This window comes from Phaeoacremonium minimum (genome assembly GCF_000392275.1).
Source record: "Phaeoacremonium minimum UCRPA7 unplaced genomic scaffold PA7_03_scaffold_288, whole genome shotgun sequence".
Lineage (NCBI taxonomy): Eukaryota > Fungi > Ascomycota > Sordariomycetes > Togniniales > Togniniaceae > Phaeoacremonium > Phaeoacremonium minimum.
Genome location: NW_006921193.1, coordinates 168,618 through 230,027, shown reverse-complemented (window position 1 = coordinate 230,027; position 61,410 = coordinate 168,618). Strand labels below are relative to the sequence as shown.

The 61,410-nt window shown below is 50.6% G+C and overlaps 12 protein-coding genes across 12 annotated transcripts; 4 read left to right on the top strand and 8 right to left on the bottom strand.

Moving 5' to 3' along the window:
- Window positions 1-6,553: 6,553 nt before the first annotated feature.
- On the bottom strand, window positions 6,554-7,148 carry UCRPA7_3530 (hypothetical protein; the record flags this gene model as incomplete). The annotated part of the gene is made up of 2 exons (XM_007916141.1): window positions 6,554-6,756; window positions 6,824-7,148. 2 exons carry the CDS (start codon window positions 7,146-7,148, stop codon window positions 6,554-6,556), a joined length of 528 nt encoding a protein of 175 aa, XP_007914332.1.
- Window positions 7,149-11,421: 4,273 nt separating this feature from the next.
- UCRPA7_3529 (putative ceramide glucosyltransferase protein) lies at window positions 11,422-13,199 on the top strand (the record flags this gene model as incomplete). Its single annotated transcript, XM_007916062.1, has 2 exons — window positions 11,422-11,519; window positions 11,594-13,199. The coding sequence occupies 2 exons, from the start codon at window positions 11,422-11,424 to the stop codon at window positions 13,197-13,199; spliced, it is 1,704 nt and encodes a 567-aa protein (XP_007914253.1).
- A 192-nt stretch (window positions 13,200-13,391) lies between these two features.
- On the bottom strand, window positions 13,392-13,948 carry UCRPA7_3528 (hypothetical protein; the record flags this gene model as incomplete). Its single annotated transcript, XM_007916170.1, has 2 exons — window positions 13,392-13,664; window positions 13,766-13,948. The coding sequence occupies 2 exons, from the start codon at window positions 13,946-13,948 to the stop codon at window positions 13,392-13,394; spliced, it is 456 nt and encodes a 151-aa protein (XP_007914361.1).
- A 135-nt stretch (window positions 13,949-14,083) lies between these two features.
- On the bottom strand, window positions 14,084-15,467 carry UCRPA7_3527 (hypothetical protein; the record flags this gene model as incomplete). Its single annotated transcript, XM_007916134.1, has 2 exons — window positions 14,084-15,065; window positions 15,121-15,467. The coding sequence occupies 2 exons, from the start codon at window positions 15,465-15,467 to the stop codon at window positions 14,084-14,086; spliced, it is 1,329 nt and encodes a 442-aa protein (XP_007914325.1).
- Window positions 15,468-16,373: 906 nt separating this feature from the next.
- UCRPA7_3526 (putative sgt1 and cs domain containing protein) lies at window positions 16,374-17,875 on the bottom strand (the record flags this gene model as incomplete). Its single annotated transcript, XM_007916138.1, has 2 exons — window positions 16,374-16,946; window positions 17,006-17,875. 2 exons carry the CDS (start codon window positions 17,873-17,875, stop codon window positions 16,374-16,376), a joined length of 1,443 nt encoding a protein of 480 aa, XP_007914329.1.
- Window positions 17,876-18,524: 649 nt separating this feature from the next.
- On the bottom strand, window positions 18,525-20,916 carry UCRPA7_3525 (putative lanosterol synthase protein; the record flags this gene model as incomplete). Its single annotated transcript, XM_007916158.1, has 3 exons — window positions 18,525-18,815; window positions 18,866-20,581; window positions 20,644-20,916. 3 exons carry the CDS (start codon window positions 20,914-20,916, stop codon window positions 18,525-18,527), a joined length of 2,280 nt encoding a protein of 759 aa, XP_007914349.1.
- Window positions 20,917-39,433: 18,517 nt separating this feature from the next.
- On the top strand, window positions 39,434-40,858 carry UCRPA7_3524 (putative acyl transferase protein; the record flags this gene model as incomplete). The annotated part of the gene is made up of 1 exon (XM_007916074.1): window positions 39,434-40,858. The coding sequence occupies one exon, from the start codon at window positions 39,434-39,436 to the stop codon at window positions 40,856-40,858; it is 1,425 nt and encodes a 474-aa protein (XP_007914265.1).
- Window positions 40,859-42,033: 1,175 nt separating this feature from the next.
- UCRPA7_3523 (putative bile acid 7-alpha protein) lies at window positions 42,034-42,579 on the bottom strand (the record flags this gene model as incomplete). The annotated part of the gene is made up of 1 exon (XM_007916078.1): window positions 42,034-42,579. The coding sequence occupies one exon, from the start codon at window positions 42,577-42,579 to the stop codon at window positions 42,034-42,036; it is 546 nt and encodes a 181-aa protein (XP_007914269.1).
- Window positions 42,580-43,721: 1,142 nt separating this feature from the next.
- UCRPA7_3522 (hypothetical protein) lies at window positions 43,722-45,175 on the top strand (the record flags this gene model as incomplete). The annotated part of the gene is made up of 4 exons (XM_007916161.1): window positions 43,722-43,925; window positions 44,008-44,115; window positions 44,176-44,570; window positions 44,668-45,175. 4 exons carry the CDS (start codon window positions 43,722-43,724, stop codon window positions 45,173-45,175), a joined length of 1,215 nt encoding a protein of 404 aa, XP_007914352.1.
- A 2,425-nt stretch (window positions 45,176-47,600) lies between these two features.
- UCRPA7_3521 (putative dipeptidyl peptidase protein) lies at window positions 47,601-49,745 on the bottom strand (the record flags this gene model as incomplete). Its single annotated transcript, XM_007916121.1, has 3 exons — window positions 47,601-48,705; window positions 48,763-49,526; window positions 49,644-49,745. 3 exons carry the CDS (start codon window positions 49,743-49,745, stop codon window positions 47,601-47,603), a joined length of 1,971 nt encoding a protein of 656 aa, XP_007914312.1.
- Window positions 49,746-55,837: 6,092 nt separating this feature from the next.
- On the top strand, window positions 55,838-56,780 carry UCRPA7_3520 (hypothetical protein; the record flags this gene model as incomplete). Its single annotated transcript, XM_007916152.1, has 3 exons — window positions 55,838-55,862; window positions 55,935-56,207; window positions 56,284-56,780. The coding sequence occupies 3 exons, from the start codon at window positions 55,838-55,840 to the stop codon at window positions 56,778-56,780; spliced, it is 795 nt and encodes a 264-aa protein (XP_007914343.1).
- A 2,128-nt stretch (window positions 56,781-58,908) lies between these two features.
- Window positions 58,909-59,757, bottom strand: UCRPA7_3519 (putative gamma-butyrobetaine hydroxylase protein; the record flags this gene model as incomplete). The annotated part of the gene is made up of 1 exon (XM_007916143.1): window positions 58,909-59,757. The coding sequence occupies one exon, from the start codon at window positions 59,755-59,757 to the stop codon at window positions 58,909-58,911; it is 849 nt and encodes a 282-aa protein (XP_007914334.1).
- Between the last annotated feature and the right edge of the window lie 1,653 nt (window positions 59,758-61,410).

Below are 61,410 nucleotides of genomic sequence, written 5' to 3'. Positions count from 1 at the left end.
TTCCAGTCTCAGTGGCCAGCCCCCGGAACACCTTCCAGTATAGTCCTATACTAGCAGATGACAACCCCAAAGCGCATATTGCAACATTGAGAGCTTTTACTCTCCTGACAGGCCTTTGCGCTGATGTTGCTATGCTCATGCCGGAGACACTATTGCCTATCAGGAATATCATTTGTGATCCCTTCTACCAGGCTTCACGAACATGTCTGAAGCTGTTCGATGATTACGATGTGGAGCATCCCAATTCTTCTTCCATTGCCATTCGACTCATGCACTCGGCTGTTCTGCACAAGTGTGGGCGGACCGGACCTTCATGGCACTGTCTTGGACAAGCTATTCTCTTGTCAAACGAGCTCACTTTGCACCGCGAGAGCTCTCATGCACGCAGCTCGGATCCAATTGAGGTCCAACTCTTACGCTACACATTTTGGACGCTTCATGTTTCCAACAGATCAGCCGCTATTCTAAACAATCGGCCTATACTATTGCGCGAAGCTCTCTTTGACCCTCTCCCTAACATACCTTTTTTCGGCGCGGACCATATCTCGCTGCTCGATACCACGTTAGCTCACAATGCTCCCCCATTTGAGTATCGTCTGCTTGTTAGCGCAGATCTTCTGCGCCGCCTATGGTCTGCTGCGGCAGATCTCATTGTGGGCGTGAAAGAGCTGGCTCATCGCCGCCAGCAGCAGCTCAACCATGGCGATCTCACACCCACAGATCTCATGCGCTCATACGTGTCTTTTGCCGGAATTCTCGACGACTTGCCCCCATGGGTGCAGTCGCCAGACAGTGCTGTGATGGACGGAGAGCATCTCGACGCAGTGGCAGCAGCCCATCAACGCGGCGCCTTCTGGCGACAGAAAGTCGATGTCGTAGTGACATTCCATTGTCTGCGCATGGTTCTCCTCCAGAGATGTGCAGAATATGGCTTAGTAGCCGTCATGGGCTTGAGTGACGAACCGATCATGTTAGCAATGAGGACGGCTGAGATCGCGAGAGACTGCCTGGACACGGTAGATACAATTCCTCTTGAATATTTGCAAGTCAATGGAGAGCCGCTGGTGAGTTGATATGAGATATCCTATGTTCATAGTGTAGCAAAGCTGACGGATCATGCATCGCAGGTTGAGAAGATCCGCCAAATTGGAAGCGCATTACTCAAATTAAGCCAAAACACCGAAGATGATATGATCAAGAACCGTGCTAAGGCTTATCTTGCAAGACTTCTCAATATTCTTGCTCGGCTCGACTCAAGAGCCGTGGACGAACTCAATAACGAACATGGATGATTACTTATACGGCCGTTCTAGTCAAACTTTCTGGAACAGGGTCAAGAACAGATACAATGGTCGCTGGCAGCGAAGCTCCCATGTAGGCCATGCAGGAGCCTTACGATTGATGAAAAGGGAGACTGTCTCTGTAAATGATAAGCCACGGTCTAGGTACAAAATGCATTGACTCAGCAGTGGTAGCCTACATTACCTAATACATCTGAAGAGAATTGTGAGGTCACTGAGGAACTTGTCGTGATTAAGTGGAAATTGGCTCACAAGGCGCAGAGAAGCACACGCCATACAGTTGCACTAACTTCGGCTTTTTGCTCTAGAATACTATATCTCGGCGAATACTGGCAGCTCAATCCACGGTGCTAAAGTTCCTTGAAAGCTTTCGCCAGTGGTATCAGAGGATGGTAAGCATTATCGCAATGCTCAAGGTGTAATGATATTTCAGTCATTCCCGACAGCGCTTGCCGGACTTTGATGACCAATATTGTCTCCGAATTCACTTCTTTCCTTAATTCTCCTGTGAAGATAGTGTACTGGTTGTATTGACCGAGAAGGATCCTCCCTTCCTTTATTAAAAGGGCATCTTCAGGGCTGTTGATATCCTCTGACACAACGCAGTTGAAACAAGCCACTCCTGGGTATTGATTGCTTGGCTTCGTTTGGAAGACAAAGATAATGGTAGGCCAATTTTCAGGAGTTTTATGTCGGAAGGAAAGGTAGTGCCAACCCGAAATCTGGTTGATTATTATCCAGGACTTTCTGTTCAGTGCACCTTCCTGCTTCAACTGACTAGATACCTCTGTATCATAGCCGAAGATATCTAAGGAAGATATCACTCTCCAGAAGCCTGGACGAGACAATGTAGTAGAACTGTCGTCATGTCGGTAGGTCAGGAAGTGATGCCAAGAAGCTACGGGCAAACTTGAATGGTCGTCATGAAGATACATCAAAGCCAGCATGTGACAGCGTTCTAGCTCACCATCTTCAGTACGCCGGGCTAAGAATCCCACCCGCCCCAGAGCGTCTCGACAATCTAGCATGACGATTTCTAGGTCATGGAATCGCTCCCTAAAGCCCGGATCGTTTGCCGGCTGGTGGCGTACGTAGAATTGCGACAGCGTGAAATCGCGAGATTGCCCTTGAGGAACACTCCACGAGTTCATTCTGCACAAAATACTATCGTTGTAGAACTTGCGTCGGCTGACAAGCTGCCTAGGAGTTCCGAGCATTGAGGCTCTGAGTCGAATAGTATTTTTGAGCGTTTCGTATACAATGGTTGAAGGGGTGCGTGAGTCAATCTTGATCTTCGGGAACGGGTAAGCTGTTACGTCAAATTTTTGGAAACAAGAAATTGAATTGGCCAGGAGGCCTGAATATAGCTTTCGGGACTCTTCGTCGGTGTATTGCCAGGTAAATATGGAGCTGTCGTTTGACTCTTTCATGATCTCCTGTTGAAGTCGAAGAAATGCCTTGTCACCCTCTCCATAGAGCAGCGGCATGTTGACCTCGAATATACCGAGTAAACAGTATGCATGATCTTCTTTTCGAGTAGTTTCCCTCCGTGCTGCCCACGACAGCTTTTGAGCGATACTGTAACGGCGAAGACGTTCTGTGATGCCAAGTGAGATATCTCGTCTCGCTAAGAGAAGTTCAATATCGATGCTCGATTCCGATGCAATCTGCCATGCTACGTCAGGATCTGTTTTCGAGCCGACTTGATCCCAAGTGCTGGCCAAAAAGACAACAGTGTTTGGTGCCAGCAGCTCTTGCAAGGTCCAGCCCCTTCTCATCCACTTGCTACTGCCAATCGTACTCTTGCCAAGAGCAACGTCACTTAAGTACGCATAACAGATTGCCGATCTCTGGTACCAGCGAAACATCGAGTTGATGGCCTCGGAGAGCTCGGCACTCGATGACTTGTCGATACAACAAGTGTCTATCCATGTATACTGGTAGCCATCTTGGCGAGACAGTCTGCAACAACCTGCAAGTTTTTGGTAACCTTCCATATGCTGATAGTCGCCGCGAGTCAGATCTTGGTATGTCACCTCCTCTTTACCCCAAGTATGAGACAGGATCGTGTATGGCGGGACATCATCTCCAGTAAACTGCTGGAGTTCCAGAGTCTCAACGTTCAAAAGTCTCGTGTTTACCTGTGAGACACCGTCGAAACTACTATTACGTGAAAGCAAATCGTCTTTCAAACCACTGAGCTGAAGGACATGAGAATTGTGCCGTTGATGTCGATGGAAGCGTTAGGAATCTGATACTTCGGCCGTCGATGCAGTACACGAGCGGGGTTTTACGAGAGCCTTGCGTCAGAGGTTTGCAGCAGCCTAGCCTGGATCACCTCGACTGGCGACAATCTCAGATGTTGCTTGTATGCTTGATCCTTCAATACGCCTCTCAATTATGAATTAAGAGATAGAATCTACTGAACTTGAATGTCTAAGGAGATGTGGATGCAGTTCCAGCGCTACTGCACGCACATTAGCGATATCATAAGGTGCCACGGTATGATAGCAAGGCTGTGGTGGCAGTGCCCATCACCCTGCATTGTGCCGTACCAGCTTGCTATTCTCATACAAGAACCAGACACTTCCCATTCGCAACCTCGTGACAGGCCAGCTCGCTTGGTTTCCCTTCTCCTCCCACCTTTCTCTCCTCTTCAAGGCCGGACTGTAGCGTCCAAGGCTTCTCGCTTAGTGCGTATGAAAGAAAACCTGTATAATCTAATACAAGGTCTGCTGTTTTCACGTAATAAGTCGCTTGCGACTGCCGGATAATCGCAAGTGCGTTGCTGACACCCAGGTAAATCTGTACACCAAGCGTCCAGGACTCCTTCAGCGGGTGCATGAGAGCAAGGGTCTTGATCGGCGGTGACGCAGTAACAGTGAGGTTCTGCAAATGGGGTTCGGTCGGCAGAAGGCCGTGAGGCACCAGAGCAATTAGTTCGTGTAACCCTGAGCCGTGATCAGGCGGCTGAGAAGATATGATGATTGCCAAGCCAAAGTGCGCTGCTGTATGTCCGACAATATCGATGGGAGTGATCCATTCTGGCAACGGAGAGCCAGGATGCGCCACCTGCCACGATTCTGTTGCTGGATTGAAGGACTTTGTTTGGATGAGAGTGTTGAAAAGCTTCCAGCCAGCAATCTTCTGAGCCGCCTTTGGAGCAGCAAAGACCGGCACCTCAGAAGGGAAGCTTGAGAGGGTCTCGAAATGACAGTGATCGCCACTTTCATTGGAAATGAAGATGGCATCGACCGGAAGGTGGCCGCTTGGTTGGACGGCGCCATTGCTTGACTCCCTCATGGAAGCGATAGCCTCGATTCGATCCACAAGAGCACCAAGGGCAGCAGCATCCGGTGCACTGGCTTCAGAGGTCCTTTTCATGCCCAGAATCCATGAGAATCCGAGGTTAGCGCCCTCTTTCGTTAGCCATGGGTCTAAAGCGATGTGGTAGTAGATTCTGCCTGTTGCAGCCCTCTCCGCTGCTGGACGAGGACAAGATAGGAGCCAGGCGTTGTCATCGTTCAAGTTGGTCAGAATGGGACGAAGCTGCTCGCCTCCATTCGAGAAAATGTCCTCTAACTTGTCCAGGGATATCGGCCCCTGAAGCTTGGGAGCCATGTCAGGTAGAGATCGCTCACGGCCACACGGCGATGCAATAGGCGCTGCAGTAGACTGGCTGTCGGCTTGAAAATAGAGCTAGAAAGCTGCGATTGATTACATTCATTCCTTCTGGGGACAAAGGTTCTTGACGAAATGGTAAGACGACAATTGTGCCCCGCCGAATCCTACTGACTGCGCCTAGGATTTGGGTCTATCCCTATCCAGTCCGAGCGTCGCAAACATTATTGGCCAATCAAATAATTTGATTTCCTCGCGCTTCCTCCTTCGTAGACCTCCAGACGACAATTGCTGCATATGTTGCAAGACATGTATTTTGCCGAACAACAGCCATGACGTTGATGTATCAATACAGCCGTACCATGCTAGTAAATTACACCTCGCCTAAAAGACTGATGTTGCTGGGCCAGAGTCAGTTGTCGTCCGCCAGTCAATTAGATTTCTAGACCTCGAAATTCACCTCTTGTTTATCAAGAATGGACAATATTAGACCTTTGTGTCCGTGTATCTCCAAGAATTCTCGAGATCAATATATCCCGATTTCATCTATTCGTTACTGATGAATGGCAGAGTGCCAATCCTACCGATAGCATTGCCAGTTCGCTTGTCGAAGATCCCACATTCAAGGCCTCATCGATCAATATCTCCAATGATACACTTAGTGTGTCAGGTTATTTCCCATAACTGTGCTTCTGGAGTTCAATAGCAGACGATAGTAAAGTACCACATTGAGGATCATGTGGTATGAGGCAACCTCCCGTCGTTGCTCTGAAACTGATCATGGTGGAAGAGTATACAAATAAGCAGTAATACCGACCATTTCGAGTGCAAAGTGCAATCCATGACAAACACGAAGTTCATAATGATGTGTATGTCACGGGGGAAAAACATCACTAAAAAGGGGGAGCATGGTAGGAAAAGGGGCAAAAAATAACAGACTGTGAGTAATCCGGATTTCAGCGCTGGACCAGTACTCTGGGCTTTTCTCGCAGCAGCATCCATCGGAAACCCTGTCCGGTATGGGGTTCGAACCCGAGTACTCTGGGCTTCACTCGCTCAACCCACACCACTTGACCAGGCTGTTATTTTTGTTGAAAAAAGGTGCCGTCTATTTCCCTTATTAGGCCTTGCCAGTTGCCCCGAGGTATAATGACTTGTGATTGGACGAGGGGCGTGGTAAATATCCGTCGCTGCCTGATTTTCTGATATCACGGTGTCTGTGTCTGCCTGAGGATTCCAGCAGTATCCCTACTCAGAGTCTAAGGAGTTCATTGATTCAAGTGCCAGTGACGTAAATCTACCTCAAGCTGGAGTCACGCAGTCCTTGATGGCCGGTACCGAAGAGGAACTTCAGTATCACTCACTGGATGGAGCACAGGGCCTCGGATTCTACAACTTGAATCACCTCCTGAATGTCATGCATAGCGTGTAAAAGTTTGTGGGATTGTTCTTTCTGTCATCCAGATGCACAGATCTCAAGAGCAACAAGGCTTGCAAGATAGGCGGCAGATTCCACGTCGACGGACTCATCTATTCCTGCTTGATATTAAGATCACGGGGCATTATAGAGCCTCCAACTGGTTCATCCCCATGTATAATTGATATACAAATGCGTCAACCTTCTTCTCCCCTTACGACTCCGCACAAATTGCCAGAGCCAGAATGCCCTTGACCGCATCATCTATGTTGAAAACATCATTCAACAGACCACCAAACTTCTTGACGCCGTTCTCCATCGTCTGCTTTGATTTGCGCTTGCTTCTTCTGCGGGGCTTCTTGACACCGCGCATGCATCGAGGTGCCCGCTTAGCCATTTCGACCGCCAGAGTAGTACCTGTAGAAGCATCGTTAGCCATTTCGATTCACGACGAAGAGTAACCGAGAGAGAGGAAGAGACCTACATCGATTGTCCTCCGGGACCCAAAACCACATCGTGGAGAACAGCATCCTACGCTTGAGCGAGTTGCACATAAAAGACTCCCACTGGCTATGCCGAACAGCCAAGAGCTCACGAGAATCTACGGTATTGACAGGGCTCAGGGGGTGATGCGGGACACCTGTACCCTCGAAGCGAATCCATTCGTCGACGAGCTCCTGTAGCAAGGCGACGAGAGGATCTGTCGAGTATGCCAGAATACCGCAACTCACCTGGAAATCGCACTCGTTCTTGCGAGCCTTGGCGTACATGCGGACAATCCCCAGAGCGAGAGACCCGCCGTTTCCCATTGTCGGATCAAAGAGACAGTCCACCATCTTCTCCAACTCGTGAAATGCCGCTTGCTTCTGCTTCCTAGATGCTGCCGGCGGGGCGGGGGCCACACATCCTGAAGAAGGCATAACGCCTGAAAGATGACGATCAGATTCTTGGTGACGATGACGTTCGGTGGGACATGATCATTGATCGGACCGTGCGAGGCAAACGCGGTGCGAAGCAGAACGTCTGACATGGCGCCTTTAAAAAAGCCGTAGAACCCCTCGAAGCCCTCGATCGTGAGAACATCATTGAGTGATCGGTCGCCAAGGAGAGGTGCAGGGAGAGGGTTAATGCGCTCAGTCTGAGAGTGAACGTCAGTCGACTGGTTTCCGTCCAGCATAGAGCCTGACTGGTCGTCGTAGGTGGCAGAAATGCCCTCCTGCTGAGTGAATGTCATCTTGAGTGTATGTTCTTCCAAAGAAGATGTAGCTCTATGCCGAAACTTTGTCAGGGTCCGACCCGTGATGTTGCTATCGACTTATCTCTAGAAGCTTGCCAAAGACGTGACAGGTACTGATGTGCGAGAAGGTAGCTCTGCAAGCGAACCCTAGAAATTAATAGAGGCAAAGACAATGGACATGAAAGTGAGGTGAAATCTGAGACGAAATCTGAGGAAGTTTGTTTCTGCGTTGTGTAAAAAATCAAGAACTATCTCATTTGGATGTTATCTGATGTCTCCGGCCTTGAACGAAATGGGAGTATGTGGGGGGAGATGATTAGTTGATACACGAGTTTCTAGGTGTCAAGTGCTTCGATCAAGATGGCATTTGATGAATGCTAGGTGAATGAACTCTTCATTATTCTCAGTCATGGCCCGGCGCCCATACGCCACTTCATGCTCCAGGACGCCAATGTCCAAGTACAATCATATACAGAAATATATCACTAGTTGTGCAAATGAATCATGCCCCTTGAGTTCCCAAGCAGTACAATATGAACGGGAATATCATGATGTACACGTCCTTTCTAATCTCGCCAAGATGCTACCGGTTTCGATTGCTCGACCATCTCCTAACCATGATCTCCCGAACCTTATATTTCTTCAGTAAATTCGTAATATTGCTTCCATCTAGTTCGTCAGCCTCGAGAGCCGCCGGGGCTGGAATGTCCACGTAGACAAGCACCAAACTCTTCAGCACGTGGCTCAGCACCCGATTGATGCCATGCAGCCAATGCCACGACCTCCGCGGCGCGGCATGCCCGTGCTCTTTCCATCGTTGGTCAGAGTAGGCGGGTAGTACTATCAGGCCGAACTCGGCATGGTCGAAGACGGGGCCTCGTTGGTAGAGCAGCCAGTCGACGCCGAACTTGACTCCTGGACGAGGGACCCACCCTAGAGAGCGGAAATGGTGGTACACGACGTAGTGCATGAGAAACGGGTCGTCGGGTAGTAGGTTGGCTAATGATATCCTGGGAGGAAAATAGGAGTATTGTCGGAGCAAAGTGAAGATGTCTGACGTTGAGAACGGCTTCTGGCTATCCGCGTCCACCACACGGAGAGCACCAAGCGCGAAGACGAGGAAGAACGCCTCCTCAGGAGCGAGCTGAAGATGCTCCTTATCCACAATTGCCGGAGGGGAGCTCTTCGGCGTTTCGATAGTAGCTGTGGGTGCCTCCTGATCTTTGCTAGTAGGCACAGGCCTGGTGCCATTAACAAGGTCACCATTGTTGGTCTTCAAAGAATTCGCCGGAGAATGGTATGGGCTGGGAGGATCCGACAGTTGGAAAGTAGTTGACTCCACCTTCGGCGAGAAACGTACGCTCTTACGACGTTTCAGGGGAGACGTTTGGCCGCCCAGAGTGGTTGAGGAGGAATTACTCGAGCCGTTTGTTGTCGGAATTTCGATAGAGGCGGGCTTGTTTCCATTTAGATTTGGAAGCACATCCTGAGTTTCTCCAGCCTCTGGTTTGGTGCCATTAACGAGCTTGCCTGTTCCGTTCAGATATGCCTCGTGCGCTGCCGATGAAGGGATCAGTGGTGCTCCCGTCGGGACCACGCCATCCGCTATGGCATCGGATTGATGAACACTATGGCTGAGAGCTGTCGTGCGCATTCCGTTTATCTCCACTTTTTGTTCTTCATGGAAGCCATCCCGAACAGGTTTCGCCCGCTGGCTCGTCTCCAGATCCGCTGCAGAGTTTGGCAAGGCGAGTAGCTCTAATGGACCGACGGGCGGAAGTGAAGGTACCACTATAGATGTGTTCGGAAAGTTCTGAACATCAGCCAGGCCATTAATGATTGTGTTGGCTAGCTGAGCCTCCTCTTGTCTGGTGCGCTCAATCGCCTCTTGCTCTTCTCTAGCTCGTTCCCACTTGGCCTGTATACGTTCGGTTCGCCTCTTGTTAGTCAGTTGCTCGCTGACATTGCCCTCCACCAGACCCTGTCGGATCTGCTCTCGTTTCAACCAGTTCGGCTCACTCCTGCTGTAGTTTCCTTTGCCGTAAAAACCCTGTTCCCATAATGCCCGTATAGACTTGGGATCAGTGATGTGGATCGACCTCGTCTCTGGGGACCAGATGCCAATATGGACTACCGATGGCTCAGCGGGCGGCGGGAAGAGTGCCTGACCAACCCATGCAACGACGACATGGAACAGCGAGATAGGGTTGTTCGGGTAGAAGCTGGGAAGAGGAAAAGTCCGAATTGGAGCCGGCTGGGCATATAGCTGGTGGGCAGGCACGGGCCGGGGTGCAAGCGCAGCGGCAGGGCTCAAAGGCTCTTCAGACGGCTGCGGGGTGGTGATTGTGCGTTGCTGTTCGCTGGCAGCAGGAGCTGGCGTCGAGCTCTTGATCTCAGCCATTGTCGTCTCGCGTCATGTCGGCCTGCAAGCAAGAGGGAGACGATGTTAGCCAGCTGCCCACGAGCTTCTTCTAGACTCCCTTCACGGGAATGCGTGTTGTGGCAAAAGAAGCAGTGTAATGATAGTAATATGTTCGCTCAGATACCGTTGTAGTCTTTAATTTTGGGCAGTCATCGGGAGCCGAAGCTCTCTTTGCACCATAGTAAATGGGTGTCATCAGCGCGATACAGAAGGGGGCAAAGGAAAATGGAGAGATTTAATGCCTCTCGGACGGGCGGGCGGCGGCAAAGTCAGGGGGTGAGGGCGTGAATGAGGCTCGAACGAACGAACGAACGAACGAACAAACAAACAGCAGCCGGAGATGCAACCATCTGACACTTCCGACAGAAACGGGAACGGCGATCCTCGGCTTCGCCCGTGTGGACGACAGGAACACGGCAGAAAAGGAAGGACTGTAGACATACTTGATTGAGGGATATTGCACCCGCGTCGCCGATGCTGCTTGGTAGGGGACAAGCAGGAGGATCGGGCGGTTGGGCCATTCAAGAGCCGGAGCAAGAAGCCGTGATGATGATTCTCGAATGACCTTTGCAGGCGGATTTTCTTGAATTTTTTCCTTGGGCTGGGCTGGCTGGCGTGAAAATTTGCCGTCGAATTGGAGCTCCGCCAAAACTAAGGCAGAGCTGGGAAAAGTTACTCATCCCACACTCCATTCTGCAGCTAACAATAAACGTTAACGGCAGGCGGTCAGTGGCGTCAACAATGCATCCATCCATCCATTTCGACTCTCTGCTAGCAAAATGCGGGAAAAGCCGGCATGAGCTCCAAGCTGTTAAGAGTTCATGTTCCTTCTCGAGAGCTGGGGCCTCGCATTCCAGGCCTCAAAGAGATGCAGTTTCTTGATAATTGAGTTGACGATAGATGAAGAGTAACATCGGAACGTCCGGCAAGCTCCAGCTCCGAGGTTGCCGCACACCGGCATTGTAGCCCGATCCTATTTACCTAAGAAGGGAGCTTACCATAGCTGTGGAACCTCAGGTTTCCATCGAGTGATTTCGTAATGCTGTTCAGGTCGCAACAGGAAAGCGTCGCGACGGACACTCGGGAGTTGAACCAATCGCGCATGTGACTACCAGATTGAGGCTCTGCCTAGGTGTCGTTACCTTCTTATGCCATACGTATGCTTTTGGGGGCTTGGTGCGAGCTGCTCTGGTCGGTCCTTTCAAGTCGGCCATAATAAATATAAGAGCGAGAGAGAGAGAGAGAGAGCTGAAGCGGTCACCAACCCTGGGTACCCACATGGAATTTGACAGGACGGCCGTCATCTCCGGGAATTTTGTGACCGGCGAGAAAAGGAAATAGACAGTCTTGTCCCCTTATTCTTCTTCGACGTAGCTTTGTGCGTTTCGCGGACGGCATCATCGCGTTGGGCCATGCTTCTTCCATGTCGGTCATAAACCAGCTCGCGGTCTTGGCGGCGTATCCTGCCGCCATCTGGAGTTTTGTCGTCCTTGTCGTGCAGGGCCTCGGCGCCTTTCAAATGTACAAACCCCCGATCTCTTCCCCTCCCCTCGCTCCCCTACGCGACCGGACATTAACCGTGACCTTTGCTCCAGCTTCCGTAACTACTCTAGACCTCCTCCGAAGCCAGTGTCGCCCACACTGCCCAGAGAAAAGATCCCTCATGTCACCATAATACGGCCCGTGAGCGGGCTTGACCCCCAGCTCTACGAATGCCTCGTGTCGACTTTCAGACAGTCCTACCCCAAGGACAAGCTCACAATCTACTTCTGCATCGAATCCGAGGACGATCCCGCGTACCCAGTGCTCGAGAAGGCGGTCGATGACTCCCCCGACTTCGACGCGCGCATCTTCGTCCAAGAATACGACCCCCTGTTGTCCGGCTTGGAAGGCCACGCAGAGAACCTGGGACCAAACCCCAAGGTCAGAAACATAAGTCGCGCATATAGAGAGGCCAAGGGCGACATAATATGGATCATCGACTGCAATGTCTGGGTCGGGAACGGCGTGGCAGGCCGCATGGTTGACAAGCTGATGGGATATTTGCCAGAAGGCAAGACCACAACACCATACAAGTTCGTCCACCTGCTCCCGCTCGTCGTGGACATCGCCTCCAGGTCCGGGGGCGAGTCCCAGCAGATGCTCTCGTCAGCCTCGGAGTCATCCCCCACCGCATCCGCCGAAGCACACGCAGCGCAGAGCACCCTCTCGTACGTGAAGAACCAGGGCGGCGGCCGCCTCGAGGAGATGTTCATGGCGACCACGCACGCCAAGTTCTACGGCGCGATCAACACCGTCGGCGTCGCGCCCTGCATCGTCGGCAAGAGCAACATGTTCCGCAAGTCGCACCTCGACCGGTACACGGACCCGGGCGAGAACGCCAACCTCAAGCCCGCCGACGCCGACCGCGGCCGCGGCATCGACTTCTTCTCGTCCTACATCTGCGAGGACCACCTCATCGGCGACCTGCTGTGGAAGGCCGACATCCCGGGCTTCCGCCGCCACGGGCTCGTGTCTGGCGACCTCGCCATCCAGCCCATGGCCGGCATGTCTGTCCGCGCGTATTGGGCGCGCCGGGTGCGCTGGCTGCGGGTGCGCAAGTGGACGGTCTTGGCTGCGACGCTGGTTGAGCCCGGCGTCGAGTCGCTACTGTGCTCTTTGTATCTCTCGTTCGCGCTGACTACGATACCGTGGTTCCGCCAGCACTGGGGCATCCCCCAGACGTGGGGCGCGATGGCCGCGATCTGGGTTACTGGCGTCAGCCTTTGGATGTCACTGGACCGCGTCGTATATCGCAGGCTACACGCGTGTCAGAGCGTCGAAGCCGATGACAACACGCCAGCGTTTGCCCGAGGAACAAGCCGACCAGGCGGCGTGCAACTCAAGCCGTTCTCAGAATGGCTACCGGCTTGGGCTGGCAGGGAGACGCTTGCCTTGCCCATCTGGACCTGGGCTGTTCTGCTTGGAAGGACGGTTCGGTGGAGAGGCAAGGACTTCATTGTCCACCACGACATGAGCGTCGAGGCTGTGAAGAGCAACCCGAAAACGCAGAGCCAGGCCCATGCCACGCCATTTACAAAGCCTGCTGAAAATGGACTGAAGAGGACAACACTCCCTGAGACGAAGGAGAACCAGTCGACGGGGCGGGAGAGACCGACCTCGACGCGCCGAAGACTGCGGTCGAACTATAGCATCGAGTGAACGGTTGCATAGCGTTTGCCATAGACTTAATAATAATGAATTAAAACCCTTGCGAATAACCTATGAACAATCACATTTGGTAGCCGGGGATAAAAGCAAAAACTTGATTTGTATTCTCGTTACGGACCAGCAATATCTATCACCACTCGATTTGTAGACTCAGATATCTACAATGGCTCTCGATAAAAGCCATCAGAGCTTGGAGACAGAAGAGGCCTTGATTAAGGCAACGACACGTGCCTCCACCTCCTCCAAGACTTTCTCGGCCACATCCAGGGGACAGTGCTTGGGCAGCGCCACCGGCATAATGGCAATGTGCTCGGGGAGCAGGACTCGGTCGAAACGGACGCCGTTGTCGTCCTTGTGTCGGCTTGCCATGAGCTCACGAGCGATGAGGCGGCACACCATGCAGCACTCCCTGGAGACAGCGAAGATGGGATCGCTAAGCGGGGTCGACATGAAGCCCTAGACAGACACTTGTTAGCTTATATTAACCGTCAAGACATCTAGGAGAGGAGATATAGTGATATGCATAGAGTTGTATGTATGGAGGTGGGAGTACTGACCTCCTCTCGCAGCCAGATAGCCATGGCAGCTTCGCAATGAGCCTTGCAATGCACAGTCTTGGCATACTTCTTCCACATACTCATGAGACCGTACCCTCCAATGTCGTCTTGGTGCAGGCAGGCCAGCAGGCTCTTCGCCTCAGCAGTGCTGAGTTTGTCAAGCAGAGGCTCGATAACGCCCATGAGATCGACGTTCTGAACAGCGTTTGTAGCCTTGGCTGTCTCTGCCGTGATGGTTTGAACAGTAGGAGCGCCAGCCGATACGACCTGGGCGGCTTTTGTCTCGTGGATGAGTCCGATGATTCGAGTCGCCGAATGCTAGGCGGCGATGTCGGCAAACGCCTCGAAGATGACTCGACCTGCCTCTCTCTCCTGGTCGAGCTGATTCACACCAAGGTAGTACATGGAGATGCGAGTAGTCGTGATGTCGACCTTCGGCTTACGAGAAGCTGCCATCAATGTAGCCTGGAACCGAGCCGGGTTGCGACACATAAGACGGCCGCAGATGGTGAAGAATGGAAGAACCAGAGGACTAAGGGGATGTCGGACCTTATCTATCCAGAGGAGCCTGTCCGTCAGGCGACGGATCGCCAAGAGAACTTCCCGGTCGAATGGATTAGACGCATTCCATTGAAGCATCTCCGAATTGTAGTATGCAGTGCGCTTCGCAAGCACCTCGGTAATATGTGCAATAGCATTTCTCGTGGTCACGATCTCGGAAAGCCAGAGGGCATACATGGCCTTTGCGATGTTAGCCTTCCAGTTGGGCTTGGAATCGTCCATGCCGATGCAGGGCTCGGCAATGTCGGTGCAGGTATGATTGATTCTCGGTAGCCATTCTCTGAAGAGATCCGTGATTGCTTTCTCCAGTGCATCATTATGCACAATTCCAACGCCATCAAGGTCGGGATCAGTGAGAGCCACAATATGCGGCCGCAAGTTCTCGAACTCATCGAAGATTGCGGTCTGAGCTCGGTAACGCTGGATAATAGCAGGGAGCGCCATTGACGTCTCATACTGCGCCAGAAGGTACCTAGGACGGAATTGAATCCCAACGTGATTTCTCCACCTGGTAATCATGTTCAAGGACAGGTTGACCACAGCAGCGGCATGGTCCTCAAAGGGAACACGGGGCTCATTGGGGGCCTGGGTAGCTGGTTCAGGGGCGTTGGAAAGCTTCTCAGACATCTCATCAACGCCAATCCCATAGATGTACCTGGTCATCATCATATTCGAGCTTCGAATTGCCTCATTGACAGCCTCTAGTGTCAAAGGGACGACCTTTCCCGGGAACTTGTCACTGATTCTCAATTAGAACATCCAAATATTTCTAACAGCTTCAGAAGTAAACTTACGATTGTCCACCAGTAGCACAGACCACAATTCTCAAGCCAGATGAAGTTGTGTTCAGAGCAACAGCAACGATCTCATTGGCATAGCGAACAATTAGCTTCGCGAGAGCAACAACCTCATAGATCTCAGGTCGAATTCTATGAGGGAATGAGGGTGTTATGACAGGCTGGCCTGCCTCGTCCTTGAGGATATTACCATGCTCGTCTTTGGCCGACTGTAGAGCGTTGATAGAAGTGCCATTGTCAATGTTGGAAGCTTCGGCAAGGAAGTGTCCAAACGATGACAGGGTCTGGATCTTGAGATTGATCATGTCGAATTTCGCCTCGTCGGCGGAATTGGTTGTAGCCATAATGACTGTAGTCGACTGATGAATGCCAGGTTTTGAAGGACAACTTTATTGTCGTGGGATACCGAAGGAAGCTACGTCTGGGGAGGCCGAGCTCCTGAGAGATGGAAGCCTGGAAAGCAATCGCGATCTGGTGTCAGGGATGTGATGATTGAAGGTGACAGCGCGAGGCCCGGTCAACCCTAAGGGGCAGAGTAATCTGAGTAGCAAAAATGAGTCGCTCGTGTCAAGCCCGCCGAATGGATGGACTGCTCAAGATCTTGACTCGAGGCAAAGGGCCTTCGGGATTCAAAATCCAGGAAGGAAGCGTGGGCTGCTGCTCGATTTGGGAGCAAATCACCTGCTTTGAAGATGGAAGAAAGAAAACAGAAGAAATCAAAAGAGCAGTGAGCTTCATTGAGGCAAAACCTGAGCAGAAACAGCCGCTGCGGCTGGTGTGTTGTAGTGGGGGCGGCTGTGCGGTCCTGAATAGGGGGCTTGAGGAGTGACTCTGCAAGCTTCCCCAACCCAAATTCAGCTGGGCATAACAACTGCCCAGAACACACATCGACAATAGTAGCAGAAGCCTATAAGTTGGTGTTCCTAGTCATTAGCATTGCATTGTTAGTATGCCACATTGCTTGCCTGGAAAGTCAACCATTGGCGACGTATCTCGTTCCATTACCCTATGGAGTACTGCTACAAAGAACAATCCCCTGCAGCATTGGTATCTATCATTAACACAAAGAAACCTTTCATAAGTCCAAATGCCCTATAACGCCTTGACCATGATTGATGAGTTTGCCGAGCTGACTAGAACAGTAGCATTTCGCGGACGGGTTGCGGGAAACCGTCTCCAATACGATAACGACGACGTTGCGAGTCGAGCAGGGACGTCCGAATTTTTGCGACCGAAGAGCCTGCTATACGCTAAGACTCCCACTTCTTGGCCTCGACACCATTCGGCGGCACGGTGTCTACCTTCTTGTCTTTCACATTGTTCCAATCTGTGCTGAGCGCAGTGCCGTTGCTCTCGATATAGGACTTCATCATCGCTCGCTGCTGCTCTGGAGTCGAATTCTTGTACAACTGTTTGAAGAAGAAGTTGACATCCTGGCTGTCATCTTCCTCTTCAGCATCGTCGATCTTGTCCCAGTTCTTGGAGCCCGACTTGGAACTTGTCGGATAAGCCGGAGAAGCTGCAGGCTTGGAAGGCGCCGGCTTCGGCTCCTCAGTGATGGATGCAGAAACGGCTGTCGTAGCATTCGAGCCCTTAGCCTCGACGTCGCCATCATTGCCAACAGAAGTAGGTAGAGCTCCCGGTTCACGGGGATCTTCCAGAACCTCTTCACCCCAGTTCGGCCACTTGGCTGGCTCTTGCTTCACCAGCTCAAGCTCGACTTTCATGACGGCCGCGCGGAACTTACTCTTGGATGGATCAATAGGGGCGTGAAGTTGAAGATAAACAACGGGCGGGTTGCGGGGAACGCCAGAGATAACGACCTAAAGACCGGTTAAGATCAGAATAACTTGAGGTTTTCGAGACAAATATATGGGCTTACCATGTCCGGCAGAAACTGCACCTTCACAGCATTGCTCTCCTCTCGGGTTGCGAACTTGATCAGCAGAGTGACAGTGATGCTCTTGTCGGTCTGATAATACTGGCTCCGGAACTTGCCCGCCACGTCCAACGTCTGCTTCTTGATTGTCTCTGACTTAGCATGCTCTGCGAGCTTTGCTCGAGATCTCTCTTCCTCTGCAGCTTTGGCATCCGCCTTGGCTTTCTCGCCAGCCGCATCGTCTATCTCGGCCTGTGTACGCTTGGCCGGGAAGCGCGTGACTGTCACCTTACGGCCCGGATCACCCTTGGGCAACTTCTCCATGGCCGCCAACACCTGGCTGCGCCACATGAAAGCGCGATTCCAGTCAGCTTGATAGCCGGTCGGATCCTTGCCACTACTGCGAGCAGCAAGTACAGAATCAATGGAGTTTCCCTGGCCATTGTCGTATTTCATTGCGCGAGCCTCCTCCAACGTCGCCTTGTAGTCGCCATCCTCGTCCACATTGGTAGACACGTTATCAGCCATCGCCACCGGCTTTCCCTCAGCCAGCTGCATGGCCCACAGACAGCAGCAGTCAGAGTTGGCATACTGGCCCTTCTTGAAGAGGAGAACGGCGCGTCGGTACTGCGCCTCGATCATCTGCTTCCGGGACTTGTCGTTGCCGCGCTGGGCTGCGGCGTGGTACGCCTGCTCGACGTCCAGCAAGGCCTTCTCAGGCTCGCCGGTGTTCTGGTATGCCTGGGCACGGGCGAGCAGCCACTGGGGAGACTTTGTGTCGGCCAGCGCCTGGGAAAGAAGCTCGATGGCCTCGGGCCACTTCTTCTTCTCGGCGGCGGCGACGCCGGCTTGGCCTTTGGTAAATGCAGACATATTCGCAGCTTCTTGGGGTTCCTATCTCAGAGCTGCATTAGTTCTTTGTCCGAGTTTGGTACGGCTATGGGTGAATTTATGCAGCTTGAAAGCTACCACAGCGCAACACGGAGGCGATTGCGGCTGTTTTGCTGGTCGTCACACACTGACCTGACGTCGTTGTTTGATCCCACCGTGGTGAGCTTAGAAATATGTTACTGGTGGCTTATGAAAAGATAGAAGGCATCACAAAGACTCAGATGGATTGCTTCCCGTAGATTGCGTTTGCCGGGTCACGACTCCAAAGTTTGGCTGTGCCCGAAGCTTCGTTTGCTCTTGGATGTGACAGGAAGGTGGCAGGACAAACGAAGCTTTGGCGGGGTCGTTTTAAGCGGTGCAATGCTGGGATTACAGAGTTCTGCCGGCCTTTTCGAGAGCTGCCTGAAACTCACCGCCTGCCTGTTCAGCTCACCACCCTAGGCCAGAAGAGCATCGAACAAGAAAGAAGACACCAAGCTTTGCAGACTCACACTTTGTATCATGTAAAACTCCCTGGCATCATAATTACATGTCTCATTAAATATTAATAACTATTATCGTGAAGCTAACCGCTCAGCTCTGAGCTTCCAGAGTATGGGGTAGGAGGAGACTCTTGTCTAACATTCTAGACTTAAAGAACCACCTCATCGGGATATTTCTGGGCGAACATCCCGAGGGCTTTGATTGGGAATTCGTATTTATAGTTTGGATAGCTGATCATGCAGCTTTTGTTGAAGACTCCCTCAATGGCCTCCTGGAGCCACTGTCCATCTGGCTGCTGTCTCTGCATGAGGAGTTTGATGCCCTTCTTGATCCGCTCCTTATCTGGATATTTGGCTTTCAGGAGACCGATAATGGCCCAAGATGTCTGCACCACAAGTGATCCAGAAGGGTGCTCTATGTACTTGCTTTGTTCACAAGACTTGAAGCTGTTAGTTACAATGAGGATAGTAGACGGCATTCTCAACTTACCTTGTAGCTTTCTGACCATCCGCCATCTTTCCTTTGCTTAGAGATCAAGAAGTCGCAGCCCTTCTTGGCATGCTCGCTGTTCCCATACGTCTCGCCGATGCTTGATAGACTCTCTAATGCAAACATGGTGGCATACGTAAAACAAATGCCCCAGCTTCCGTACCAGCTACCGTCGGGGAACTGCGCAGTCTTAATCCAACTCACAGCACCATCAATAAATGTCTCAATCTCCTTAGACCTGTAATCCGGCCAGTGCTTATGAAACAGCGAAAGCGCTGTAACCACTGCAGTAGTACACTCCGGGTACAAGTACTCGATCATGATCCTTCCGAACACCTCGGCGGCATTGAGTAGCTCCATATACTCGCCACCCCTGGGAAGTTCATACGAAGCGCATCCACCAGAAGCCTTGTCTTGGTAGGTGAGGACAGTGTCAACCGCATCGAAAATCCGTTGATCGTCGATGAGCTGGGGATAACCTGGCGTCTTCTGGAGAAGAATCACCGATTTTAGAGCCTCTGAAATGCAATCGCTGACGGCATAGCCCTGATCCTTGTTGCTGAAAGCCCATGCGCCTTTCCGCGGATGGCGGTAGCACTTGTCTTGGTCAACGCAATTTTCCCGAATTTGCTGATCGTCGAGGAACTCCAATGCCTTTGTCAACATGGGCTTCCACCGTTCGTCTTCTGCAAGACCGGAGTCAACAACGGCCTGAATAGCGAATGCGGTGTCCCAAGACTGGACACCGTTTGTGCCGTTGACCAAGAGCCCCTCCTGATTGACCCACACAACCTCGGCCATTCTCTCTCGCATTCGTTTGAACTTGTAAGAGTCGGGCCCATCCCGGATGTATACGCACAGAGTTGTCATGGGGTGATTGACAGGTGCTAGGCAAAGATAGTTTGTGTTCTCGATTTCCATGTCCAGTAGTTTGCTAATCCAATCCTCGGCCCTCTTTGCGATGGAGTCTGTTCGAAGGTATGGGTTCCAGACATTGATCAGGAGCCAGTTCAGAGTGTTGAGTACCCAACTCTTTGGGTGATAGTTGTCGATTGGTGCTATTGTGTTTCTATTAGCAGCCCAGTTGATTGATTCCCAAGGCTCAACGAATAACTCGTCCCGCAACTCTCGTATGACCTCGGTCTCTTCGCACGTCCATTTCTTTGACCAGATGAAGCTCATAGCTGCAAAGACTTGACGCATATGTATCCACCACCGCCAAGGCGCAATCGGCACCCAGTCGGGGAACAGCCATATCTCAGGGGGGACAGGATTCACAATATCCCATTTGCAGACGCCGAGAACGCTGAGCCAGAACTTGGCCCAATGTGGCCCGTGGGTGGCACCTCCTAGTCTGTGAAGTGTTGCCCGTGCCTTGACCATGACCGGGTGGTCTGCCTCAACTCCCAACAACCGTAGAGCAGTATAGTTCATCGATGTACCAAACGCGGTGCTTTCACCCTCAATATGCAAACCCCACCCGCCATCCTTCGGGTGAGCTCGAGCGAAGAGATAGTTCTTGATCTCGGCCGCGTAGTACCACGGGGGCAAAGTCTTGGTGATGTACCAAGTGAAGACAATGCCTGGAAGAAGGAACATGGGCCCACCGTATTCACTACCCCACTCACCGGGTGGCAGCTGGAACTTTTCGAAAACCTCGAGGCCATTCCGTACAGCATCGATGGGTTTCTTCGCACGGGGGAGTTCGGGGAGATTCTATTGAGAGGTCGGCTGTGATTAGCAGAAGCAATCTCCCATTCAACAAGGAAAGACCGTACAAGAGGCAGCCCGAGATACCACTTATCGGCCAAGGTCTGGGGCCATTCTTTGGCAGCCTCGTCGTCCTCGAGATAATGCCAGGTGAGCCGGCCGCAGTCGTCCTTCATTCGCCATCGTGTTTTGTCGGTCTGTTCATAGACTCGTGGCCGCTTAGCAACCTTCTCGTCGCCGTTGGTCTCGGCGACACGCCTCTTCGTTCGGTTCAAAAGCGCCTTGCCATTGCCGTTCGCGGCAACGGCTTTGTAGGCGTCATTGCCAGTGCTCGCGACCATGATGGGGTCGGAATTCGTGTGACCTCGGAGTGCGAGTCGGTACGTGATCGCGATCGCAAGGGAAGAAAGACTTTGTGGTGTCGTCGACCGGGAGGGATCAAACCATTTCGACGACACAGCATACGCCAGCTGCGGGCTTTTGTTAGTTCCCCGTTCCCCGTTGACAATTCCGGGTGGTGGAGAGACAGTCGGCCGCCAATGCTGCACATGTCAATGAAAACCCGACATTCGATATTGCCTGGCGTGCGACAACCTGCCTGCAATTGGCCAATCCGCAGCCCGTGGCGGGGCCATGCCGCCCCGGCCGCCCCCTAATAGCCTACCTACGCTTGCCCCTAGGGCACCCTGATCTGTGATGATCACACCGCCTTTAGCTTACAAGAGTACTGCAGGCACAGCGCTTCACTCATTGGATCCTGGACTGCCTCACACCTGGGCACTGACCCTCACGCCCATGTCCAGTAGAAATCCAGATCTAGCAGCCACCGTTAGCATTCTATCGAGCCTTCCAAACGATCAAACAAGATCAATGCCTTTAGAGTCGCCAAGAGACACAATTGGCATTGATGTATATCATTCCTTTCTTCTTTGCAAGAACTATCCATGAGCTGCGAAACAAGAAGAAGGATGATTGATTACGTCTTCTCTTGGATGCTCAAAAACGCACCTGCATTTGCAAAATGGAAGGTGCGATGTGATCCTGGATGTGCATCGTGCTTTCCCAAGTCTCGAAATACCAAGTGGGTGAAAGTAGATAGAGAAGGTACGATGGATCGAGTTGCTTGTAGGAAGTCATGTAGGAGCCCCCCGGAAAGACGGTAGCAAATGCCTTCTTTTCCAGTCAGTGCAGCTTCTTCACTTTCCTGGGCATGCTCCCATCTACAGGCGCCATCTTGGTCCACGAGGCTTCTAATCTCGTCAATTCCTTCATATCCACTGGAGTCCTATTGCTCGTAAGGGCCGATACGATGTCTCAATTACATGCTCGTTTTGAAGACAGCCAGTATTCAACTCTGCTTCATCACGGCTCGAGCTTGCTTGACGCCCATTCACAACTCTCCAATGCCAACTCAGCTCCTCCTAGTCTAGCTCGCAATGGGAACCAGGCCGGTACCGTTGTCTCAAGGATAGAAGACATTCTCGAGTCTCTCTTTGACGGCTTAAAAGATGGCGCGGAAGACTTGTCCATCCCCTTTCGAAGTAGGAGAACATCTATACGCACTCAACAGCAAACGCCGACAGACAGCCAGGATACGGATGCTGGTGCATCCTCGGGACAGATCACTCGACAGTCGCGCGATACGATAAACTTTCCAGGCAAGACGGCGCAGGAGGCTGAGAAGTTCAGTAAGTCTTGCCGCTCCATTTCCGGACAGTTCTTAATGCTTGTATCAGCACGGCTCCTGAGTATCTTGCAATTGTGTCATGGTGCCCTAGTGTCCGGCAACATAATCACCAAAAGGTCAGTATCGCGTTCTCCCATAATATGAGTGCCACATCAGCTCATTGAAGCCACTTGACTCATATAACCCAAGGAACATCTTCTACCAAGATACTCAGCTCTTCAGGTCACAGGGGATTGTCAATGACCTAGTGGATGACCTCGCATTCACTCTAGGAGTAGGCAGAGACGCTCTCAACATTGTACAAGCTGACATTGTCCCCGTTTTCTTCCTTTTGTTTTCTGACAGGCTAAATAGGTTGCTGCCGACAAGGGTCTTATTGCTGGGTCGATTCGCTTCCAGATGTCAGACAATTCTACTATGTCTTGTGACCTGCACAATAAAGATGTATATCCCCTTGTTTCTCGCTCTTCGCCGTTTTCTAACAGCCCTGGCTGGCAGGGCACTCCAGTTCCAGCAATTGGGTCTGTCCGAGAGATCGACCTCCGGTCTTCGCAGTGGCTTCTCGTCATCGAAAAAGAGGTATGAGCGCGCCGCCCGTGTCTTGACATCTGCGATCACTCATAGCACTTAGGCTACCTTCAGAACACTTGCTAGCTCCCAATATTGGAGGACATCGTTGCACGGCGATGGGATCTTGGTTACTGTAGGTGCTTGCTGGCAAAACTCCCGATCTACCACTCACATGATCTCAGGCGAAGGGGTATCCCGACTTGGCAACTCGGTCACTCCTCCACTTAATTAATTCACAACGTCCAGACTTGCCTGTTTATTGCCTAATAGATTATGATCCGGATGGATTTGCCATTTATCGCACATACAAGTACGGCAGCAACAGCTTGAGCCATGAACAGCACACCACTGTGCCTAACCTCCGGTGGCTCGGGCTAAAAAGCAAGGACATCCTCTGTAGCACTCAAGGTATGATTGAGACTTCTAACGCGGGAAGTTTGGTGAACCCGGACTCTCAGCTCTCGAACCCTACTGTGGACACTCGTGTACCGCTGACAGACCGTGATCGACAACGAGCGGTCGGTTTGCTGGGGAAAATCACCGATACAGAGGAGTCCAGTCACGAGATAATGTGTCATATGAGAGAAATACAGCTCATGCTCATGCTAAACATGAAAGCAGAGATACAGACGGTCGACCAGATGGGCGACATAGCCGCCTGGCTGGATCAAAGACTGGCTTAGCCTAGAGAGGATAGGATTTCGAACATACCTAGCTAAAGAAATCAACCCTGTTCAGTAAATTTGGAATTCCCATTAAATGTTTCTATCATTACCTCGATTGAAGCTCGTTCCATTCTTCAGGTTCCGCAAAAGTGCGAAGGGTACCCCATGGTGTTGTGCTGGTCGCGGTCTTACGCCTCTTAACTTGCTCCACGACTCCGTACTGAGATAATGGGCCGTTCTCCACTTGCGTACCGGTTTCTTGACCACAAAAAAAGCCAAATTGCATCCACCAATCAGGTCTCGTAGTCTAGTGGTTAGGACCCCGGATTCTGAGATCTCATTTTCTTCCGGTAGCCCAGGTTCGAGTCCTGGCGAGACCTCTAAGTCCTTTTTTGGCATATTTTTATCTTTGGCGATCGAAGTTAGTTTGTTTTGCAGGAGAAATGCGAGATCAAAGTCGGCAACTTTTTTGTGCTCAAGTGCGCACAGCAAATGTGGCAATGGATGGTCCGGGCTTTATAAGAAGATTTTCGTCTAAGTTGGAGAGTATAAATCTAGATGTAGAGGATTGAAGTTAACAGAAGTCGAGCAGGGCCGTAGGTGATGGTGAGTGGTAAGGAAAATGTTGGCCCGAGCATAAACAAACCGCCTATGGATTCAAAGTTAATCGAGCAGTGCATGATTGTGCTAGTCCTTGCCGAATGCACATTTATTGGTTGAAGATCAATAAACTTGATCCAGAGATCTAACGTAGCTAGTTTTTACTATAACCTCTTTCACAGGAGGACGTAAATCATTTTTGCATCCATTCTCAGAGACAACACATCGTCAGCGTCAAATGTGCGCAAGCGTTGCTCGTGGTCAGCTTCCACGGAAGCAATATCCTCTGTGACCAATGCTGTGCCGTGTACCTGCAACATGTCTTGTTGCGGATGTTCGCCATGTACGGAGGCGGAGAGACGCACTACCAAAGCTTTTTTCGTTCTTCGTATCCAGCAAACCAGATCTCCAGGCCGAGCCTGGCATGACGCAATGCCCATCTTCCAACTTGTTCCATTTGACTGTAGACGGTGCATCTGATAAAGATTCATAGTTGAAGGTCTCATTGAAAATGTCCGCTGGAGTTGTAGGCTAGGTTGGCTCGAATATTTAGATTTCCTTTCTTGAATCCAGTTTCGGTATGCGGCCAGTCTAGAATTGCTTCTCTTTAAAGTCGGAAGAGCTGTCCATTGGATCAAGCTAGTACGTTCAGAGAGAAGGTCTGCCAGTGTATCCTCCTTTGACTCGAGAATGATGTTGAGCAGCTCACGACTCTCTCGATAAGCTGATCCAATATCATCTTTATACCGTTCCTGGACTCGTTGTTCCCAGTGATCTACTTTCCTGGGGCTAGCCACTATTTCCTCTGTAGAGGATCCAATGAAACTGATGCAGCCTAGGATGTGACCTTCGAACTGAAAGATCTTTTCACTTTCTTTCAAAGTCTCATCAAATATAACAGCTGGCGCGGCTTCAATCTCCTCTGAGGGGGCAATTTTGTGGAGGGGTGTATATTGCGCACCCATTAGGAGGAATCGCACCAGGCCTGCAACATGAACAATGTCGGAATCTCTGTTGACCTTGTCGAAGAGCTGGTACTTGTTCATAAACTCCATCGTGTCGGTCCATATATCTATCAATGACTTATTGTAATCCAAAGGAAAGCCGTGAGCATCTGCCGCAAGCCCAACAAGGCCATATACCTTATCTTTCGGGTCTTTGCATTGGGCATTCCGATGGTCCTCGAGCAAGCTTCGGAGTGTATGAGCGCCAGAATACTTCTCTTGAAGTTGGCGATCCAGCCGTAGAGGGACATCCTTGCCCTTGCAGTCTTGTGACGCGATCAACGCCATCACTGCATCCCAATCCATGGCAGATCGGCCAAAACACACCTGTCTTTTGCGTGCTTGTCCAACCTCTTGAATGATCCATAGTCTCGTCCAGTACGTATCTGTCACAAGTTCATCCACCAATGCTCTTGTTTCAAGGAATGACTCATACGACTTCGACCCCAGTATGGACGATTCCACCTTTGTGCTCCAGTTCTGCTCCATAGACCCTGAATCCCATTCTCCTGGCATCGACCTCATTTTGCGCTCTCGGGGCATCTCAAACCTGGTGTACCTTTGCCCCAACCATATGATGACCATGCTTGCTCTGAAATAAATTTGCCCCATCATACGCAGCTGATCATTGCGTTCAGCTATATCATACTGATTGATGGATAGAGCGTCAATCCAGTAGATCATGTCATCACCACGTTGCCGAAGGTAATATAGTGCATCGTAGAGATTCCTCGTGACATGATGCTTGGTGCCATCGAGTAATATTTCTTCTGTGACAGTCTCATCTCCCCACACATACGATAATGCTTGGAATACTGGTCTATCGCCAAAAGCTATGTGCATAAGCTTGCATACAAGGGGCTCATTTTGATGTGTCGCCGGTTCTATTTTGACGAAGCGCGTGCAGTCAATGTGTTCGTCCAGGGGGAGATATGGCCGTGTCTGGCGACTTGTTGGGCCATCTTCACTACGCGAAACGGAATACGACTCTGGGCGATGCTGTGCTTCGTCTGTAGACATGTTGTGATTTCCAATCTTTTTCTGGTCAGGGCTGTGAGGATGGATATGCGGCCCAGTTCGCAAAGCTGCGACGGAAGTCAATGAAAATGATCAAAAGGGCTGCCTAGAGAGCTAATCTTAGGTTAGGATGGTGCCTCGTGTCTATTATTACTTATCGACTAGCGATTAATTTCTCTCGGGAAAGAAGATGAGAGTGTGTGCTAGGAAGGCCAGCTTGATCGATTGCCTAATTTCATAGTCACGTTTCAATTGAGGCAACACAAAGGCGGTTGCAGTGCCGCAAGCGACTGCTCAACTAAAATGATTGGACAACATCGTGGCGTCTATGGCAGACCGGCACTGGCTGCTTCGGTCGAGGCCGTCTTGCCACGGATTGACAATTCATAATTAGTTCGTCAGTACGGTCAACCACCCGAAAAACAGACTTAGACTATTTAGATTTCCACGATCTTGACTTATTGATAGATGTACAACTTTTACTATTCTCGATTTATTGAGCCTTATGCTCAGGTTTTGCCCAAGCTACTCCTCGCGACGACTAAATCGCCTATAGCTGAAACAGGAACATTGCCCATGATATCAAAAACGGCCACATTGGCTGAAAAGTCTCTACCTATCCAATTCCGAAGTTCTACCGCCATGAGCGAGTCAACACCATAGCTGGACAGGGGTTTGTTGAGCTCGATATCGTCTGGTGAGATTGACATAGCCCGCGCCAATTTCAAAGCCAAAGCTCTGATGACAATCTGGATTCGCTCAGTAGTGTCCGTTGCTTGTCTGAAAGCTGCCGCCTGGTCCACATGTGCGTCGCTCATCGATCCGTCTTGGGATTTATCAACAACATGAGAGAATGCGGCGAAAAGTGGCCTCTTAAACAGGGATGGCGGCTCCTGACCGTGGATGAGGAAGTCAGCTGGCGTGCGAAGACCTACAAGCACCTGGCTTGCATCTCCGGACGACAACGGCTGGGAAGGATCGCAATAAATGCTCAACAATGCCAGCAGCTCGGTGTCGCTGATCTTTTGCATGTCATTCCATGCTTTGCGCTGTCGTTGGTATGATTCAGTCTCGGCGACAATCCCAATGTTATGCATCCACCCAATATCAAATGAAACCGCCTTCTGGCCCTGAGAAACACGGTACCGTGCAAGTCCATCTTGGAATGAACAACCAGCCGCATAGTTAGACTGCGCTAATGCGCCGCATACGCCGTTAAGAGATGAAAGAAGAATGAAGAAGTCAAGACCTTCAGGTAGAAGCTGGTGTAAGTTCAGGGATGACTGTACTTTGGATTTGACCGTAAGATCCCATTGTGCATGTGTCATGTTCTCGAACACGGCGTCTTGAAGGACCATGGCAGCGTTAATGCATCCCTTGATCGGCGGCATGGTGTGAGCGTACTCATTCAAGACTCCGGCCAGTGATTCAGCCGAAGACACGTCACATTTGGGTGCAACGACCTTGACGCCAAGTTGAGTCAACTCGGCTATGAGCTTGAACGCTGCCATGGAAGATGCTCCTGATCTAGAAGGCACAATGAAATTCTTCGCTCCTCTCCCGACCATCCACTTGATGATCGCTCGCCCAAGGCCTCCAGACCCTCCTGCAATCACGTACGTCACATTTTCGTCGAACCTCCAGGAGCGGCGGTCCAGAACAAGTTGCTGCATCATATCAATTAGCTGAGCTGTCTTGACTAGGGGGGTATTTGCAGAGATTACCGGAACTACATCAGAAGGATCGACATGAATCAAAATTCGGCCAATATTTCTGCCACCTTGAAGATATCTGAACGCCTTTTCAACTTCTGATACTGGATAGACGTGAAGAGGACCAGGATGTTGGATAGCACCCTGGACGAGAAGATCAATGGTGTTCTTCAGAAGCATGGATGTAAGGTCCGGATCCGTCTGTATGATATGTCGCAAGTCAACAGCCGAGAAACTAACGTTTCTCGCAAAGCTCCCCATTGGCAACGAAGAATTAGACCGAATGTCGACCACACCAATTTCGACGAACTTGCCAAACGGAGCCACACAGTCCCAGGATGCCCGCAAACCTTCTCCGGAGAGGGAGTTGAGCACGACATCGACGCCATACCCATTTGTAACCCTCTTTAACCCCTGAGCGAAGGAAGTGTCTCTACTAGAGAAGATGTGGTCTGCGGGAATGGAAAAAGTATCCATAAGAAATTGTCTTTTCTCGTCTGATCCCACAGTGGCAAAGATCTCTGCCCCTTTCATCTTGGCCATCCATATTGCCATCTGGCCCGTGCTGCCCGCAGCGGAGTGGATCAAGATCTTTTGCCCCCGTCGAAGTCGAGCAACTTCGAGTAGGGAGTAATTTGCTGTCATGCCGGGTACCAAAATAGCCGCAGCCGCGTCAAAAGACAGGCCGTCAGGGATCTTCAACACAGCTTTGTCGAGTGCTCGAGGATGTGTCCTCATACAATCTATAGAGATCATACAGACTCTGTCCCCGACTTGGATGGTACGATCGCAGTCTTTACCGACTCGTGTAACAACACCCGCACAGTCAACACCTAATTCTCCGTCATTCAGGCGCCCTAGAGCACAAAGAATATCTCTGAAGTTTACTCCCCATGTTTTTGCCTGGATTTCGACCTCATGTGGAAGAAGCTCTCTGTCATACGATGCATCCTCAAGTAGCTGTAAAGAGTCCAACGTTTTAAGCTCACTCACAGAGAGTTTCAATGGAGGTCCCTCTTTAATAGCCTTGTCTTCCAGCCGAGGACGGAGAAGTGACTGTAATGTCGAGTTGCCGGAGACATCTTCTACAGCTCGACCTATTGAGAATATGCCATCACGGACGATATATTCAAGCTCGCTTGCAGATGAGACAAAGCTAGTTGTAAAAGCCTCCGTAACGTATTTGGCGTAGGTCGCGGCCGTATCGTTCGTCTGAGGCTCAATTGCGAGAGTGACAATATGTTTGTCCGGTACCTCATGTCGAATCGATCTCAAGAAACCTTGCATCATGCTGTATTGAGGGTATTCCGGATCATCCATGCCTGCTACTGTTATCCAAAGTAGCCTTTGCGTCCGTTTGATAAAGTCTTGCAGTATGACAAATCTTTCCTCAGATAGATGTGTGAGAAGCGGCCTATTTGACTCAGCAATGCAGATCACAAACTCCTCGTCCGTGAAAGTGGTAGATTTGATCTGGTTCAAACCTATTATTCGTGATTCACCCACAGCTTCCGGAACAAGTTTATTCATGATCAAGTTAGCCAGATTTGTTTGACCTTCCACCTGCTCGTCGGTGATAACTGTGATTCTTGGCACACTTGTCTCTCCGAGCGATGAGTCCTCCGTGGCACGGGACACTATAATGCTGAAAATATGGCATTCTTCGCTTTTGTAGTCCCTGAGACACAAATCATTTCCTGTGTATCCGGTAGTCCTCAAGACTTGATCCCATTGCTTCTCGGGGATTGCTGGCGATAAGCCTCGCCATTCTTCCCTACGACCCCACCATCCAGGTACAAGTCCGAAAGTGAAGTTGGTGACAACATCTTGCGGTGCGATGACCTCCAGGAGCAGGAGGTGACCACCTGGCTTGAGAGTCTTGCGCACGTTCCTCATCGTCGCCATCAAGTCTTCAGTCGCATGGAGCACACTTCCAGCAACGATCAAGTCGTAGGAGCCTGGCTCAAAGCCTTGCTTTTTGGGGCCGTACTTCATGTCGAAAGTCTTGAACGTCATTCTTTCCTTCAGTCCTTCCCATCGCTTGCTGGCTTTTTCGAAGAATGCGGGTGATACATCAGTATATGTGTATTCAGAGAACTTTAGTGCACCACTTTGCGTCTCGAGATCTTGTAGGGCAGCAAGGACTCGCGAAGTCATTCCACCCGTTCCGGCTCCAACTTCGAGTATGCGCAGACTAGGGTTTTCATGAGACGCAAGTTCCAAGAACTTAAGCAGTCTATGGTCACAGACATTCTCGAACATGTCTGCATAGAAGACTTCCGCTAGGTCTGAGTCGAAGATGACCTCCAAAGGATCAGTCTCCCCAGTGAGTATGGATGTTAGTCGCCGGACAACGGTAGTGTGTAGTTTCCATGGTGGGTGCAAAGCTTCGACTTCCTGTAGCAGTGTCTCTAGCTCGTCGTCGTCAACTTCATTCTCAATTCGAGACTGAGGCAACCCTTTGACATGTTCATTCAGCCATTCCAGGTGCCTGCGCTGGGAATTCGGAACTTTCGGTGATTCTGGACCAGACAAGAATTTGAGAGTTTTAGCAGCGACCTTGTCAAGGACCAAGCTCAACTTTTGGTGATGAACAAGCATCGTGTCTTCATCTTTGACAAAGTTGTCAGCATCGCAAACAGATGCGAGTTGATCCGAGCCCAGTAAGCTTAGCTGCGGTTTCCACTCAATGCTATACAGCAATCTCTTGTCAACTGCGTCGCCATCGACGCCTCTCGAAACTGCCGCAGTCATGGCTTTATCTACCGAGCATAAGATTGTTCCATTGTCTGCTAAGGCATAGATGACTCCTTCTTCGCTCTCTTGGCCAATTTTGACCGCCGAAGAGCTGGCTAAGAATCTGATGAATGATGTGTCCGTGTGTTGCCAGCCAGACGACGAGAACCAGGCGTTGATCAACCGAACAGGAACATTTGTGTTTGATGAAAGCGAAAGCCCCTGCGTGGTGCTCACTCTCAACACATGAAATAGCGTATCCAGCAAAGCCGGATGCACAAGACTAGTAGTCTGGTGCTTTCCTTTGGACACATCAACGCGAGCCACAGCGTTTTCTTTACCATCCCAACGAATGTCTTCTAGTAATTGAAACCATTCACCGTACTTCAGTCCGTGTTCTGTAGCATCCTCATAAAACACTTGTGAGCTAATTGGTCGAGTACATGACTCCGCCGCATGAATATATCTCCCAAGGATATCTTTTTCAGCCTGTTGCCGCTCGTAGATTACATAAGCCTGTGTGGATTCCTCATACTGAACTTGAACTGTTGCTCTAAAACATTCAGTCCATCTATTCTCAAAGAGAGAGAAAATTGTGATTTCGTATGATGTCGATTCTTTCTCATAAGGTCTTTGTATTGGCTGCAGGCGAAGTATGGTTTCTGTTCTGTCTTCCCACGTTTCCTTGACAACAATAGGACTTATGAAGTGAGCTTCCTTGAACAGATATCCTGAAATTGAAGTGTTGGCAGGACAGATTTGTTTCACGGCTTCCATTGCCATTACAAGCATTCCCGCTGCCGGGTAGATGGTAGTATCACTAATCTGTATTGAATTAGATAAGGACACATACCAATGGGTAGAGATGTGGACTTACGACATGATCTCCGATCCATGGTGTTGATTCAACACTCAAGAAATTTCTCCACCTTGGCTCCAAAGGGTTCCAATCGTAAAACTTTGTCCCCAGTGTCTCGCCAGAAACACTTTCTCGAAGTCTAAAATCACGACTAAGCCGAGACTCAACCCAGTAACTCTTAGAGTGGTCAAAAGGATACTCTGGGCAGTCAATGAGGAAAGCGCGAGGTCCATTGCTGGCTGACTGCTCGTTTGCCGCCATGATGGAGACAGCATGTCCATAACTAAATAGCTGGCCGACAAGTTCCAAAATCGTCTGAACAGCTGGGTGGGATCTATGAAGCACAGAAGCATACCGAATATCCTGTCTTTTGTTGCCAGGCTGTGATAACGTGTCCTGTACTGGGCGACGCAGCGCAGGATGAGGACCAACTTCAATAAGGTCGGTGATGTGCCCTAGTCCGACTTTCAGAGTAGACGATCTCTGAGTCAACAATTGAACTGCATCCGCAAATCTTACCGGAGACACCATGTTGGCAACCCAGTACTCAGCTGTCATTAGTTCCGCTGAGCGGACAGAGCGACCTGTTACAGAAGAGACCATTGGAATTGTGGCGGATGGTTTAGAGCTACCTGGGTCAAGGGTTCCCATTTTGGACAAATACTCATCCGCAATTGCTGACATAGATGTGGAATGGTATGCCACGCCCGTTTTGAGCTTTTGTGCAAAGATGCCATCTTGGTCCAATTTCTCTTTCACGGCGTCAATAACAGTCTCGTCACCTGAGAGGGTGCAATTCAATGGGCTGTTGATGCAGGCCACGTTGATGTTCTCTCCGACATTTGCAGCAGCGATACCGTGAAGGTATGCCTCTACTTCATGTTCAGGCAAATTGACCGACATCATGGCGCCTGGGAGCGTGCAGGAAGCCTTTAACTTTCCGGCCAATTGACCCCTAAAGAAGGATACTTTGCAAGTTGATTGCAGCGACAGGGCTCCAATAGCGTATCTATTAGATGTCAGTATGAGGCTACATGACTCAGAGAGGTTTGTCTCACGCTGCAGCAATTTCCCCAGATGAGTGTCCGACTACAGCTTTCGGTACGATATTGAAACTTCTTAGGAGTTCTATCAGGCCAATCTGAACGGCAGTCGACAAAGGCTGGCTATATTCGGGGGAATCGATATTCTCCTGTCGGAGAAGTTCGTCTGTAACATAATCAATCACTAACCATAATTGCACATTTGGTATCTCTTACCAAATATTGACCATTCGCAACCCAGCACATGGTAAATGCTATCAATTTCTTGAAGCGTGTTCTTGTAGATTGGATATTGCAGAAGCCCCAAGCCCATCTTTACGTACTGTGCACCTTGCCCAGTGAAGACAAAAGCCAAGCCAGCCTCGCTTGAACTCCGAATTGGCTTAGCTGGTGAAAGATTGAGTTCTTGGTTGTCAGATCCACACTTCGCAATCGCAAATGTACGCCATAGCATGAAACTTCGTCGGGCAGCCAAGGTATATGCCAACTCATCTAGCTTATTCTCATCGTCTGAAATATGCTCCTTGGAATAAGCCTCATAGTTCTGAACCATTCGCCCAAGAGCCTTTTCATCGCCTGCAGTCCATACTAACAGCTTGCTTGGAGACTCGTGAGCATGGCCATTCAAAGAATGGCCGTTCAGTCGGTTACCATTACTCCCATTCTGGGCCAGCCCATTGCTATGATTGATCCCATTGGAGATCGGGCTAAGCTGGGTAGGAGAATGTTCCGTGCAGTGGACGCCAGAAAGTCCCCGTTCCTGAAGGTAATGTAACGCATCGTCTAGGATGACATGCGTATTGGTACCACCGAAGCCAAATGAATTAACTGATACACGGCGTAGGCCTTCTTTTGGCCAAGGTTTACATATGGTTGGAACCTTCGATTATCTGGTTAATCAACAGTCCTGTATCACTCCGATATTTGAACTGACCTCTAGATGATAGAAGTCGGCATCAATCTTGGGATTGATTTTTTCAAAGAGTGCATTTGGTGGTATTGTACCCTTTTCAAGGACCACTGTTACGGCGCGATTGTCAATGATACCTCGACTTGGTGGATAATGTTCCAATAGGGAGTTAGTGCTTACAGATCGACTTCAGGATACCGGCTAACCCGCTGCTTCCTTCAAGATGTCCAATATTGGCTTTGACGGAACCGCTAACGAAACATTATTACTATGGCTTCTGATGTGACAAGATACAAATTTCTTTACTTACACGTAGAGGGGCTCCTCAGCGGAGCGACTGGATCGGAAGACCCTGCCAATGGCCTTCATCTCGATTGGATCTCCTACTGGGGTTCCAGTCCCTGTGCATGTACATGAGCAATAGTTCACAAATTATCAATTATGCAACTGACCATGAGCCTCAAAATAGCGCGTCAAGTCAAACGGCAATGAGGCCTTCTCGTATACCTCCCTAATTAGTTCCTCTTGCGCCTCAGGACTGGGCTGGGTAAGCCCTGGAGTGTGACCGTCTTGATTCGACCCGGAACTACGTATGACAGCTCGTATCATGTTGCCATCGTGGAGTGCTGCTGATAAAGGCTTTATTATGAGGGCAATAACACCTTCACCTCTGGCATAGCCATTTGCTCTGTGATCAAAGCTGTAACACCTGCTGTCTGGGGATAAGAAGTTGAGAGCGCCCAACATTTGGAACATGGTAGGGCCAAGAATCAAGTTTGACCCCGTAACCAGGGCCTTAAAATGATGATCAGTATCTAAACACAGGATACATGTGGATCGCAAGCAAAATTACTCACCGCTGATGCATTCCCATTCTGTATCGCTTGACAAGCAAGGTCAACAGCCAACAAGCTACTGGAGCAAGCGGAGTCGACATGAACACTTGGTCCGTGCAGATCAAAGTACCAGCTGATCCGATTGGCTTCAATTGAAGCAAATGTACCTGTCACAGCCATGCGAGGAGCATTGTCAGGGTCTTGTGCAACCATTCGCTTATAGTCATCCGTCATCGAGGCAGAGAATACCGCCGTCTTTGAGCCCCGGAGGTTTTCGACAGGAATACCAGCTAAGAATGAACCATCAGTAGGATAACTTCATATTATCAGATTCAGTCTTACCGTTTTCGAAGGCACGGTAAGATGTCTCAAGTGTCCATCGCTGCATTGGATCCATGGAAGCTGCTTCCCTTGCTGTGACTGAGAAAAACGGAGCATCAAAAACCCCTGGATCTTCCGTTATGAAATTTCCACCTCGACATTGAAGCTAAGAGAGTATTAGTCAACTCGTGCTGGTCTCAACATGAGAGTACACAAGCCTTATTGAAACCGGTTGACTCGACAGATCCCTGACTCATACGCGACTCAGGCCAATCTGTCATAAGATTCTTTCGATTCTCGAGAACATCCCAAAAGCTGGCAACATCATGGACATCTTGAGGCAACTTGAAGGAGAGCCCAACGATGGCAATATCCTCTTTCATGGCGGCTAGTAGTCTTCACGGAGATTTGGAGAGTCTGAACAATAAAACTAAATCTTCACACAAATACGAAACTTGTGTGAAGGCGAATTTTATAGCAGAGCAATGTCAAGACAAAGCTCTTCTTACTATAATACCGTTCACAGATCAGTGGTCCTTGCCAGGCGATGTCTGGCATCTATATAATAAGCTTCGGCGAAAGATCCTACCTTTGTACACCGTTGAACACCATACACGATTGGGTCCACGGTAGTCCAACCCCTCTCAAGCAGCGGGTTTTCTGCAGCCGACAGCCAAGCAGCTTGCTACCTTAGTCAAGTGATTTCCTTCACCTAAGTGCTTGAACTCTTCCGATATGCAGTAGTGTGGTATTCTCTTGCTTGACTACACTAGGTTCCTGCAGTAGTAGGTTGACAGCTTCACCTCCTTAGCCCATATACTAGGTCAGGTGAGGGGAAAACAGCCGGCCTCCGATGAAGGTATCGGTCGTCCGTCGTCCTTCTCCTCTACCTAATGGAAGGTAGATCCTGTAGGCTGGTATCGGTGGAGGAACACTCACAAGACGATAGGCAGGGATGACGGAGACGATGACACCGGCGAGAACTGTTGATCTGACGGCACCATATTGACCCACCGAGCTGGTCAGGGGTCGTTGAGGCAATTTTTTGAAGCAAAGCGATCACATTGTCAGGCGAAGTTGATTTCGCTTTTGACACGACAGATAGATTCGACAGCTTACGTACATGCAACCTCTCTATCCCTTCAGGACACAAACTGGTACATGATACACATAAGAACAATTATGCCAGCATCTTAGTGCAGTGTTGGTGTCTGAATATTACTTTCACTTCTCCATGCCGTCATGTCAGTCGATATGGTGTGGTCAGGTCAAAATGTACATCGTACATGAAAACCGTTGCCACGGGCTCGCATTAGATTGAGCCAGCTGCGCTGGAGAAATGGTACACGACACTACTGGTCAGACGGTCCACTGTGGTGGGCGTGCAAGGATCCTGCAGGAGAAGTCAACGAATCCGGTCAAGGGCCCATACTAATTCGAGCAAAACAAGCGATTACATCCGTTCACGCACAAGCCACAGCTGTACTATGTAAGAGTGCCGCCCCTCAGTTGATGTCCTGACCCGAGATATTACGGATCAGCCCGCCGTCAGTGCGCTATCGCCTTGTGTCCTGTTGGTTGGCTGAGATGGAGCCCCATTGAATTATTTCGATGAACCGAGACATTGGATCCTCTTCAGAGCTAATCGAGAGGAGAACATGCATGCATGAGGCAAAGATGCAACGTCTGTTCGCTCTGCAACGCCAATCCCGGCTGCTCGGAAAATCCAAAGCGAGACGAAGATGACACTGAAAGCGGACAGCAGCTCCCACTTGGCGACAATGCAGGCACATCCTTACCGACTTACGAGTCACCCCGGGCGAACTTGGAAAGCTAGGAGAGTTCACAAAATAACTATCTACAATGAACTAATTGTGCCGATCGGTCGGGCGTTATTAGACGACACACTATTCAGCCGAGACCAGAGAGGAAGGTGTTACATTACGTGCTCAGGATGATCAGAAGCCTACCGGGTGCGGAGGCATCGGCAGGTGCTCTAAGCGGCCCATGAACCGTTGAAATTGCTCCACTTTCTATGGATGATAGGAGATGAAACAGCAAGGATCTCAAAATCCTTTCTGTCCGGCACATCTTATAACAGAAGTTGTTACCAATTTACCAAGTAACGACCGTACACAATGCATGAGCCGCCGATCCCGCCGTGCCCGTGTCCACGGTACGGGTAGAACAGTTGGTTGACTTGTCCAGATAAGGAGGCCTGAGGAGTTCTTCCTGGAACGTTCTAGACTAGGGTATTCTCAGCTACTCAGCCATCAGTCATCCTTTTCCCAAAATCAGCAACTAGCGGCAGCATTCGAGTCCGTGCCAGCCTAGACTATCGGTTCTTTCCCTAAGTAGTAATTGTGACTTTGTCCACACAGTGATAGGCTTCAAATGGTCGGCTGCATTCTCGAAATGATAATCTCTTGCGAAATAGAAATGCTCACATTGCACGAAGACAGGGACATTGTTAAACAATGCTTTATATAGCTGCTCTGGGAGTGGACGAGTTCTCAGTATGGAAGATGAAGTGACTGAAAGAGCACACCGTATGGTTGTCGCAGATTGGCAAATTAACATCAGTTGCAGGCAAGAGAGACACAATATCACCAAGGATAAAATGCCACGCAATGCATGATTAGGTGACAATCGCTAATTAGGCTCTCGTCTTTTCTATGGTCCGCTCAATTGCTCGCAGAGTTCCAGCCATTCCTTTATCCGACTTCGCTCCTGGAACATCATGGCCCAGATCATGATGGAAAATTTCTCGACAATCCTTATCACAAAACTTTGCCAAGGACTCGTGGACTTTCAGCTCTTCAGCTGTTGCCACGGATGACCAAATATGTGCAGTTGGAATATTTATTGGTACATCATCCACAGATGGATCGATATGCTTGAGGACTCCTGTCCGAAGAGCAGCAGGATCAAAGGGTGCTGCCGCACTGAAAAAGACAGCACATTTCAGACCGCCGAAAGATGCATTCTTAGAGTCTTCGATGAGAATAGTAGCGGCTACCGTACCACCTTCTGAGAATCCAATGAGCCCATCGAACGGGCCGTGGCTCTCTGTCACGTCTAACAAGCCTTGTAGCAGCTCCTGACGCTCACTTATATCGTCTCCGACAAAGCCATAGAACTCATCAGCAAGAGCAGCGGCCCCTTTTATCAATCAGCTTCCGTAATTGAATTGCTGGAAACGAGAATCTCAGAGAGTATTACGAACCTAGGTCAGGCTCTGTAACCACTGTTCCATCGATGAAGATGAATTCATGATCCTGACCAAGAGCTTCGCGAATTCTAGCTAAATGATGGTTGGCTAGATCAGGTCATCCATCCAAAGTTATCAGCCAAGTACCTGTTTGTAGTTGGAATATCTTGCACATTTCATCAGTCGAGTACCATTATCACATGCAATTTGCTATCACGTACTTTGGCATTGGTGCCTCTACCATGCAAACAAAGCCACCGCATTTTGCACAATTGTAGATCCGAATATCGCCTGCGACGCTGGCAAAAGGAAAATATATGATGGACGAAAGTCGTTATGCTACGTAAGCTGGGGTCATCAGTGACTAGGTCGGATGAAATGTTAGCTTTCGAGCATCAGCCCTGTTCAAATGGTAATGTCAAGACCAGAGGCGAAATTACTGACTGGGCTTTTATGCCGGGACGAGGGTTTCCAAACTAACATGGTCAATGCGTCGCTTGTGGCGCAGTTAGGAAGCTAAAAAGGGCCAAGATGCTCCGGGAAGGACCGTTGACAACCTGACACAGACTAATTGGCCCTGTGAAGATCACTGCCGTGTTCTGTTAGTCTATTTTCAACGTTTTTCCCGGGGCATCTTGCAAGCCCTGTCGGAAAATGTTGCAAGGATGTATTCCTCAGAAGTATCCTGCAGCTTCTAGGCAATAAGATTAAGCACATGCTAATTATATGCTGAGCCTATTTCAACGCGAAATATTTCTGTGAAGGAGATTGCTAAGCGGTGTTCGGTGTAGTACTAGTACCTGAAGTGAGGTGGTGAACAATGTCATGAAATCCAACCCGCTGGTCTATTTTTCGTCGTGAGCCGTTGCCAAGGCTCTCTTAATCCCCGTCATGCATTAGCTTCATCTTGGCAAAAACGGCGAGTTTGGCCTGTCTTGACTAAGTTCGCTCTAACCTACGGGAGTCGGGCCGCGGTTCTAAGGCCTTTCTCGACTGGCGTATGACCTGATACAAGGGCTTGTGAAGTTTTCTGAGCTCCCAGACAATTCAATTCCCAAGGATTATGAGACTAGGCTGAGTTTTAAGACACTTTCGGTTTGTCTGGAAGCTGACACTTGACTGCAGTGTTACCAAGAGATACGAAAAGTTATGCAAGGTCCTGTCTTGGCCTGCATGCATGACGCTAGACAGAAACAATGCCCCTGGGAACTGTACGGCGGTGGCGGGTAGTTCACGAGTTCCTTTCTGTTTAGGCCATACTTATCTCCTGCGCCAACCAATAGATATGCAGGAGAATGGGGCACGGTCGGTCCTCGTCGGGGTTCTCCCGCGTCGGCAGCCCTCTTGCCCCTGATATGAGTGTTTTTAGGTGATTCGAGCCAGAAGGCTATGTCTTGGGCTCTGATGAAGAGTCCAGGAACAGGTGATGCTCCTAGGTCGGAGGTTCGCTTGAAAGCAAAGCGGAGAATGGTTCGTGGGACTGCCTGGCGAGCTGGGGAAGTCGATTACCCCACGACGTCCTGATCTTAGTTACACAAGAAACTCATCAGTCACAACATATTTCGAGATCGTTGCAAAAGAGTCTGACTGTAGATTAACTTGTGTGAGCCGCCATCATAACTAGATAGAGATGCATCATTAACGAATATAGAAGAGACAGTCCAAAAGCCATCATCTATCCGTAGTTATGCCGAAACAGGAAATATTTCACCTCCATCCATTAGGGTGGGAACAAGATCCTGAGGAAGAGAGGTTCAAGTTCTCAACACTCGATTATCTACCGGCGTGTGTATACAATAACTACGTCCTGTTCTTTCGACTAGATGACGGGAATAAGAGCAATATGGTTGCCCTTCTTAAGGCAGGTCTCGAGCGGACTCTTAGCCAGGTAAGACATCTCTGCGGGACTGTCGAGAAGGACGCAGCAACAGGCAGTCACTCCTTTGTGAAGCGCAGAGATGGTACTATTCAGTTCCATGTGCAATGGCTCGACTCACCTCAAGAAGATCTGGGCAACAATCAAACCTACCCATCTTTTGATGAGCTCGAGTCCCAAAACTTCAGCTCCACAGTGTTAGGTGACCTTGGGCTCTGGAGTGTCCCTCCAATGACACATGGCATCAAACCCGAAGCACATATTGATAACAGTCCGGCGGTCTCGAGTTTCAAAGCCAACTTCATTCGTGGCGGCCTAGTTTTCAACATTCACGTTCATCATTGTTCGAACGACGTCATGGGCTGGGCCGCTTTCACGCACCAACTTGCTGAGAACTGCCGTGCCATCCATGAAGCCAAGACATCCTTCTCGGCCTGGGATCCGGCCTGCCTGGACCGGTCGCGGCTGCTGAGAAAGGACGTGCCCGAGGAGGCCAAAGTCGACGGCCCTGCGCCGGGCAGGCCCCATCCGGACTTGATGCCGATTGAGCAACTTCTCTTCCATCTGCCAAAGAGCAAAGCAGCACGGCTGAAGGCATTGGCGACACCCAGTGATGGAACATCTTGGATCTCGACCTTTGACGCCTTCTCCGCCTTCATCTGGCGCACCCTGCTTCGGCTGCGCATGGAAAACTTCAAAGCCGATCCTTCAACGACCGTGCTCTGGATGGCTCCTGTCGACATGCGCAAGCGTCTGCACGACCCGCCGTGCCCGCCGCGAACACAGGGCAATGTATTCAGCCTTGTTCGGGCCACGGCAACGGCAGGTTTCGTCACGGAGGGCCCGCTCTCCGAGGTGGCCTCCTTCATCCGGCGACTTATCAACGGTGCGAGCCAGGAGGAGCTCGACAAGCGCCTTGATATGGTGGCAACTATCCGTGATAAGACAAATTTGTTCCTGCGCGCCGATACTCTGGCGCCCCTGACGCTGCTCGTGACAGACTGGCGGGCCACCAACATTGCCGCCGCCGACTTTGGCCTTGCCTCGCCTACGGCGTTCCGTCACGTCTCCGACAATGTCACACGCTGTGTGGTGCAGGTGTACCCGCCGCGTGCTGCGTTGCCAGAGTCAGATGAGGGCTGTGAATTTGCCATTGTCTATGAAAAGAGCCTCGCAAAGGAGCTGATTGAAGACCCCGAATGGAGCGAGTACTTTGAGTACCGGGGAATCGTATAATTATGTTGATAGTATCAAATTCAACTATATCTATTCATAACACTCTGTTTGCTCAGTGTCGCTGAAACCGTTATCTACACAACACGGCAGAGTTAGGATAACAAGGAGCCAGAAGGAACAAAAATGCATAAATCTCCAAGCTCCAAGCTCGTATCTCGTATCTCCCAGAACATAGAGGATCCTACCTTGAGTATTGCGAGCTCCCGACTGTTCAGGATAGACAGGCAGACACAAGATACCTCTGGTTGACATGCAGTAATGTCATTACATAAGGTAACGTTGTTCCCTGTCAACAGGAACATGAACTTCTGCGGTCTTTTCTAACATGGAGACCTGGCCCTGGACCTGGCCCTGGACCTGGACCTGGACCTAGAGCCATGGATGAGGCCGCGCGGTGATCCTTGCCCTGTATCAGGTCCGCAGTTCCATTGGTCTAGACCGGGAAGGCCCCTGCGGCGGGATTGCAGATAGTGGGGCCGCGGGGGCCACATATCTTGGCGGGTGATTGTGGAGCGGGCCCCCACATATAGTCAGGTACTGCGGGACTTTGGTGCAGTAGCTGATCCGCCCCCGGTCTGCCAAGATCTTTAGCTATGCTAGCCTTGCTAGCCTCCTGTCATGTAACATCACCTGTCGGACTCACCAAGGGAGATGCAGTAGCCTTCGCTTGGATGGATAAAGGAGCTCCACAGGAAACAGCAAACATCCGACATTCACGGATGCTCGACACCACCTGCCGGATGGATTCGAAGGAATCATCCAACGTCCACGTCATCTCCACCAAACCATCACAGCAGCCGGAACCGAGAAGAGATCAGCGTCACCCATCCATCCATCCATCTATTCATCGTGAGAGGAGCAAAACGTCAGGGGGAAAAAGACTTGTCGATTCATAGAAGTAGCTGGTGCAGGGAAAGGCCCCTTCCCTGCAGAAGATTATAAAAGTGTACTTGTATGCATTAAAACCCCCCTATTAAGTCTCCCCATCAAAACAATCGACCCCCTTCCCCTGCACGTACATCTCCTCCCCTTCCATCTCTGGTCGTTCGGCTAGCAAGATCGTCGACATTCTAGCCCCAAGCTGGATCCCGCGGCCGTTTGTGATCGGCAATGGCAACCCCACTCGAGGCTTGGGAAACCGGCGAAATGCCTTGGAACTTGCCGATGGTTCAAGTCTACTGCTCGTAGATACGGTTGAACGAGCAGCTGGACATGAGCCAATCAGAGCCGTTTCGGGTGTAGCTGTTGAAGTAGTGTCCGGCGCCAACACCCGTCACTCCCTGGGTGCTGTTGACACCCTTCGCGAGACCGGAGTAGTAGACAATCGGGAAGATGGCGTCAACCTGGTCGCAGCTGACCCAGGTGAACTCGCCGGGTCCGACGTGGTGCGAGGTCTGCAGAGTAGAGAAGGCCATGGAGAAGAAAGCGGTGAACTCAGCCGTCGAGTTCCACGAGTAGGTGAATCCGTGGTCGACGATTATCTCGTCATGGTCCTTGTAGTTGTAGGTGCAGTCCGGCCACGCCACCTCATTGAACTTCTCCCATTGATGGGTATCAGCGTAACGGGCGTACTTGAGCTTCTTGTCCTGGATGATTTGGGCAATCTCTGGCTTTACAGCAGGCATCTTGGTAGGCGTAGGCGTAGGCAAGATATCGATGGTCAAAGATGTGGTAAGATGGAAAAGGGAGGCGAGGAGAATAACGAACGTCGGGGTATACATCTTGGCGGTGTGGTGGTCCTTTTGTGGGTAGAGGATCCGGATAAATGAATGAATGGCTGAAGTTGGCTTGCAGATGTAGAACAGAACTGAGAACCAAGGGACGAGGATGGCCTGTTTTAAAGTGCTCTTGTTACATCAGTTCCTCGTGGCATGCATGGAACTCTCGGGCTTCCATTTGATTACAAACACAAGGGTTCGGCTCCGCGCCTTATTATTGTCGAATATCCCAACTTCCCCCTAAGCGCTGATTAAAATAAGGGCAAAATCTTTCTATCAAATTTCTATTCTGTGCCCAGTATAATGTGTTAAGGAAGTTGTTGTCATTTTCTTCGTGAAATAGCAGCTATCCTTGACTCCGCCAAGCGGTGAAAAACTCGGCTACAACCCTAGTTAAATACCCATGCTAGGCATCATGCCAGACCAGCTTCCCCTGGCATCTCATTACCGTACTACCCATAGCAATGCACTCAACCTGGGGTGCGACGAGCGGGGACCCTCCGAAGCCTTGTCGTTCTGAACATTTGTCGGCACTCGCGGCATCTAGTCATGAGAAGGAATCAAGAGAAGACGTTACTATACTGTAACAATTTGCTTAGTAGAACTCTTGTTCAATTTCTCACAGGATAGGACATCCAAGTAATTGTAGTATTACCTAGGTCCATGTGTGTTCTAGAAACCTTCGAGGTTGGTTTCACATGTCCTAATGATAGACATATGATCTTTATAAGGAGTAATTATCTTGGCGGGAGAAGACGGATCTGCTGACGTGTTGGGACAAACGACCGGGACCGTTGAGGCTGGTCTTCACTCGAGACGTCGGGGCTGCCCGGCACGCTCGTAAAGGGATATTTCCACTGTCTATCACAATGATTGCCACGTGCAGGGGTGACATTCCACTCAGGGGCGTCTGCTTTGGGGAATGGAGAGACTTGTAGACTTGTCGAGACTTTCTAAAGACGTTGAAATCCCAGCAGGGGGCTGTAGCATGAGAGGAAAACGGCATTGAACTAAAAGCCGGTCGAACCGCTGAAGTGAAAAGAGATGGAGCAGGTGCTGCTTTTCTTTCTCATTCGTTCCAACGTCTTATTACTTTCACCAATCACGGTCCAAAGCTCGGTTCACCTACTCACCTAACCGCCACGATGGATATGGACGGACCTGCTCTCGCGCCTCCCGAGGGAGTCACGCCAGACTTGGACAATCCAGCCAACGAAAATGGATTGGCCATGTTTGTGTTGATATTCTGCAGTGTCATCTCGACTATCTGTGTGCTTCTCCGTGGTTATGGCAAGGTGTACTTGTTGAAGAGATTTCAGCTTGAGGAAGGCTTGGTCCTATGTGCTTTTGTATGTCTTCTCCACTTTCGGTGAAAATGACATCGACATGAACACAAGCTTCGAGTACTAGCTGACGACTGATATTTGATAGGGATGTTTTTGGGGTTGCGTCTGGTCCATGTTTGGTGTCCTCAAAACACCAGGCTATTTCGTTCATCAATACGAGGTCCGTCTAGGAGACCTCATTCCGATGACCTATGTAAGTATTACTATGCTGCGTCTACTTAACACAACACACCGTAGCTAACGATTTCTCCAGTACATTTTCGTCATGGGTAACATCTATGTCGTCGTTCTGGCGCTGCTCAAGGTCGCCATGCTTTCTGAGTGGTCACGAATCCTAGTGCCACGCAACAACAGGACATCCAGTGTCTTTTGGTGGGGCTGTATGATCATGATCGCGATCCAAGTGCTAGCTTGTGTCGGCAATGTCATTGCTCTGAATGTCCAGTGCATCCCTCACCAAGCCAGCTGGGACTTCACAATTTTGGACGCGAAGTGCTTCCCCCTATACACTCTCCAGCTAAGCTCTGGTATCATTTATCTCACCACGGATATCATCATGTTCTTCATGCCTCAGCATCTCATCTGGACCCTACAGATGTCTTGGAAGAAGAGACTGGGAGTTTCGGTTGTCTTCGGCCTCGGTTTGCTGTAAGTTTTGCTCGTCCTCACAAAACAACCCTGGTTGCGAATCACAGATTGGAGGATATGAGAAGAAGATAGGGAGACTAATTTTGTGCACTTCTAGGGCTTGTGTTGCCGCCGCGTTCCGTCTTCAAGTCACAGTCGTTTACGGACACGCCACTGATGCCACATACAATCTCGGAAGCATGATTTTCTGGGTTATGGCCGAGATGACCTGCGCATTCTTCGTCGTGTGTGTGCCGACCATCCCCAAGATTCTGCAGGACACGGGCATCATTCGTAGCATCAAGCGTCGCTTTGGCCTGACAAAGACTGGACCTACTGGCGGCAGCGGATACGGCACGAAGGGAGGCTTGCCCACAAATCGATCGATCCCGACTTCCACCAGCAAGGCTTACTACATGCTGGATGAGAGTGGTGTTGAGATGGGCGATGTCAAGAGCGGATCTACCTCTTCGACTGAGCACCTGCGCCAGGAGGACAAGGACAACTCGACTGTTGCCGTTCCTGCACGGGGCCAGATCGTTCGCACGACCCGGATCACAGTGAATGAATCGGCTGAGGCTGGCTATGGCCGAAAGGAGGGCTATCCCGCGCGTTCGTGGGATTAAAGTACTTTTGAATGAGGGCGAGCGTGTCAAGATGTGAAGAACAGCCCGTGCCACACCATCACCATGTTTTCCACTTTCCCTTGTCCATAGACCCAGCAGCCACTGTTTCTTTCAGACCCTATCTCACGATAGGCATGCTATCGCAGCATAGTAACGAGCGGTATTTAGTGCGACATGTATCATATCTCCTCCATAGCCAAATCCCCAGACTCATGCCGGGTAGCAAATGAGCGATGGGGCAAAGAAGAAAAAAATGACTGGCAAGCCTAACGTGTTTTTTTGAATGCATTAAATGGGGGAATTACTCTCGAAGCAAGCGTTAATGATGTCCCAGATGCGAAGGCAGGTCCTCGATTGATATAAGACCAGCTCCTCCCTTGTGGACATGATCATGGATCTCCTTTTCTTTATCATGGCTCATCCGAGTGTCTCAGTACGCAAGCTCCGAAGTGCCAACTGTTCCCTAAGCTTTTCCACGCTACATCCATATTTTTCACACAGTGACTGCCGAGTCCGAGGTTCTAACCGAGATCTGGATTTGGCAAAGTGCTAACTCAACGAAGTCCAACAAGTGTTTATTAGACGACTCCCACCATAACAGACACGCCTTTCAGAAAAAAAACAACCTGAGACATTTCATACAACTCTCAGATTTCATTTGCTAAGGGTACTTTTTTGAATCTTCATTGTCAGGATCAATTATATGCAGAGCGAGCAACGGAACGGGACCCATCATGATGTTGTTCGAGAGTGGAGACTCAAGTACTGTCGCAATCCCAATGTGCAACCTTACTCCACCAAGATCCTATCTCTTCAACCACCGAAAAAAGGGGGTCCAAGCTCAAGAGTCCCATGACCAATCAGCTAAATACCCATCTCTTGAAATGGAAAACAGGAAATCATGTCTTATAATGGCATTTAATACTCCACATTATTTCGCCATATAATATGGAGATGTCAGATTCCTATCGAGAACAAATGTAACAGTAGATACTATATAAGCTATAGATGCAACCTTAAGGTAGTAGATGCTCCATAATGACAGAAAAGATATCGTGCTCGCCGTAAAGCATCAGAGTTTTAGGCTGAAAAACATTTGGTTCTCGGCGAAACCGATGCATTCTGTTTGACTTCGGCTTCCTGATGGAATGACTTTGGTAACACGTATATTGAGATATGGACCGAAGATTGGCTTCGTAGGTACTCGATCAATGCTGTGCGCTTGTTGACACCAAGAAAGCTTCAAAGACCCAGCCAAGATCACAGGGCGAATTACACAAAGGTTGACCCTTTAGACTATAGACAATAGATTCAAATTTCGGAGGGTAGATTTAGATTTGGGAACTTGATGTTCAGGCACGTTATATCAATAGACTGTACAAATATATATATTTCCAACAAGACTTGAGAAGCTCACGAGTGCAGCATTGTATAGTTTTGATGCTTTGTTACTGGTGTGCATGCAGAGCGGCGAGGTCCCGGTTGGACCAGTCCCGAGTGATGCGCCTTGTGGTAGGTAGTTGCAGCCATGATCTCGATAGCCCGCCACTCTCTACGCTACAGGCAACACATGTCATACACATACCAGTCAAGTACAATCGCGCTGAAGCGTTCTGACTCAGCCGCATTAGAGTGCATGGGGTGTCTAGGTAGAATGTAATCTCCTCTACCTATCAAGTATCTCGTAGGCCTTGCGTTTTCGGGACATGAGGCTCTACAAACAACAATATACTAATGCCAGGAATACCTATACAAGGAAGTCAACAACTATTCACCCAAGGTCCCCCATGTTGCTGTCAGGCTAACCTGCGATGAGGCCGCGTCATTACGCAGATACATGCCGTTTTTATAACGCATGAGGAGGCGGTCATGATCGCACTTGCTCCGATATTATGGTTTACAATGACACAAAAAGAGGCACCACTGGATTGTCCACCGAGGAGCAAGTGACTAGAATCTACTATTCAACAGGCTCTTGCCCTCTTTCAAGGGGATTTGGGATAGATAACCTTTTGCGACGAAATAATGCCATTTAAGGAGATGAAAGTGACCATCTAAGTCGCGTGTTCAACTGACACGTGTGCTTGATAATCATATAGTGGCGGGGAGTTCTATCACTAGGAATGACTCCCTTGAATATTTTGGTGATACACTAGGGTCGATGACCCTTGCCGTTCAGCTATCAAGTGCGAATGCTTCGAAGGTCCAACGCATCTCCCAAATTAAGGCCTTGGGCAGAGCTGACGGACGAGAATGTTTCATAGGAGATGTCGGTAGATTTCTTGAGAAAAACAGTGCCCACTAGCTTCTAGTTGGGCGTTGAAGACGAAACTTTCCCAGTTTATCGCGCTGCACTTGACGGATATGCGAGTAACAATATATATGGCTGATTTTGAATTTGTTTGCCTTCCGAAACGTGCCCCCATCACTCTTTGAGCAACGTCTTCGCCCACCATTTGACCTCAGCTGCTAGATACAACTTCAAGTTTTCAACCTTCTTAAACATATGTCCCTCAGCCGGTAACACCAACATGTCCACATCTCCCCCACGCTCCTCGATCCTTCGCTTAATCTCGTAGCTCTGCGCAATGGGCACCACGGTGTCGTTTTCGCCATGAATCAGCAGCAACGGCGCGGTGATGCGCTCGGCGTGAAACACCGGGCTGCGCTCGCGGAAGATCCTGTCGCGCTCATCTTTGCTCATGTCTGGAGTGAAGAGAAGACTCTCGAGGTAATGCAGCTCAAGCTTGTGCGTCTTCTCATCCAGCGTCTTGACGTCACTAACGCCGCACAGGCTGATGCCGCCCGCGAACACGTCAGGATGCCACACTAGACTCTGCAGGACGTTGTAGCCGCCAGCACTGCCTCCCTCGATGCCGACTCGATTTCGATTCACGCGGCCAGTCGATGCTAGGTAGTCGATACATTCTGGCACATCATCGCGGTCTAAGATGCCCCACTGTGTGTAAAGTGCCTCGCGATAAGCCTTGCCGTGTCCGGAAGACCCTGTGTAGTTGATACTGAAGTACGCAAAGCCACGGCTGGTCCAGAATTGAGCGATCATCTTCACCCCTGGAGGGGTGTGTCCTGTAGGTCCTCCATGAGGATTCACGATCAAAGGTGGAAGAGTCCCCTCAGGCGCGGCGAACTTGGGGTTATGAGGGGGCCAGAAGAAGCCATGGACGGTTCGCTTTGGCTCATGCTTGGAAGGGACCTCAAGATGCTCCGGGATGGAGAAGATATTGGATGGGAATGAATGAGTAGTTGAGCTACGTAGTTTGGTCTCTGTGGCCTTAAGTTTCGAGTCAAGGTCGTATCGGTACACGGCCTGGGCAACGGCATATCCGCTGCCGATGATTAAGAATGAAGTCGAGGACAAGGCAGCGAGGACGTCGAAACGCATGTCCGGGAGTGGGACGTCAAGAGCCGTCCACTCTTCAGTATTTAGGTCGACGTGAACTGTGTTATAAGCGCCATTGTCGCAATAAGTCAAGATCATTGACATATCGGATAGAAAAACAAACGATTGCCTGCCATTGTTAGCTTTTCGGATTCAATATCAGGCTCCGCGGCAGACACCAGCTTACGGTCCAATAAAGAACGACGCATCTCCAAGTTCTACATTCTCCAAGCCCTTAAGCTTGAGCGGGTGTTCCTTCTCCCCTGGTTTGATGCGGAACAGCTGCCGATAGTTGCTGCCGGTCTTCTCCTGCGTGAAATACAGCGTACCATCTGGCGACCAGCTCGTCTCGCCCACCAGTTGGCCGTCTTCTCCGGCGACGAGTTCAGGCTTCCCGACGGACCCATCATCATTGAAGTCTGCCCAATAAAGCTTCGCGTTCAGGAATGGCAAGTCGGGATGATCCCACTCGACCCAGCTCACTTTCTTGCCGTCTGGACTGAATCGTGGGTACTTGTAAAAGTCGGCGCCCTCGACGATCCTCTTCACTTCGGCCGTCTTGATATTGATCGCGACAATGTAATCCTTGACGTCCTTGGGCTCCGGGTTTGAGTGGTCTTCCTGGATTGCCAGCACCCAAGGGGTTTCAGGGTGCGGGCCAAAGTCGGCATAGCGGAGGTGAGGTGCCTTCGCGAGGGTCTTCACTGTACCCGCATCAACGTCGAGCAGGTTACATGAGGTATCCTTGGCATCTGAGAAGACAATCCGCAAATTCTCGCCTTCTTTGGATGGCAAGACAGCGTAGGGCAGGCCGCCATACTCATACACAATGGTACTGGCGCTCCACGGCTCCGGCAAGACATATTTCAGCTCCCCGCCCGGAAGCACCTCGACGATGCTGTACGCACCAGTGGGCTTGGATTCAAGAAAGAATGCTCGCCCTGTGCGGAACTAAAAGCGTATCAGTAAATGCATCAAACAGGATTATGAGTCCCCAGGAGACTGCAATGGAGGCGAGTGAATCCCGTTTACCAAGGCCGTGTCGAAAGGAAGCTCTTCTTCACTCACGTCAGTGCGGGGAGATGTTAGCGCCAGACTTCCAGCGGTCGCCGCCTCAATGCTGATCTCACTCTTCCACTCGCCATACTTAGCAACCGTTTTTGTAACCATCTTCTCGACGGCTGTCAGTTTTCCTTCATATGAGTCAAAGGTGCGAAGGCGGGGTTGCTGATGATGCTGGCGATGTCACAATTCTACCCCGCGCCTGAGATAGTTCAAGAATCCGAAGGATTCAGGACGACCCGTGTTCTTATCACGAATCGGCACGGCAGAGCCTGTATCACTGTAATCCATGTGTTGGGGTCGACGGCCCCGGTTCCTGACTGGCCGGTCGACATCACGTGATTGTATCGCCAGCACTACCGGTGGCGGGCTGGGTACCTGGCTGAAGGTCACCGCTTCCGAACCTCACTGTACCTCACGGGACTCTATCCAGATACAGAATAAAATATGGAGAGGAGACTGGATCGGAACTGACCATTTATTCGATCATTCATTCAATCATTTATCCAATCGTTAAAGTAGGAGCCGATCTAGTGATTGTTATAGTGAAACATCGCCACACACGCAGCGTGTCCCCACCATAATGACAGCTAATTCGGATATAAAGACGGTGGCTGACACACTCGTAGTCGACAATGGGTCCTAGTCATCTAGCCAACGCATTAGGAGGCTATCTATAAAGGCACGTTAGAATCAGAAACAATTCGACAATACAAACGTTATAACAACTAGAATATCTAAGCGGATAACTAAAGCTATAATAGTAATTGGGGAGGCATGTGGTATTACGCTGATTCATTCAGTGGATGATCAGTCGTGTTGACGTAAACCGACTCGTCTTGCATCATAGGAGTCTCTGAGTCGTCTTTGTTTGGATTTGTATCAGGAACCTGAGCCATTGTTTCGCCGATTCGGGAGAGATCTCAATAGGTGTTGGAAGGTGCGTGGTATGGTAAGAGATGACAGTCCCTGGAGGGAGAACACTTAGCCCCTTTATGTGTTCTCAGGCGGCAGCCCCCTAACACGAGACGTAGACCAGACGGCCACGCCTCTTTCGATATGCGGACACCCTATAATACATACTTGAGATGAATGCTGTGGGCCCCTGCTGTTGTTAAGGCAGAATTCACCCCCTGGTAAAGAGCCAGCCATAAATTATCATGAAGAATGGTAGGTGATTGGATAGACGAGTTCGCCGTTGAGTATAAGTATGGGCTGCGGTCCCCCGACGCTTCGTTCCTAACTTCTTCCTCTCTTTCCCGAACATATCATAGAGTACGTCATCATTCCATGTGTATATCTCAACACCATTCACCATGAGTCTAAAGGTGCATCACGTTGATTCGTACTTCAATCATGACTTGCAAAGTATTGCTGTTGCCCTCAGTCTAGCCAAGAAGGTAGTGGTGGTCATAGGCGCTGGTGTTAGTATAGTAGCGAACATCCCGGTATGTTGACAATGGTCCGCGTTCATCTTCCTTTCTGACTGGTATAGCACTTCTGGTCAGGAACAGGACTCTATGGGAAGGATGAAATCTTTTCTAGTGATGCTCTTAGGCACCTTGAGAAGAGATCGAGGCTATTGTCAGTCGCCTTAGAGCTTCGTCAGCGAGCAATTCAAGTAGAACCTACGGCGACACACTAATTCATTTGTACCTTATGCCACAGGGGTCAGCTTCTCCGTTGCTATACTCAGAATATTGATATGCTAGAAGCTAAAGCAGGCCTGCAAACCGACATCGACTGCTGCAAACTGCATTTTACTTCACGGTTCCCTTGATCACTTGCGGTGCTATATTTGCCGTAAAGCGTCTGAGTGGAATGACTATGAGGCGACTATACATGCTGGAACTGATATCATTCGTCCGAAATGCCGCCTTTCACGCCAGGAGAGGCTGAGGAACTGCCTCCGGCCAACCCCAATAGGCTGCCTTTTACCAGACGTGGCATTACTAGGCGTGGACCACAGCAATGGAGAAACAATCGTAGAGATCGTCCAAAAGGACTTAGCAGCCGGTCCAGACCTCTTTCTTGTGCTTGGTATAAGTCTGCGTGTGTCTGGTCCGAAGAAGTTAGCTTGTATGTTTGTAAGTGTAGTCCGGAAGAAGGGCGGAACAGTGGTCTACACGAACCTATCACAGCCTTCACACTCATGGGGCCGCTTGGTGGACTATGTCATCGAGGGTGCTTGCGATACCTGGGTTAAGGACTTGGAAACGCGTCTAATTAAGCGGATTATGGCTAGTTCGCTTATCAGAGAAGAAGGTGACAACTGAGGCAGAGGAAGCAGGCATCATGGAAGAGGACATAAGAATAGAATACGTATAGAGAATGTGAGGGGAAAGACGAAGGAGGATGGGTTGGTTGAGCATCTATTTATTATAGACTAGCTTGATGCATCACATATTGGAATGGGAACTTCAGACTATTTGCGCTCTTTCAGGCCATCTCAAGAAGCCTTAGATGATATATTGTGAGCGGCAGAACGTCGTGTAAGGCCTCGAATAGCCTCGGAGACGATTCGCCTCGCAGTCTGACTTTAACGGTCAAAGTGTAGGATGATCGATAAGCAGACGAGGATGCTGTCGTAACAACAATGTAGAGAAGCGGACGATAGCTGCTGGGGTGTACTATGGATCGGACACAAGCAAGAGAAATACACGCACTGGGACATGCTGGGGATGATGTAGAATGTACTGGTGCGAAGTAGCAAAATCGAAGAACGAGATTAAGGAGTAGTAAATGACTATTATCGAATTGCACCAGCTACTTTGTCGAAAACTAGTGACGTATCCTAACGACGGTTCCAGCAAACCAAACAGGATATGGAGAAAGTCCTAGAACAGGGAGACGAAATAAAGAAGTGCCTAGGCATAATGTTGGTATAGTCGAGTGCTGAGGCATCATGTGCTGAGATCGTGCGACTTTTATAGACTCTCTCGGAGACTGGCAGCTCTTAGGGCTTGCCTTCACTTTCCGATGGCTGGCTAGCCCATATCGGGTTTAAAACACTGTGCTGGTAGCTGGCAACACAGTTGATAGCGATAGATCTTTGCGTAGTAGAGTAAAGATGCTCAATGCCTAGTTCTTGTCTGGAGTTTCACTCATCATTGTTGGGCGACATCAGTCTTTCTGCCCTTCAGTAGTCGATTTGAGATTCTGATCATGTTGTCTGATGGTAGACTTGGCATCGGGACCGTAGTCGGAAGTTAACGGGACATCATTGTTCTACATCCATCAACTTCAATTCAGTCAGTGGCGACTGTGTTCGATTCGATGAATCCTTTCGTTGGCGTACATGCATCATTATCATGACGTGGGCGCACTCTTGTGCCATCCGTCACTTTTCAGTTAGGGCTAGGATGAACCTTCTAGAGACATTTGAGTGAAGCCTAGTTATCAGAAAAAATGAGTCCTTACTTCTAGACCGTTGATTTCGATTTTCAGGATATCTTGGCTGAATGCTTCGGAGGTATCATTAGTTTCGGAACCAATGCCTATCGCGTCATTGGCCTGACATTTGTTAGCAGTAGATCGAGGATTACCATCGACGGAATAGGCGTACGGCGCCTTCTCCCGACTAATCACGACAATAGCCGAGACCATTATACTTTCAATGTGGTATCGACTATGCCGCCGCTCCGTTTGGTCCATCCGTCTGAAGATCCACTCGTGTACTTTGACATCCTGCTGAACAGCTCCGGGGCCCAGGCCCGAACTGTCGACATCGGGAGGCTCATCTCGAAGTCACAGAAGTCTAGTGCTGATGTCGACGTGGAATCGTCGGGAACGGAGTCAGCAGAGGATCCAAGGAGTCTTCAACGATGAAGAGAAACGGGACAGGTTGTGGGATGAGGCAACTAGGACCCTCCCAGATCGTGATACACCCTCGTATTGATGTCACCAACACTTGACACAGACAGGAGATACTCAAGTTAGCTAAAATCAATCATTTACCGACTGCCCTTTGCGCTAAGCCTTCCTCTGCCAATTTCTGTGAGTATTTCCCAGAGGACATTGTTGCCGACTCCCCGTCGCTCATCGCCGCTGACTACGCCTCTTCCTGCGCCTTCTGTTTCCGGGAAGTGTGCTGAGTATATTGCGAAGATTGACGAACCGTCTCCTCTTTCCACTAGATTCCTCAGTCTCCTCCGAATCCGAATAACTACTTGCCCTCCTGGGCCGCGGCCTCGAGGCGCGGCTGCCTCGTTCCCTCCGTGACACGGAGTCGCTGTCGCTTGCGGAGGAATCTTCTGCGCTGGAGCGATCCACTTCTACGAAAGCGGATTCTTCATACCTGTCCATACTCCGGATCCTCTTCTTATCTGCGCCCCTCTTTGGTGTTGGACTTCTCTCAACTCGCGGGTACCGCTCGACAACATAAACTTCGTCGGGAGGGTCAGCAGGAGATGAGGTCGGCCCCGCTCTGGCAGTGTTGCTCCTGCTCTCAATAAAGTAGGGACCATTCAAGGTGTCCCGCCGCAAAGGAGGGTCAGGATAAATAGAATCCCTTAACACGCTCTGGGCACCCGTGAGCCGCCTGCTCGAAGGTTCGGGAGTGTCGTGATGAGACGACTCCCTTGCATCTGGATTGCTACCCCTCCTCCTCCTGCCGTTTACTCCTGAGCCATTGGGGAGATTGTTGAAACGCGTCACCCACCCGGCAGGGGGAGCGGGAGGGGGTTTCGTATAGTTGACACGCTTCCTTGAGTTCGATCCCCCGGTAGACGTGATGAATAACACCTGCTTCTCCTTCTGGTTATTTTCGGGACTCATTCTCCTTCTCCCGCTCCTACTCTGGCTCCGGCTTCTGCTCCTGCTCCTGCGCCTGTCCCTCCCAGAAGGCCCCGGGACGTCCTCGGGCTCCGGATCGGTACCATCCTCCGAATCGGCATCAGAACCAGGGAGAGAGTAGAATGCATCAGACTCAGAAGCCTTCCTCTTCACTGCTCTCTGTACGTCGCGTGGCTCTGGGATAACCAGGCGCTCCGCTCGAGAATCGTCACCAGTCCCAGAGTTTTTGGTTGCCGTCTTTTTGGAGCCTCGGCTACTACCACCCCTGGCAACCTTTTCCGTCCTCTCGGGTTCTGATGATGCGTCCGAGGAGAAACTCGATAATGACTCCGGCGTCCACCGACTCCCCTTCTCCCTTTTCAGGTATCCGCCAGTGTCAGACCGGTCCTCAGAATCGGACTGCTTCCCCTTCTTCAACACCCTGCTCTTGTTCCTCTCCATCTTGCCGTTGACACTCCTCGCCCCGGGCTTCCGCATGCCGAGGTCCTGGTAGCTGATCCCGTTGCGTAGGCTCACGCTCGTCTTCTCCCCCCAGCCGTCTTCCGGCTCCCTGTAGTCTAGGGTCCACAGCGTCCCATTCTGCTTGGCAAGCCACCGATTGGCTGCATCAGGCGAGTTGAACGTCAGGCAAAAGGCGTCCCGGTACGCTCGGAAGCCGCCGTAGCCGGCCGCTACGCGCGTCACATGGCGGTCCGTTGCTCTTTCCTGCCTCCATGCCTTACCAGACAAGGTCTCGTACTGCTCCGCTACCTTGTCGGAAACGAAGGTAAGGCGCACGGTAGCGGTTCCGTCGTTGATGGTGACGGATGCGTGTGAAAAGACAGACATGACGGGTTTCTGATAGGTGATTTCCAACACGGATGGAGTGAGGATGACAGATGAGAGGGAGAGAAGAGCCTGGGGTGTTTTGTGAATTTCGCGAGTTTCGCGCTGGTATTACTTCGTATTGGGTGGGTGTTTCCGAATTAGCGAATGGCTGCGGAGCATAATACTGCATACCCTTGAGAGCTGAACATGAAGAGGGCGGTGGGATGCATATGGGCTCAGCCACTGACTGGATACAGGGCGTCTATGCCTGCAGCCATATGCAGTTGTCGCGCCCTGGTTGGCAGGCATCGGATCGGCGCCATCCGGCCGGCTGCACTGCAACCCGTTAGCAACTAAGCCGGCGCGGAACAAGAACTCGAGGTCTCCGCGGTTCGACATCCTCCCTGCCCGATTCCCCGCTCGCATTATTTAGAGCCCAACAGTCCTCCCAATTATTCACCACGGACAGGACGGTAGACGTAAAGTACCAATACAGCAAGATCGCAAGCGTAGTTGGCGTTGTGCCAACTCGTGTCCGTGGCGTATATACACCTTACCTCTAGAGACCTTGCTCTCCGCACCAAATCGGTACGACTAGAATGGACCTGGATCGATATTTGGGAGGTATCTTGAACCCAGAAGCGGTATCTCTGCATATCCAGTGAATCCGGCTTAGTCCTGATATCGATAATCTAGCCCAGATCCCGCTCGATTTCAGCAACCCAAAGCCATGGGTGCTCAGCCGACACATCGAGAACCTCGTCTCGAGGATCCAAGGCGAGCCCGACAAGAGGTCGCAGAAGACGCGCGACAAGAACGACATCGGAGATCGCCACCTGCACATGAGCTTCGCCGAGCTGCAGCGCATGCGCCTCCGAGAGCTTCAGTGCCGGCTCGTCAAGAGCATCGTCGACATGAGGATCGACCCTCGGACCCCGGTCGACTGGGAGGCGAACCTGAAGGAGTACAGTAAGCGCAAAGCCCAAAACCGTTCAGGAAAAGTAATCGTGAAAGCGGTGGCTGAGTCTCCCCCGACGAGGAAAAGTCCAGGCGGTACGCGACTATGACTTCATGACCGAATGCAGCCAACGCGCCAGTGACCCGTTCGATGTCTCGGCGGAGCGGCTGACAGACGACGAGATTATGCAGCGGGCCGCGTTCGTCCGAAACGCATGGCAGACCGACGAGGAGTTCCACGCCTTGGACGCCGTGATGCCGCTCGGGACGGGACCCTTCTCGAAGTCGTGGGAGGCACAGAGGAACCCGATCGGCGGCACGCGGCACGCCAGCATCCGGAAGACGTGGTACGGCGCCTTCCTCGAGCGGCTCGGGTTCGCTATTCTCGGCGCCGGCTTCCTGTTGGCGCCCATGTGGATCATGGTCCTCCACAAGACGCGGAACACTTGCCTCATCACGACGACTGCTTTTGTCGTCGTATTCGGTACGCTCCTGGCCTGGCGGATGGAGAAGCCAGCAGATGTTATCGCCGGCACACTGGCGTACGCTGCCGTGCTGGTCGTATTCGTCGGGTTGGCCGTCTGAGCGGATGCAAACGTCGAGATCCTGCTACACGTCGCGATTCCACTAGGCTTTCACGATATCTTTTGGGCCTAGCAGGCCCTGAGACGACCTGGGCGGACACATGTGGCCACCGGTGTTGTAGATGGCAGGGTGTGACGCAGAGAGGTTTCGGCAGCGGAAATGCAAGAGCATCACAAGCCTGGTCATCTCTTCCATCTCTCACAAGGCTCTTTGGTCTCCAACCTTTTCTACGCACGCGCTTTTCCAGGCCGCCGCAAGCCAGCTTCCCATCGTGCCCCATTCTTGCAGCTCCTGCACTTGCTCCAAACGCCCAGCCGGTGGTATCGACTATGTGGGAGGATACCAAAGGTCGGCGACAATGTAATATGCCGAACCCCTTCTCGAGCATAGTCAGAGGTTTAAGCTTGGTAGATCACCGGGAATCTGAAATCTAGGCCATTATCATGGAGAACCGTCGAGTCAGACGTTATGTGGAAGTGTCAATCTGAGAGGAAACTTGAAGTTGCCAGGACCTCAAGTGCACGTGACATGACTCATCACAGGTAACTGTAGCATTCCGCGACCTTGGGCCAGTCCATAGAGCCCTCCAAGTGTCCTCGTGTACACTCGAATCGAGTTCTCTGAGTTAATCGCGCCCCTGGTCCGACGAAGGTCAGATTCTCGCATGAGATATCGTATGAAAGACTCGCCAAGGCCTTTGTTGTCAAACGTCAGAGTCTTTAGTATGGCTTTCCACTCCCCCCGCCTGCCCATCTTGTCGCAGAAGCCTTGCCATCGTTGTTACAAGCGAAAGAGGCTAATCTTGTGATTGTCCGAGTGGTTAGGGGGCAATGGTCGTCGAGCGTTTCCGCGCGCCCAGCGGTTTTCTAGTTCCTGGGGTTGCCACGGCTCAGGCTCTGGAGTCTCGTCGTCGCGAAGTTGGCGCTGGTTCAATCCTGGCTTGATCAAACTCCATAGTACCTTTCCACAGTGCGTGTTTAGGATAATACTGTGGTACGCAACGCGATCGAAGTGAATGGTTGAGTAAAGAGTCGGACACAATTTGGGTTTTATTTTTTATTTTTTAATCAGCATGACAGCACTCTGCTGGCGTGACTGACTTTAAATGCTACGGGCAGCCCGTTCTTGGCTGTGTTCGCTGGTGACCCGGGCTTCTGGCTATCATAATGCAGTAGCCGGGGCGCGGGCGCAGCATGAGGTTGTCCTCAAGTCCATGGTACTGTGCGAAGTACAAATGGTCTCCGGTGTAGGTACCTCGAACGGGGGTTCTGCGGGTCTGAAAACGGGGCCGACCTAGACCCGAAAAGGGGTCTGCCAACCCCAACACATGGATTAATTCTGTAATTGAGAAGCAAAGGAACTAGAATGCCCTCGCGCGGGTGGTCAGAGATCATATATCGACCACTGATCCTCCGACGGGCCAGCCTGACCTCCGGTTTAGAGCGTGACTAGGCGATATCCCGGACCTTCTTTTTTCGGGAAGCTTAATGTGTGCTACAAATGCGCTTCTCTGACACGCAATAGATCACCTACTTCTCAGACATCATTGCATATGGTTGTATCAGCGTATCATACACGGCCCTTGGTTCCCTTTGCGGTATTGTTCGATCCTTTCTCCAGCGGACTGGATGAACGAAGCAGCTCCGCTGGACTTGATATTCCGAATATCCAGAAACCTAGATGGTCGCCAGGCGAGGAGCTCATTCGTCCAGGTCCAAAGCAGTCAGCGTAAAGCATTGACCAGTGATGCGACGTGCCCGAGTCCGAGGTGGCCGTCAGCTTACGTTGCGACAGGACGCTTCAGAACGCTTTAAGTCTTCCCAGGACGCAAACTAGGCTGGAAGCAGTGTTATGCTGAGCACGATGAAGCATGTGGGGATGGCGACGACTGCCTCCTTCATCCATGCTTGACGCTCTCATGCAGTTGACATCCTCACTTGAGTGATCTAATCGAGGCGCACAGCCTGTAGATCTCCCTTGAAAGCTGTATATTGAGAGTGTAGACATGGCACCTTGTCACATGGAGATATATTCACCTAATCAGGTATATGATCAATGAGGTACAGACCGGAGTTTTACTAATTTATTGTCTAATATCTGGAGTGCCTGGCGTCTGCCTTGATCAATACTAGACTGTCTCAAGCTTGAAACTCTCCCGCGAAGGTGACTCGACCGGCATCAGACCAGCTTCCTTAAGGGACGAGGCCTTGCTGTGGAGAACTTCACTACTGATATATCCGCCCTTGAGCCAGCGCTTCCCAGAAGAAGTGTCAAACTCACGGCGGCCGTGGAAGACCCTTCTGTTGTCGAACAGGACGCAATCCCCGGGCTTCATTTTATACTGGAACACGTTCTCCGGGGCCTCAATGCCGTCTTTGAAGACCTTCGCGGCCGCATGCCAGACCTTCTGCTCCTCTTTGCCTGGAACGAAGAGACCCGGCACTTCTTTCAAAGCGAAGAAGGGCGCTTGGAATGGTGGAGACCAGTAAACATCCCGAATCGCGTGTCTCGCATTGCGCTTCCGATTGCCCGAACCGGTGGCGATGACTGGGCGGTCGCGTCTATATTTGTGCGGTGCGATATCGTAGTGATACGGAACGCGCACCTTTCTCAGAATAGTGAAGTATTGCCTGTTCGTCGCCTGGATCTCCAAGGCAGTTCTGAGACCGTCACTGAATATCGAATCGCCTCCCTCGCAGCTATTCTCCAGGCAGTGAAGAATTTGAATCTTGGGCACGTCATTCCAGTACATTAGATCTTGGTGAAGCCCCAGAAATACATTGGTATAGGCAACATTCTCTGCTTCAGGCTTCGAGATGACGTCCCAGGTCAGTCCATAAAATGTTGATTGAAGATGACCAATCTGCTTGGCGATCTCCTCGACAGACGTTTCCTCAAGGGGAACGTCTCGCAGGAAGATAATACCGTAGCGGATCAAGTCAAAGAACGCACGGACAAAGGTTTCACCACCAGACATCCACTCAGCGTAGGTGATTGGGCTCAAGACGGTCTCCAGTTGTGATTTGTTCCATAACGATCTGGGTAGGTTTTGCGGCGGTGGTTGAGGTCTCAAAACGTACCTGTTGAGAAACTCTGCTGTATATAACGAATCGTGATTCTGTCCATCCCGGAAGTCGTTGGCCCATGTGACTTCAAGATCTCCATTGGAGGTGACGTTGGATTTAGCGACTTCGGGGCTGAGAGGTACATCGGTCGTTGCAAAGGTTTTCTGACCGGAAGATGGGCTGACACAAGACTGGCAGGTACATGCATCCCGGAGCCACAGTTTTGGGATGGCTACGGTTTCGTGCGGCTTCTCAAAGCTTAGACATAAGTTGTGCTTGTTATCATCTGCACTTATGATTTCAGTGGGTTGTGGATGCTCTTGTTTGTTCTTCTTGTAACTGGGCGTTTTCTTTTTCCTGGGAATCCTGGGCTTTGTACCATCAAATATCTCAGCCTGGGAGACATAAGTGATGGGCTTTGCCAAACCAGTCAAGCTTCGTAACTGGAACTTGAACATGTTTGCAAGTGATGAGTCTAGCCGCCGAGTGCTGGCTTGTCGGGATGACGCATGGCATGGCAAGCGTTGCGCCAGCAAGGCGGCGTTTGGCGCATTCCGGAGCCCCGAAGCAGTGGCTCGCAGACGAGGCCACGACATTTTCTAGATCGCTTATTGTATTGTCGTTCGTTTCGCGATCAAGGACAGGAGGGGTTCACGCATGCGAGCTTGAAAAGGGCACGTTCGGTCGGTCGTTTGGGGGAAATCAACGGGTCGAAGTTGGCCGAGTCTCATTTATCGCGAGGGGATAGAGTGCGCTCAATGATGGAAGGCGAGCTGCAGCTCCATTCATCAGATTAGATGTCAATAGATCGACGGCTCAACGATGCCACACGTGTCGTGGAGGCCGCGGTGGTTGTCGGCTGAACGGGGGCACGGGAGAGGGGGAGCTGGAGCTTGGAGGTTGAAGCTCGGCTCATGCCCCACCATCCCCAGACCTGCCACCGACCTGCCTACCATCTCACCTCGCCAGCCTGTCCTTCTTTACTATGTGAACCCTGACTCTTTCGATGAAACAGATAAGACATTGCTTGATAGCGGGAAGCGAGAAGAGGCAAAATTAGAACTCAAGAGCTCCTCAATCTGCGGATATTGCAAATTGGTGAGTGGAATTGGGTTGTTGAACAGGTATGATATCTTGAAAATGGGAACGCATCGCATCGGCCTCACACAGAAAGAAAGATATTGACCGATTGCCTCGGCCGCCTGGTCTCATAGGACAGCACGTGATCGTGAAGGTCACCTGACTTTGTCATGCAATGAGTCACATGACTAGGCCTTATCATTCGGCTAGTACGCCCCTTCCATCATGCCTTTTGCCGAAGGTCAAGATTTATTCAGGGGGTTGGTTAAACTGGGGAGTCGTTGTGTTTTTACAGTCCTGGTGACCAGGAGGCGTAAATAAAGACAGAAACGGTGAACGCCATCTTTTCCATTGATGAAGCAGTGCATGCGGTAGAGAAAGTGAATCGATCGTCGTCATCTGTCTCGCGTGTCTGCCACACCCGGCGCTGGGATCGGTCGCCCGGCCGGGTACGCTACACGCCCACCAGATAGACTTTTGGGGAG